We start from the raw sequence: 72,089 nt of genomic DNA on the forward strand, positions 1-72,089 counted from the left end.
GACAGAAGGGACCGGAGCAACTGGGAGGGCGGTGATGGGAATGGAGGAGGCGGGCCAGATGTTGGGCTGCTGCAAGGTGTTTTAGCAGCCTCCGCCCCCTCGATGAGGTCAGCCTCGGACCTGTCTGCGTCGTAGTTGGTGTCGCCACCAGACACGTCCTCTGACTGACTTCCCTCGCCCTCCGTGCCACTGGCTCCCGCAGACTCGCCAGCACTGGTGGCACTGGTGCTGGGTCCCTCCTCCAGGTCCGTGCAGGTGTCTCCCTCGGTTTCCAATGATGATGCTGTGGCCAAGGTGAAGATACAGAAAAACATCAGTCACCTGTATACATCTGACACATGAGAACCAACACAATAGGTCACAGTGCATATTAGGCAATGCTTCATGAGTAACAGCTAGATTACTCCACACATATGTAAGCCCTGTACTCCCTAGTTGGTAGGCCCACCATGCCACTTGGACACAAGGAAAAATAGGACACACCAGCCAATAAATTGACTGCGAAATATACTGAGAAGCTAGTGATTGTGAACAGGTGAGCACAGCAATACAATGAAGTCATGCCACCTCTTGTTTACCCTGAAAGAAACAGGAGTGGTGCACCCAAGGCAAACTAACAGACCTCAATACTTAAAGGTGTCCCCACACTCAGAGCCTTGTAAGTACTTTGGAACACTAACCTAAAAAACTTTAGTCCCTTGGGAATAACAATACTTCACACAATCGACATGTTTAGAATGTGGGAATGTGCCATTTTGTGAACAGAACACACATTTGCCTGTATAAAAGATGTCTCCCAAGGAGGTGCACACAAAACTACATTTACCCAGTCATTGAAGAAGCTGGCAGCCTTATCTACAGGAGCCACTGTCCAGAAGAAATGGTGTCGCAGAAAGTACATATACATGGGCCTACGGAGGTCTTGATGACTTGACACTTGTAAGTTGGTATCACCAACAACCAAGGACTTACCTAAATTCCACAACACTCTGGGAACATGTATATGTATAATCTGCAAAACAGTCTTATAACAGTGGCTTCTTTTCAAAAGTGCCAGCGTGTTCCCTGAAAGTGTAAAGGTGGTTTGTTGTGCACTTCCTTGGGAGACATCTGTCATGCAGGCACATTATTGTTCTTCACACCAAAACATCAAACTAAAGCATTTAAAACAGGAAGACATGTTGACAAGTGTAGTGAGTGCCAAGGTACAAGACTTTTTGACTAACAACTTTAATTATGCCAGTTGTCACATGGCCATCCGTTCCCTGATGACACAGTTGGCAACACATCTGACCCACTGCCTGTCATGTGGAGTGGCACACATGTCCAAACACAGGACAATGAATACGCTGATGGGCCTGCAATTGTGTCGTAAAAAGGCACACCTGCACTGAGGAGACACCCTCATGGCAAGCCAGAATGTCCACACAGATGTCAGCACACAAAGACAAAACTACGTAGCATCTGGACCACACACTGGTGCCAAAAATGTATGAGCATGAATCATGTATTTAAACTATTGACACATGCTGCAACGCACAAACATTAAACCCTGCACAACATGACTGGGTCACTGCACGTTGAGTCTCTGTCAAGCCAATTATTGCACACAGGTCAGACCTGGCAAGGAGACGTAAGGTTTGGCCATGTAGGCCTCGCCCGCACAAACCCCCCATACCTGAGACAATGTGATTGAGATAGATCAAGAAGTGACACCTCTCAATCAGGGTTTACAAAAATGGCCTGAAATAATTCCCAAATGTACTCCAGATCACCTCGTGGGGCTGGCAACACATATTTGTGAGAAACAACCATCAACAGATAGTTGTGAAGAGACACACAGGCACTGCCCAGAGTGAGTATGCACAAGCCAAATGAGTCTCCCTGTCCAGTGGACACATGTAGCACACTTTGGATAAATACAAATGAGGCCAGGGAACAATGCCACAGAGGCAAACCAATGCTGGACACACAGAGAATGGGCACAGTGTTGGATGACACACATGATAACGAGGCAAGGGTGTCTCAGGGGACTGCAGTGGGCACAGTGCTCCTTGTTCCTGGAATGATCTGACTGTAACATGAGCATCCGTCCTGGCACCATGCATATCTCCCACTCATGCACATCATGTCTGAGGTCATGCATGCTGCAAGTGTGTTCACTGGAAACCTCACACTCCTATGGTGAGACTCATCATCAGTGCCAACAAATATGGACCCCCAACTGAGTGAAGAGGATAGGGCACAGGCAGGATACCAACACATGTCACAGACCACCCTTACACATGATGCAGAAAGCAATGTTCACTTGGATTAACTGGCAGCCTAGATGACCATGTGCAATAGTGATTACACACAGACCAGGGGACACCTGTCAAGGAGGGGAAGGGATGAATAAAAGCACCATTTGACTTTTGGGAACAGAATATGCACTGCACATATAAACCCTGGTAGTGTATCCAGGCGACAGAGCACTTCGAAAAGTTGGTGACACACAACACAACAAACACACATGTACCTACCCCCTCCTTGCTGCTGTCTCTCCTGTAACTGCCTATCCAGGTCAAGGAAGACCACCGCCAGGACACGCGTCATGTGGGGGGTCAGGCGTCGGTGCCTGTCGTGGGGGCATGGAGGTGAGAGGTCCAGCTGGACCCGGGCGATCCGCCGGGTCCAGCACCGGATGTCCTGCCATCGTTTCCGGACTTGGGCTAGGTGCCGACTGTGATCCCCCGCCGATCTCACGGCCCTGACGATCCACTTCCAGATCATCCCCTTCTCGTAGGCAGTTACCTGTGAGGATGACAAAGTGAGACAACATCACTACACATGCTCCATGTCACAGAGACACACATTTGAACATCTTTGATATGTTGGACAGGGCATAGGATGCTGCCAAGGAATTGCATCTTTATCATATGGATATTGGCCTTTGTGGAAGCCCCAATGCACTACGTGGCATTGAAAGTACACAGGTGGCAGGAGGGGTGCGACACACTCCCTGATCATGGCACACACTGTGCATCACATGCAACACCAGGCTGATGGACAGCACCTCTAAGCAGTTACATGCCCTAGGCCACTGACACAACCTCAGCAGAGTACACAGACACACACAGGCACAGATCAATCACCTGCCATTGCCAACAGCGGATACAAACATCACTCTGCACATGTGCCACTTGCCTGTGGGGTGTCACAGGTGTCGGGCTAGCTCAGCAAGTCAGACACACAGCACGGCTTACTTCTCACATCAGATGGGTAGAGCTGTTGCTTCCTCCATGCAGCTGTGGTGCAACGCTTCACATAGGCACTCACCCACATGATAAAGAACATTCACACACATCAATGTCCAGGGGGCGTACACATCACTTGGACACTCTCACCACTGCTCCACTCAACTCACACACATCTGTGGGTACAGTCACCTGTCACACCGGGGGGACCACTGAATCACCTCAGGACAATAGACCAAAAATGCCACAAAGGATTTTCCAGGCTGAATGTGTTATGCACTATGCAGTGAATATCACAGTAAGCACAATGCAAGTGAGGAGTGCACACATGAACTACACCATGCTCTGCATGAGAGACATAAGCCTTTCCCCCCCTGGGACCCACTCTAAACAACATTGCATGTCTGTCACACCTGGACACAATGCCAGAAGTGACAGTCACAAAAAAGGAGCACAGTCAAAGGTAGTGGAGTCAGCACTCACCTGTTCCCCTGGTCTCCCATACAGGCTGGGGTACTGTGGGAGGAGCACATTCAGTAAAGCCTCATTCTCCTCCTGGGTGAATGGCTGGGCCCTCTCCACAGTCCTTGACATGGTGCCAGAGGAAGCACAGACAGCAGCAGTGTGGTCGACAGGAAAGTTGTGCAGGCAAGTGCCCTCTCATGGGTTCTGGCTGACTTATATCTGTCTTGCTGGGGGCTTTCATTTACAGGAGTACAGAGTGATTGGTCAGACTCATTTGCATCCCACGTTTCCTCCAATCCCTTTAAACATACACCAATGACACAAAGTGGCATGGTTCAAATTTTGAGCATCATAGCAAGGCGAACCCCACTTTGCAAAATTGTAATTTTTGGGCCAACTGACTTTTCCAGCCCACATGATGGCCACATTGCAACTGAAATCTCGGTATCCATGACAACCAGCATGCATTTTGGGCCTAATACTTGTCCACTATGTAATTTTTGATTCAAAAAAACATGTACGGTGCGTTTCACACTTACCCGTACACGTACGGCACCACTACAATAGTGATACAGACTGTACACACGCTCGGAGGGCGTGTGTACGGTCCGTATCACTATAGTAGTGGTGCCATAGGAGTACGTGTGTGTGTTAGGTCCGTACACACACGCGTACTCCTACGGCACCACTGCTATAGTGATACGGGCCGTACACATGCTCGGAGGGCATTTGTACGGTCCGTATCACTATAGTAGTGGTGCCGTAGGAGTACACGTGTCTGTACGGACCGTACACACACGAGTACTCCTACGGCACCACTACTATAGTGATACGGACCATACACACGCTCGGCGTGTGTACGGTCCGTATCACTATAGTAGTGGTGCCGTAGGAGTACACGTGTGTGTACGGTCTGTACAGACACGCGTACTCCTACGGCACCACTACTATAGTGATACGGACCGTACACATGCCCTCCGAGCGTGTGTACGGCCCGTATCACTATAGCAGTGGTGCCGTAGGAGTATGCGTGTCTGTATGGACCGTACAGACACGCGTACTCCTACGGCACCACTACTATAGTGATACGGGCCGTACACATGCCCTCCGAGCGTGTGTACGGCCCGTATCACTATAGCAGTGGTGCCGTAGGAGTACGCGTGTGTGTACGGACCTAACACACACACGTACTCCTATGGCACCACTACTATAGTGATACGGACCGTACACACGCCCTCCGAGCGTGTGTACAGTCTGTATCACTATTGTAGTGGTGCCGTACGTGTACGGGTAAGTGTGAAACGCACCGTACATGTTTTTTTGAATCAAAAATTACATAGTGGACAAGTATTAGGCCCAAAATGCATGCTGGTTGTCATGGATACCGAGATTTCAGTTGCAATGTGGCCATCATGTGGGCTGGAAAAGTCAGTTGGCCCTAAAATTACAATGTTGCAAAGTGGGGTTCGCCTTGCTATGATGCTCAAAATTTGAACCATGCCAATTTGTGTCATTGGTGTATGTTTAAAGGGATTGGAGGAAACGTAGGATGCAAATGAGTCTGACCAATCACTCTGTACTCCTGTAAATGAAAGCCCCCAGCAAGACAGATATAAGTCAGCCAGAACCCATGAGAGGGCACTTGCCTGCACAACTTTCCTGTCGACCACACTGCTGCTGTCTGTGCTTCCTCTGGCACCATGTCAAGGACTGTGGAGAGGGCCCAGCCATTCACCCAGGAGGAGAATGAGGCTTTACTGAATGTGCTCCTCCCACAGTACCCCAGCCAGTATGGGAGACCAGGGGAACAGGTTAGTGCTGACTCCACTACCTTTGACTGTGCTCCTTTTTTGTGACTGTCACTTCTGGCATTGTGTCCAGGTGTGACAGACATGCAATGTTGTTTAGAGTGGGTCCCAGGGGGGGAAAGGCTTATGTCTCTCATGCAGAGCATGGTGTAGTTCATGTGTGCACTCCTCACTTGCATTGTGCTTACTGTGATATTCACTACATAGTGCATAACACATTCAGCCTGGAAAATCCTTTGTGGCATTTTTGGTCTATTGGCCTGAGGTGATTTAGTGGTCCCCCCGGTGTGACAGGTGACTGTACCCACACAACGTGTGTACGGTCCGTACCACGTGAACTCCTACGGCACCGCTACTATAGTGATACGGACCGTACACATGACGTGTGTACGGTCCGTACCACGTGTACTCCTACGGCACCACTACTATAGTGATACGGACCGTACACACGCTCGGAGGGCGTGTGTATGGTCCGTATCACTATTGTAGTGGTGCCGTAGGAGTACGCGTGTGTGTATGGACCATACACACACGCGTACTCCTACGGCACCACTACTATAGTGATACGGACCGCACACACGACGTGTGTACGGTCCGTACCACGCGTACTCCTACGGCACCACTACTATAGTGATACGGACCGTACACATGCTCGGAGGGCGTGTGTACGGTCCGTATCACTATTGTAGTGGTGCCGTAGGAGTACGCGTGTGTGTACGGACCGTACACACGCTCTCAGAGCGTGTGTACGGTGCGTTTCACATGCTTACACTGGTGATAGGAGGCGCACACAAAAGGAATGGAGGTCTCAGACTCGCACAAGGCTGTACATCAAGTCATTGTCATTGCAGACTTTCATGTGCAGGGCCTAGGTGTGTCAGGCAGTGATATTGCACATGTCTCCTCATGTAGTTGCACAATTGATGTGTGATGACCTGTGTACACATGTCATGTGTGATGGGGCACTATGTGACACACTTCCCCTTTACACTTTGCACATGTGTGCCTGTAGTACGAACGTGTCAAGCACAGCATCACTGGCATGGCACAGTCACCACCACCCGCAACTGTCCCCTGATGGCAGGGACAGGGACACTAACAACTGATATTCAACAATCAGCGTGCCCCGATGTGACTATGTCATGTGTGTGTTATGTGTTCCCATGAGCTTGCTGTTAGTGTTCCGTCAACTACATCTGCTGTTGCTGCATCCAACATGTGTCTGTGTGGAGATGGGCATGGCACACATCTGCGCACACCATGCCACATGTGGATCCCCACGCAAGCAGGGTCTGTATGCATTGGACATGACATTTTCACATGAGGACATATCTGCGTCGTCTCAATGTCTGTGTTTTCTGTTTTCACGTGTACCCCTTCATTGCAATGTGTTTGATCTGTACATTTGACATTCCATGTGACCTGTGCGTCTAGCTTGCCGTCAGCTGTCTGTATGAGATGACATCCTTTAAATGCAGCTATGTGGATGTATGTCACTCCTGTTATGTCTCTGGCTGTTCACTCAGACTGGCCCCCAGGTCGTTTCAGGGCATGTCATGTAGACTTGCCAATCAGTGGGTGTATCTTGCTTTTTGTAGAAGTATCACCAAGCTGGCATATGTGACCTGGATGTATTGCACAGACCAGACTCTGTATTCATCTGATGTGTAGTAGCAGTTTAGCATGTGCTCTGTTCCTTGACATTGATGATGGCATGCTCTAAATCTTCGTTATTCAATACCATTTTCTGCAGGGCCCCTCCTGTCCCCCGACCAATGCCAGACTTGGGTGCCATGAGGGAACGTGACTGCATCCGACGTTACAGATTCACTCCACAGTTGATTGAGGACTTGCCAAGCTGGCACCACACCTCCAACCGCGACACAGGTATCCTACTGCGCCCCAAGATGAAGGTGATGGCAGCCCTACATTTTTTTGCCACAGGTATGTTTCAATTCACCATAGCTGATGTTGGTGGCATGTCCCAGACAATGTTCAGCCGTGTCCTGCGTGATGTTTTGGCAGCCATGTTGGAGCACCTTGATGAATTCATCCATTTCCCTACTCCTGAGGAGTTGACAGGTGTCAAGGGTGATTTTTATGCCCTGGGAGGGATGCCCCATGTCATTGGGTCCATTGATGGGACACATGTAGCTTTGGTACCACCACAGGCACAGGAGGTAGCCTATCGCAACTGTAAACATTACCACTCTATAAATGCCCTTGTGGTGTGTCTTGCTAACATTCTGATTTCCCATGTCTGTGCATGTTTTCCAGGGTCAGCACACGATGCCTACATCATGAGGCGTAGCAGGGCGCCACAAATGATGCTGCGGCTGCACAACGAACAAGCATGTCTTGTTGGTGGGTATACTCTGTTTGTCCTGTGTGTTGCGGTATCTTTGGCTCTTACGGCATCTCCTGACCCACTTATTTACATAATGTTTCCATGTAGGGGACTCTGGATATCCCAACATGCCATGGCTGATGACACCTCTCCGCAACCCAAGATCAACTGCAGATCACCGGTACAACAATGCACACGGGCAGACCAGGCGAGTGTTGAGAGGACGTTTGGCCTCCTGAAGAGCCGATTCCGGTGCCTTCACAGGACAGGCGGGTCCCGACTATATGCACCGGCGAAGGTCTGCAAAATCTTCCTCGTGTGCTGCATGCTGCACAACATGGCAGTGGAGAAGGCTGTGCCACTCATCCTGGATCCGGATGAGCAGGAACATCCACCCGTGGAGGATGAAGGGCTTGGTCACGAGGCAAGTGAGGAGGAGGAGGAGGAGGATATCCAGAGTCAGCTCATACGCTACTTCTTCTCATAATGGTGAGTCACTGGGTCTGAGTGTGCACGCTTGTATCCTTGGGTGGCATGTGTTGCAATGTGTGTGTCCAGCTGACTGTATGCTAAGTGACTTAGATGTGTGTTCTGATGTGTCACTCGAGAGAGGATGTCATTCCACACATTTTCGCAGAGTCACTTTCTTTTAAATTAGCATGGGGACAACATTGTTCATGTTTAGTAACTGACCATGTATGCGTAGAAAAATCTTTGCACTGACTTCTTGTGTGTCTGTCATTCCCAGGTTCTTGCGCATGTTGTCTGCTCGTGTCATTGTTGTCCTCCTGCTATTCCTCATGAGTATTGCAACGTTTTGTGAATCAGCGTTCAATGCACGGACATGGGGAAATGTCATTTTGGGTAAGGATTGCAGCAAGGCTTTTTGAGGGTGGTACGTGTTTGGAATGTGTGGAGACTGCTCCTGTGCATGTTGTGTTCCCATGCATACATGTCGACTCACCATGGGGCACATAACATGTAGCATGACTCCCATGAATTGATAGTCACCCTTTGTAACAGTCATCTGTAATGGGTTTTGGATTCAGGTGAAGGCATCAATGTGTGTAAAACTTCCCTATGAAACATACGGGATGCTACGGGTGGACATAGTGTGGGAAATCCCCATAACAGGCTCAATGGGGAATTGCAGCCTCTCCGTGTGCAGCAGGAGGTGTTTGACTCATCCCCTTAACTTGCGTGCCAGTTCATTTGGATTTACAACATCCGTGTTGTGAAGGGGGTGTCCAGCGTAGGTCCCACATGTTCAGTCAATTGACCTGTGAGTCTGTTCACATTGATGCATTTCCCTTAGTGTGAGTTTGAGTAATAAAGGTGTTCCTCGCCCTCAAATGTGCCTCATCTCTGTCAATGCAGGTCTCTTGCCACATTGCATGCATCAGCTCTGGCATAGTTGTCAAAGATTGTGCATAGGAGTGTATGTGTAGTTCGTCCACATGCATGCAGTTCGTCATGTATAATGATCTCTATTTTGCATGAAGTCCATGGGTGTGTATGTTTTTGTGCAGGTTGCTCCCCCCAACGGGCCGTCCATGCCTGCTGAGGGTGTGTCTCCTGTGTGCAGCTCGGCCTTCTGTTTCCTGATCCTGTGTCAGTCATCTTTTGTGATTGTTCATCCATTTTCTCTGGGTGAGCCATGACTAACCTGACACTCCTTCCTTTACGTACGCCTGTTGCATTTGTCCTTTCTGAACTCCTTGTCTTTGTGTGCTACTTTCGGCCTAGTTTCCAGTATATGCCGCCTGCTGCTGCGGCCCCTGCGGCAAGGGCCCACCAAGTTCCCAGATGCTGCAACCCACACGCCTCCAAGATGCTCCTCCCTTCCTCCCTCCACCCATTCATTAGTCTGTCATCAGCTTGTCTGTGCCACTGTTGCGGCCACGCAGTGGCAAAGGCAGGACCGTCAGCGCATGCAACGTGCACATTGCACGACCCTCATGTCCTTGCATGACCCACATCACACAACAGTCTCATGTAGCAGCCACCCTCCAAGCAATGTCCAACCGAAAATCAACCGCATGCTCTCAGGCATACCCTAAGCGCACACACGACACCTTCGCATGCTGAGTGTGCAACTCCAACTGCCTACACAGTGCTGCCCCGCCTTCCAGGCCCTGTTACACCAACCAGGTCATGTCCCTCCTACTCCACACCGGCTCCGTCCAACAGCACGCCATTGGACTCTGTTACCTCCTCAACACAACAGGCCCACACATCACCTTCATGACAGTGATGTGGATAAAAGCATCTGCAGAACACAACTTCTTCATTGCCATCACAGACGGATACAAGAGCACCCGCAGGGACGGCACTAACAATCCCGGAGGATGAATTGATATCTATTCCCAAGTACGCACTCAGGGTCACAAATCGGTTTGGCACAAACCCCCTGCAAGCCCTCAGAGTAACACTCATCTACAGATCTACAGGCCTACATCCACAATTCCACAAAGCCATCAACACGTCCATCTTCACGCACGCACTCACATCCACAGGATACATGTGGCTGTGGGCCCGGAACTTCTGGCTGCATGAGAACCACACCAGCATCCATCATTGGTCCATCCACATTAGCATCCACGTTTCTGACAAGCAACACACTGCCACACATCCCGCTACCAATCCCCCAAAGATGCTTGATGTAAGTCTACACAGACATGCTGTGTGGGACACTGGAAACAACACCACCGCCACACCCTGCAACCTCACACACTGGATCAGCAACTGATCCAACAATCTAGCCACGTTGACAGACTTTCCTTCGACGCACATCAACAATTACGCCACCTGGAACGAGGCACAGCTAGTGGACTCATACACGTCTAGCAGGACTCTTGTGCACAGCTTGCAACACAAATAACCATCAGTGGCCTTACAAACCTAGAAAATGGCGCACACAGCTATCACCATGTCATCAGCAAGGACAATTGGAGATCCTTCAGAATGTGCCGAGGCAAACACCGCGCACGACATCAAGGAGCTCTTCAGCATTGTGAGTGCACTGACATCAGCTCTCCATTGAAAGGCTGAGCCAATCCCTTGCAACTTTCTACCACTGCAAGCTCATGGACATACACGCAAGCCTTGGCACACAGAGGCAGAACGCACTATTATACGCGGGAGCAAGCCCCCTCCGGTTTAGCACTTCCATCATCAAGAGATACAACACCCGGCTCATATGCAACATCCACTGGGGATCTCCATCAGGCCCCTTCCCACACAACATCTCAACCCATCATTCCCCATCCTTGTAGCCCCCGTCCATCACGTCATGTATGTATCATTGGAGTTAGCCACATTCCATGGTAGATAGAGGCATGCAGTGACCCAGGCCCTTCTTAGACAACGGACGGCAGGAACGCAGGCTCTCAAGGAACATCACCGTGCTTCCCTAGCCAGCAAATGTCATCAGGAAGACAGGCGACGAGCAACTGACAGACTTCCTCCACGCAAAGAGCTCCAGGCAACCTGCACAAGGCCATCTTCCACAGTAATCACCCCACTGCAAACGTCATCATTACCACCAACACCGATAACTTTGCCCTGCTCAACAATGGTGAGGCCACCCCCCTTGACCTCTCCACAGCATTATACACGATGTGCTCACACACTGTCAGCTCACACATCTCCAACACTGGTATCCAGGGTATGGACCAGGATGCAATCACCTAGTAGCTCACCAGCAAGGCCATGGGAGTGGGACTCAAGCCTTAAGCATGTAGTACAGTGGCGTCATCTGGCACATGGCCAAGGGCTGATCTCTCAGCGTGTCAATCTTCTATGTGTCCATGACCCCCCTCTCCACCATCACATGCGCACACAACCTCATCATCATCTCATATGCCATTGACAGCCAGCTGCTCCTCACCCTCACCAAAGACACAGCCATTGCCAGTTCCAACCTTCAAGAAGGCAGGAGGTCCGTTGATGATTGGGTGAGCATCAGTCACATGAGGCTGGACTTGGCCATGCCTGAGGTAATCATCTGAGGATTGTCCCCTTACAGCTGGGTCAACTCCTTGTGTCACACCCGCAAGGGCACTGCACCAGCACCCAGTGGCCACGCACACAAGATGGTGTGCATCCTGGACTTGTCGCTCACAATTGCCATGCTACTCACCAGCATCTGTACCTCATGCTGCAACACCCTCCGCATGATGCACATTATCCACAGATAGATCCACTCCAAGGCAAGACAGACCGTCCCCCAGGTCCACGACACCAGCCGTGTCAACTACAGCCCTGCACCCTACAGAGCAAGTACAGCCACACTGCCGGAAAACTTGTCCACATCCAGGGTGCATCTGCACACCTCAGCTGCAACATCCCGTGCCCCGGCCACATCAACGTCCACCTGAGATAGCTGCAAGGGATCACTGTGTGCTGCAGGATGAACTTCACACTCCTCATCCACACTCAGGAGGCAGTCCACAACCCCAGACCCCAAACCAACCTTGGACGTCTGTCATCCAGGACCCCGTAGGGCCAACTCTATGCATCCAAACTTTCCCTGGCCACCATTCATCACATCCACCGAACTCCAGCATGAAGGAGATGTTTCTCCCACCTGGCCAAACATACCTGGGACTCCCTCCCCGGGAACCTCCACATGAGCCATGACCTCTACGCCTTAATGATCCTCTTCAAAATTGGTCTGTCCTCACAGTACTGCAAGCCCCCCCTCAGCAGTTTAAGGCCAGCATGGGTGAGTATTGTGCTCCCAGTCTGTATTGGATGATACATTGTGACCCATGTGTGTCCTGTACCGGACTCAGATCCCAGGGTATGGATGGCTGGAGTTAGTTCAACACTCAGGCATAGTTTGACATATCCCCACACGTATGTTGTGGACTCATGCAAAATGACTGCAACATCTAATTAAAGAAATTTAGTTTTATTCTCAGTGGGGTGCGTGTTTTGTTAGAACAAATAGGTGCTATACTGCGTGCCTAGAATCCAAAGTTCACAGGGGGAGATGGGATCCTTGGCATTTGAAGTCATCAGAGTCCAAACCACAGTGTTTGTCATCATTGGTCAGACTGTGACCAGCAAGTCCATGTGGCAGAGAATGTCAGTGAATGAGGTGCTGCTGTTGCGCATGAAGGCCAGGTGCTAGGCCAGGTGACCTGGGAGATGTGGATGGTCCGCTGCCTCCCACGGTCTTTTCCGTGGACGACCCACCTTCCTCGCGGGACCCTCATATGCAGGCCTTGACGATGCTTGGGACGCTCCGTCGGACGAATCCTCCTCCTCCTCCCTCCCTGTGGCTGGTGGTGGTCTTCGCCTGGTGGCACAGGGAGGGTTGCCCATGTTGTCTTCGATCCGACGGAGTGAACGGCTTATGTCCATTTGCACCGCCAGGAGCTCAGCCAGTCTTGCCTCTATCATCCTTGGTGTTGCTGTTGACTGGCGTGTTGCTCGGCCTGCTAGTTCTTAATCTCTGTGAGGGTCTCCACTACCTGGCTGATGGCCCTGGTGTCACGCCGGTATGCCTCCATGATGTTGCGTACGTGTGACATACCGGTCCCTTCAGCTGGCTGGTCAGGTTCTCGCCTCCGCCTGCCTCCACTCCCACCACCCCTGCCCACACGAGCCTGGCCTGCCGTCGTGGGCACATCGGGTCTACAGACCCCTGAGGGATGGCAGTTTCAGGGTTGTCTGCCTCCTCCTGGGTGCCCGGCGAACCTTGTCCCTCCAGGTCAGACTGGCTCAGTTGTTCATTGTGGGCAGAGCTCCTGGGTGTGAGAGAGAGACGATGTTAATGCTGTTTCATGCGACATCCATGTTTCATACATATTCAAGTTGGCACAGTTCCTCCAGGTAGTTGTAAGTGCCTAGCATTCCCCTCAATGTACACTTGTGGATGGGTATGTTGCAGGGGACAGATTGATATGTTCTCCAGAGTGTTTGACATGTAGATTTTTGGCTTGGAGGCTTCTTTGGCTATGGATTGATCTTGTTGTGTCACATGTCCATTGTGAGAGTGGGTAAATCCATTGGCTGCCCCGGGGGTGTTTGCTTGTGTAAGGGGTGTGTGTGACAGGACCTGCTGGGGGGTGTAGTGTGATTTGGCAGTGGGTCTCCCAGGTGATGTATCTGTCCCCTCATGGAACATGCTGCCATGACAGTGAGTGTGAGTTCCTGGCCTAGATATCTGAGCTTGTGGTGTTGGTGTTTGAGTTTACAGTGGTCACAGGAGGGCCTTGTGCTGCCTACAGCAGGGCCAAGTATCAGCTACCTTGTCAGTACTTAGCCAGTCCCTGTGCATTGAGCATGGTGCATGGGTATGTACCTGGGCCATATGGGCTGAGGGCAATGGTGTCTGATTCTGAGTTGAACAATGTGTTTTGTGATCCCCACCCTCCCAGCATCCCGGACATCCAGTCTTGGGTTTGTGGTTCGTGTCGCCTTGGACATGGCATGGCCTTGCTTTGTGAATGGGGCATACACATGTTAGTGGCATGAGCGTTGTTTTTGAGTGTGGTTGTGTCCGGTGAGGGCTTGGGGGTAGTTGCGTGCATTTGGTGTAGCTGGGGTGTGGATGCCATTACCCCCATGTTACGTAAGTTGTTTGTGTACTCACCAGGCTCGGCAACTCCTTCGACTCCGTGTACTCCCACCGGCGGAAGCAGGGCCATCACCTTCTCATCCCAGGGAATGTAATGTACCAGTCTGCGGGGCAGCCCACCTCCAGTGATGTTGCTCTGGGCGTAGTCCTCATTCATTTTGCGCTTGACTGCCCTCCGCAGATCGGACCACCTGGCTTGGCATTCATTCCTTGTCCTTCTGATGGGTGCAACAGCATTCACCCTATCGACGATCCTCTGCCACAGATGTGATTTTTCGGCTATGCTGGTCTGTCTGACCAATGTTCCAAAGAGCTGTGGCTCGACTTTGATGACTTCGTTGACAAGGATGTCCAGCTCCTCCCTTGCGAACTTTGGATTCTTGTCTGTGGGCATGGTGTGGGGTGAGGGTGTAGATGGTTGTGGGTGTGTGGGTGTGAATGTGAAAGTGTGTGTGGGAATGTGAAGGGGGTATGTGTGAAGGAGTGTGTAGAAGGTTTATATGTTAAGGTGTATGGGTGCAGTTGTTTGGGTGTGGTCTGTAGCTGCAGTGAGTCTGTTGCAAAGGCTCATGGTTTGTGTGTGAGGGCCCTTTTTATTGGTCCATTTGGGGGTGTGCCTGATTTTGAAATTTTGGTGGGTGTGTTATAAGAGGTGGTTGTGAGTTTGGGCATCTGTTTGCCTGTTAGGATGTGCCAAGTCAGTCATTTTGATGTTTTTTCTACTGTAGACGTGTTGTGCGAGTCGAATTGACCCTCCTTGTGCTGTTTTACAGTGTCCTGGTTCAGTACGAGTCGTTTTCGCGTATGTAAGGTGCGTACATACGCGATTCTGGGGGACGGGGCTGGCATACGGTGCGTACAAGTACGGGGCTGGGGGACGGTGCGTAAACGTACGGGGCTTGGGGACGGTGCGTACAAGTACGGGGCTGGGGTACGGTGCTGGGGTACGGTGCATCCAAGTACGGGGCTGGGGTACGGTGCTGGGGTACGGTGCGTACAAGGATGGGGCTGGGGTACGGTTTGTCCAAGTACGGGGCAGGGGTACGGTGCTGGGGTATGGTGCGTACAAGTAAGGGGCTGGGGTACGGTGCTGGGGTACGGTGCGTACAAGTACGGGGCTGGGGTACGGTGCATCCAAGTACGGGGCTGGTGTACGGGGCTGGGGTACGGTGCGTCCAAGTACCGGGCTGGGGTATGGTGCGTACAAGGACGGGGCTGGGGTACCGTGCATCCAAGTACAGGGCTGGTGTACGGGTCTGGGGTACGGTGCGTCCAAGTACGGGGCTGGGGTATGGTGCGTACAAGGACGGGGCTGGGGTACGGTGCGTCCAAGTACGGGGCTGGGGTACGGTGCTGGGGTACGGTGCGTACAAGTAAGGGGCTGGGGCACGGTGCTGGGGTACGGTGCGTACAAGTACGGGGCTGGTGTACGGTGCTGGGGTATGGTGCATACAAGTACGGGGCTGGGGTACGGTGCTGGAGTATGGTGCGGACATGGGGGAGACGGTGTTGAAATACAGGGGGTACGGTGCTGACGTACAGGGGTACGTGCGGACATACGCGGGGGAGGGAGGGGCTGTACGACTCGTATCCCGGGCACAAGTTTACCCCGGATACGAGTGGTACGGAGTTCGCTACGTACGGGACTTTTTACATACGCTTGTGTATTCGGAAGGGTGGTACAGATCGTACTTGTGCGCTCGGAATTCAGTTTTGCGATTTGTACGTAAAACTGTCCGGGTACGTCTCGTAGACCTTTTCCCGATACGATTCGTATGTATTTTTCACGTACGAACCGTACTTCACCGATGGGACGGGACTTGTACGATTCGTACGTAAAAAGATACGGATACGAGTCGTACGGGAATTTTTTTTACCGGATCGAAATCGGCACCTATATCTCCACAAGCTACACACCACACATCTAAAATATATATTTAAATTTATAATATTTACAAATTTTTCCTAATTTAGTGGCTCATTAAGATGTCGGTGGATCATCCATGTCGGACCCACCAACATCTGCCTCTGCGGTACGCCTGCCACATTGCAATGCGGTGGGCAGAGGCATCGGGCGGAGAGACCGCATGCGGCGCTTCCAATAGAGTCAAGGAGCCTGTTGTTGCATTGAAGGGTCAGTAATCCCTACAATAAGGGCAATGCCTGCTCAGGCCCCGTCACTGCAATAGAAAATATACACATTGCGACCGCTGTGAAGGCAGTCGCATTGTAATCAGGGCAGCGGGACACCGACTTCTAGTCGGGTGGTCCTGCTTCCACTACGGTGCCGGTCGAACAAGAGTTCAACCAGCTTGTAATCAGGCTCTAAATAGCTATTGAAATGTTATTACTAATTAACTACAAATAAAACAATTACATTGAATTACCTTTCCACCCTTAACCATACAAAACAAACAACCCATACCTAATATAAAAAATTGAAAAAACATTAATTAAAGAATTTACACAATTAATAGTCAATTAAACAATGAATATTAATAATGAACTAATAATAAATTATTTATATTTAATTAACTTCTCACTCTTTAGCCCTACGAAAACAACTCAAACATATAACCTAAACAATATTTAATTACATATTGACATAATCAATTATCATTAAAACAATTATTTAAAATTTAACAATATTTCATAATAATTATATTTTCCTACACATACACCCCCCTTAAATATTACACAATTTGCATAATTATCCTTTCAATAATTATTTATAATAAATAATTTTTAAATTATAATTAATTTACTTCCCACCAATACCCATACAAAACCCACAACCTGCACATTAAATTTAACTTAACAAAATTAGTATACAATAACATAAATAATTATCAATTAAATAATTAAAAACTAATCATGAATAAATTATAATTAATTAACTTCCCACACTATGCCCCTACAAAACACAGAAAACACACCTCAAACTTAAAAAGAGAAAACATCAATTAGACTGTTTACATAAATAATTATAATTTAAATAAATATTAGTAATTAAGAATTAGTTAAAAATGAATTATAATTAATTTACTTCCCACCCTATACCCCTACAAAAAAAAACAACCATCACCTAAAACTTAAAAACAAAAATATTAATTATACAATTAACATAAATAATATTTAAATAAATAATTTATATACATTTTGAAATATTTATTAATTAACTATAATTGATTTACTTTCCACCCTAAACTACTACAGAACACACAACCTGCACCTAAAACCTAACTAAAAAAAAATATTAACTATACAATACACATAAATAATTATCAATTAAATAATTAATATTAAAAGATGTATAAATTATTATTATTGATTGTTTGCCGCCCACAACTCAGTACAGTACTAAAAATAACACTAAACTATTACATTACATTTAAAAGCTGCTATTAATTTGCAAACCATATAAAAAACTAACAATATTTAAACAAACATTTTAAAGCATATACAATTAACATATATTTTAAAATACACAAAAATAGTTAAAAACAATATTATTAACAACAATGAGGCTGATTACGATGTCGGAAGGATCGCAACCGACCAATGGTTGGTTGCGGTCCATCTGACATATGCCCCTGTGGTCCGCCCGCCGCATTAAAAGGAGGATCGGGCAGAGGGACCATCCACTGCGCTTCCAACGGGCTCAAGGAGCCCGTCGATGCATTGGGACACACCATAATCCCCTAATGACAGCAGAGCCAGGCTCGGCTCAGTCATCGGTATTATGATGGCAGTTTCCAACAGCCATTTCATGTCGGCCTTCCCAACATGAAATGGCTGTTGGAAAGTGTATTTGGGGGTCCCAGGCAGGGCCCCCTTGCCCCATGGCCCTCCGCAATGAGGCCTGGGGCACCTATAGTGCCCCCCTCAACATCCCTGCACCGTGTGGTAGGCAGCCCGCACCAGTGCAGGCAGTGGTGGCTGCTAGGGGACTGTGGCGGAGGGGTGAGGGAATGTCGGGGTTAGGAAATATTTATTTTTTTGAACCTACCTGATTGTCGCTGCCACGGTCACCAGCTGCCACCTTTCTGCCGCAGGAACCGGGAACAGGAAGCACCCAGGCTTCCAGACGCCCCCAGCCATTCACAGCACTGCTGATAGTAGCGTCGTGATTGGTCTGATATGGGGAATGGGAGCCCAGGCATGTTCTCCACGTAAGCTGTAATGCAGCCTGGGTGGAGAACATGCAAAATGTGCATGATTGCCCGACCAGAGACGGACGGCCAAACAGTCATGTGAATTTTAGGTGCAGCAATAGCCACTCCTCCTCCCTCTGGGTTGAGGTGCCAAACCCCGCCCTGCCCTAACCTGGCGTAACGGGAATGCAAAAAATAAAATGATAATGACTTCTGATATTATTATCATTTGCTTTAAAGCAGTGGGGCAATACTCCTCTGCCTCAGATGTTTGGAAACCTTGATTCTACAATGTAAGCTTGTGCTGTGGGCCTATTCCTCCTGCTGCACACCTTCTATTGTAGAATGGATGCTTCCAACGGCCCTATGGGTCGGGTGGGTGATTCCAGACCAACACGGTGTGAGTCCGCCCGACATCGTTATTTGGCCCAATATTTTGAACATCTATATCACTTACCTTAAAATCGATATTCTTGTACACAATATTTCTGTGTCACAATATTTTCAACCCGATATTTGTGTCAGTCAATATTAGTGACTCGATATTTTGTCTGAATACCTTATTAATCATTAGTTGGGGTCTTTCATTGGCAGGCAAATTTCAAGTTTTTATATCACCTCCAAGAAACCTATCATTCGCCTGCTGTTATTCTGATATTTGGAACTCTCTCCCAGATTCCATTCTTGTCTCATACTCCAATATCATGTTAGAAATACCCGCAGACCACCTCTTCAAACCCACTTCAATCTCTAGCTGCTATAAAATTTTCTCTAAGTTAATACACTGTCATGTATATTTTGCCGAGCTTTCCTCTGTCTAGGTTCATGCTTTAGAAAAATAGATATAAATAAATGCAATATTTATTTATAGATATGAAAAAATACTATTTAATACAAATCAGCAACATTGATGACAACATTGCAAATTGTAAAATATACTCAGCCTAATAAAACTATTCTTACGGGGAGGAAATATTTAGTCCTCCACTCACACTCAGCTCCTTTCCCTGTGACAAATTCTTCTTCTATATACCGACCCAGGAGTAGGTCAGTGAAACAAAAGGAAATATGCCTAGCTGATAAAAGTTTTGACGTTAGCTCATCTAAGTCTAAGTTCTAATACCTAGAATTGAGGCTACAATGATGAGCTGTTGTGAAACAACAAAAGTAACTGCATTCCAAACTGACTTGGAAATATATATATTTTTTAAATGGCGGGAAAATATATATCGCACCTCCCACAATGTTCCACAGAATTCAGTTTGGTGCACTCCGACCCTAGTATCAGCCTTTAAGTGATATTACTGCTGAGGAGATAAATATGAGAACCAAAAAATGAGATGGTGCACCCAAAGAAGGAAGCCCAAAGAGTCCAGTTTTTAATATCTTATTTTTCTAACTTCATTCCGTATTCATAGAAACAGCCTTTAGCCAACGCGTTTTGTTCATGACATAAACTTCTTCAGGGCTTTTTGTCCAATATATCACATATCACTATGCAGATGTAAAGTGATAATGATCTTGCGATTTGCTCCAGTTTGTTATAGTTTCAATTTCCTTGTCACATAATTCATCATAGGAACACCATCATCCATACCTATCAAGACAGTGGTATCCTATGTTGACACTACAAGCAAATGTCAGGCAAGCTTCCAAAACCTGCAATGTGCGGATTCTCCCAAGGAAGATACCCCATGACTTCAGACATAACAGAAGTAGATACATTGCTGGCTCATGATTCTCACACACAGCAGGAAATGCCTAGAAACTTGAGTCACACACAGAAAACTATGTGTTATGGGCCATAGAATAGAAATCTTACGTATTTCCTTGTTGGGCTTTGTGAATTCCTCCTAAACAGCCACACGCAATGGGAGGTTCGGTGTGACTGGAAGGGCCATCACTGGCAGGATGATAGGAAGGAGCTGGGCCCAGCCCAATTTTACACCTGATTATGCTGCGTCCTGTTTCCACAGAAAGGGCTGCATACTCTTGGTGGTTGGTCTGGAGCCAGGGCACGGAAGGCAGGACATCTGTGCACTTCAAAGGCATGCGTCTAGAAGCTTCTACCCACTTCAAAGTCACAACTGTATGTAAAAGAAGGACCTCAGATACCACCACTTCAGCACACTTCTAGACCTGTGGATACTCTGCAAGGAAGGACTGCTGTGCTGCTGAAAGGACTACTACTCTACTTGACTACTGCTCTAAAGGAACTGCTGCCCTTCTGTGCTGGCCTGCTACCTGCTGGACTCTTATCTTGGTAAGAAGGACTGGACATGCATCTCTTGAACCCAGAACCCAGAGTAACTCAAAGGGCTAGTTGGCTGGCCTCCTGATCTGAAACCTCATGGGTATAAAAGGCTCCAACAACTTTGCATTTGCACCTGGACTGTGAGTCTACTCTACCAAGTGGTGAAACACCAGTCTTGGACCCTTGTAAGTGGGCTTAAGATGCTTTGCCAACCTCTGTGGATCCAGCCGAACTAACGCATCTTCTCTGCTGCGCGGCACTATCCCAAGCAGAACTGACGCATCTCCGCCGCTGCATTGGTTTGACCCGTCACAAACACCTGCATCACTGCTGCAGCCCACATTGCATTCAGACCCACCACTGTGTGGTGGATCATTGGGGCAGGCCTACGCTACTCGACGACGACGATGGACTCCGCATCACAACCTCACAGCTCTTCGGAACTGACTTATCTCCCAGATTGCGCAACACATCCTCAGTGCCATACTTTGCATCGCAAGGCCCGTCGATGGGATCCTCAACACAATAGGACCTCACACCGCAGACTTGCTGCATTTCAGAACCAACGCATCTTCTCGGCTGTGCGACGCACAATGCTTCGTACCTGGGCTTTTAAGGTACTTTGTTCAGCGGCGCTAACTTAGTCTCTGTAGCTGGCCCGCGCTGCGTGCTGGTCAGCCTGAACTTGTGACTTTGTCCCGGTCCGGCACAACCAGATATCTAGAGTTGGCGCTTTGTGCTCTTTGGTTCTATTTTGGCCTAAAACTACAAAACTAATATTTTCTATTGATTGGATTTTTGTCGTTTTGAACATTTTATTTATTAAGTTAAGCTCTATTTTCTAGCCTGATGTGGGATTCTTATTGTGTGGGGTTTTCTCTAAGTTACTGTTTCAAGTGTTGCACAAATACTTTACACATTGCTTATAAGTTAAGCCTGACTGCTCTGTGGCAAGCTGCCTGGGGGTTGAGCCCAGGGTATATTGGGGTTTGCTGATAAGTTGCCCTGAATAGGATTCTGGCTGCTGCTTGATCAGAGCTTCCACCCTAGTCAACCAGTAACCACATTTCTAACAGTGTATCTTTATTAATAACTTACAAAATATCATAAGTGGCTAGCTTTAGTACATTTGCTTTCATTCAGTATTCTAGAAGCCATGAGGCTCCTGAAACAGAATTATTGAGACACACATGCCTGATTCACAAACAATTAGGTGTCGATTCCGATCCTGTAAAACCCGGGTACGAATGCTCATACGGAGCGTTTTTCCCGTCCGACTCGTACCCGGGAAAAACACCTTACAAACTCGCAAGTACGATTCGCACAGAAACACCATTTCCGTACAAGTCGTAAAAAACACCGACCGGCAAAAATACATACAAATCTGAATCTGGACGACGCATACGCGACGTCCGGACGGAGTCAGGCAGCGGTCTAAGGACCAGTAAGTACGATTCGTGCCGACGCCACTCCGCACGCAGCAGTTTTTATGGGAGCCAAAAACTGCCGGGAAATTGATGACGACGCGAACAAGGAGCCCCGGTACGCGACGGACAGCGATGGACCCCAACCTACGCGTCATCCCGGCCCTCATAGCCTACCACCTCGTGTACAGAAACCGACGCAGACGCCGCAGAAGGTCAGAAGAACAACCCCCAGGGGCAAAGGGGGGGGGTGTGTGTGTGTGCAAGGGGCAGGAAACATAACCCACACCCCAAAAATTACTGAAACATCATGCACATTAATTACCCCCATGGTCTGGTCACTTCGGGGGGCGTGTCCACCAATCCCACGTCCCGCCACAACGGAAGTGGACGTGGACACGTACCCGTCACCACCACAATGGTGGTACGGGACGTACCCATGCCCCCCAGAGCGTGGGTACAGACCGTACCACGCCTACCCCTACGTCACACCAACAATGGCGGTACGGCCTGTACCCACATCCCAAAGGCATGGGTATGGGCCGCACCCCCAAAGTTGGGGTGCTGTAGGGGTACGGGCCGTACCCAGGCCATCAGCGCGTGGGTATGGCTCGTACCACGACAGTAGACACATACATAGGGGTGTGTGCCTATCACTCCCAGCAGTGCCCAGACATTTGAGGGGTGGGTGCCTATCGCTCCCAGCAGTGCCCAGACATATTAGGGGTGGGTGCCCATGACTCCCAGCAGTGCCCAGACATATGAGGGGTGGGTGCCCATGACTCCCAGCATTGTCCAGACATATGAGGGGTGGGTGCCTATCACTCCCAGCAGTGCCCAGACATATGAGGGGTGGGTGCATATCACTCCCAGCAGTGGGCAGACATATGAGGGGTGGGTGCCCATCACTCCCAGCAGTGCCCAGACATATGAGGGGTGGGTGCCTATCACTCCCAGCAGTGGCCAGACATATGAGTGGTGGGTGCCTATCACTCCCAGCAGGGGCCAGACATATGAGGGATGGGTGCCCATGACTCCCAGCAGTGCCCAGACATATGAGGGGTTGGTGCATATCACTCCCAGCAGTGGCCAGACATATGAGGGGTGGGTGCCCATGACTCCCAGCAGTGCCCAGACATATGAGGGGTGGGTGCCCATGACTTCCAGCAGTGCCCAGACATATGAGGGGTGGGTGCCTATCACTCCCAGCAGTGCCCAGACATATGAGGGGTGGGTGCCCATCACTCCCAGCAGTGCCCAGACATATGAGGGGTGGGTGCCTATCACTCCCAGCAGTGCCCAGACATATGAGGGGTGGGTGCATATCACTCCCAGCAGTGGCCAGACATATGAGGGGTGGGTTTCCATGACTCCCAGCAGTGCCCAGACATATGAGGGGTGGGTGCCCATGACTCCCAGCATTGTCCAGACATATGAGGGGTGGATGCCTATCACTCCCAGCAGTGCCCAGACATATGAGGGGTGGGTGCATATCACTCCCAGCAGTGGCCAGACATATGAGGGGTAGGTGCCCATCACTCCCAGCAGTGCCCAGACATATGAGAGGTGGGTGCCTATCACTCCCAGCAGTGGCCAGACATATGAGTGGTGGGTGCCTATCACTCCCAGCAGTGGCCAGACATATGAGGGGTGGGTGCCCATGACTCCGAGCATTGTGCAGACATATGAGGGGTGGGTGCCCATGACTCCCAGCATTGTCCAGACATATGAGGGGTGGGTGCATATCACTCCCAGCAGTGGACAGACATATGAGGGGTGGGTGCACATCACTCCCAGCAGTGGCCAGACATATGAGGGGTGGGTGCCTATCACTCCCAGTAGTGCCCAGACATATGAGGGGTGGGTGTAAAGGACCCCCAGCAGTGGACAGAGACATGGGGGTGTGTACATCACCCTACGATGAGCAGAACTCCATGGGTGCATGAAGGCATACACAATGTGCGACAATGTTGAGAGTGCCATGACAACACATCACTGACTGCAGTGTCCCACTCCCATGAGGATGGATGTCCTCCCCCCACTGCATGACACACCACATGTGGGTGTGATGACAAATTACACATGCATACCCACCCCTGGCGGAGGCAGCACAATACACACACTGAGATCATGCAACAAGACTGTATCCTCATGTCAAACACCACTAAACTAAGAGAGCCTAAGGGAACACACACTGTCACCCACATTCCAGGAATGATAGGAATGTACAGGTGCCGGGGCAGCCAACAAGTTGTAGCCTCCCATGGAAGGAAAAGGGTGGAGTACACACAGATACAATGCCCACAATTGTCAGTCAGGTGCCCAAATACCCTGCAGAACACGTAACACATGTGTGTGAGGCAGGGAGTACACACATGCATAATGCGGAAAAGGGAAAATGTCCACATGAAGTCATGTCAATACACTCCATACACAAGTACAGTGTCCAGCAAGGATGCCACAAACGATGCAGGTGGAGACATAGCAGAGCATGCATGGCCAAAGTCGAAGGGATGTGTCACACACCAAGGAAATGTTAACACAGCTCAGCACAACAATTGGGAAACACCCTGTAGGGGAGATGGCAGGTGCCACAGAGTAAGGAACACACCTTGGGACAATGTCACCATGCAGTAAGACCTAACATGACCTAAGAATACATGCAGTCACCTTGTGATGGCATGCAGATACCAGTGTCCACCCCATGAGCAGCACACTACAACATTTCCCAGACACACAACACATCATCACCACCCCAACTCAGGGAGCAGCAGCACCAACAGCAATACCAGAAAAGCCATGTTGTGCAAAGGAAAAACAAAAAACCACATCGAGCATTTCGAAGAAAAGTAGCTACAGTACACTATTCACCAAGCCCATGGGCCACGCCAGATGCGAAGTCCTGGGGGGGGACACGTTGGGACGCGTCTCCCCAAGCTTGCCTGCACAGTGCACTGTACCATATCATCCACAGAGTGGGCGGCATCATGTGAGGGGGAAGAACCAGGTACCGCAGGGAAAGGAGGGGCACGGGTAGGTGTCGTGGGTGCAGGGACGGACGACTCCACCACAGGGGGTGGGGCAGCACCAGAGGAGGAGGTCAGTATGGCGCTGCATACGGCAGCAAGCTCTTCCAGTGTCTCCCCTGCACCCGAAGGAACCACAGGCCCCAAGGAGGGGGGGGGGGTCGGAGGGATGGGTTGCAGCGCAACTGGGGGAGGGTGTGGACAGGGGGGGGAATCAACTACCCTGCCCGGGGTATCCCTCAAACGCTTGTGGGGTGGTGTCACACTGGGGCTGGGGACGGACTGGCCATGAAGGACTCTCTGTCCGACTGTTGGGCAGGAGAGCCAAGGGGAGTGGTTTTGGAGGTAGTGGGTCGTGAGGACTGCGGACTCCTACTGTGACAGCGCGGCTGCTGTTTTCCCCCCGACCCAGTGCCCGTGCCTTCTCCCCCCTGTGTGTGCGTGACAGGAGGTGTGCGCTTGGCCTTCCCTGGTGGTGTGCTGCCTGTGTCTGGTGGGGTGCGTGCATGGGGACGTCTGGGTGTGTATGGGACAGGCATGGGAGTGGGAAGTGCGGATGGTGCCGGTGTAGGGGGGGACGGAGCGCTGCAGGAGTCCCACTGCTGCCGTCAGTGACGAGTCCATGGACCTCAGCAACATCCGTTGGTCAGACATCGCTGATGACATGCTCTCCATGTACGACACCATCTGTGTCAGCAGTCTGGTGTGGCCATGTAGGACACGCAGCAGCGATGTCTGACCAACCTGCAACTGGCGCTGAATGTCCACAGACTCTGCATTGACGGCAGCAGAGGAGACAGGGGAAGGGGGTGCGGTGCCTGGCACGAAGGAGACATGTTTGGTGTACCACAAACTCCCCTCAGAACCCAGAACCCCTTATCCGACTAGCTTAGTGTCCCATTCGTTAGCCGAGGTTGAGCTCGGCGGTCCCAATGTATAGACAACCCAGAACAAGCGCATGACAATATTCTCAGGAATGGTGGGAATCAGACATACCTGTTCGTCATTATTCTCAGATCAGTCCACAAAAGAACAGACACAGACACGGTAAAGTTGAAAGAGTTCATTCAATGAACCTCGCGTCCTAAGATGCAGTACTGTGGCTAACATAAGCAGACAAATGGTTAAGTTCAGAAGCATCGGCATTGTTGCAATATCATAGACAATGAAAGGAGCAATCATGAGAAAATGACAGTGGAAACAGCAACCTTCCTGTCGCCAGTAAACCAATAGTAGTATCATTCGACTAATAGAAGGTCTCTAGGCTTGAACGGGGGACCCCCCACCGTACAGATCAGCTCAGTGGTATCACATCACAGGATCATCTAGTCTCTTCTCCTGCGAACGTTCCCCATCACAATGAAACTCAAACGTGCTGCACTGCAATATGGCAAGCATTCGTCTATCAGGTATCTGCAGCTGCGTGCATGTAATGGCTAAATAGTGGGCCGATCAACCTGCACACAACAACATGCACCGTCTAGTCACCCAGACTGTTTGTGTACACAATGCACAGTACAAGCTCGCTGCTCACTGTGAAGGATGTCAAACAACAGACAGTCCTCATGTGAAGCAAACTCGAGTAGGCATTTTAAAATTGATAACACGCAACTTCAGTGTCGGGTGCAAAAGCAGCAAAATTGGCAAGATGGCTCACTAACAACTAACGCGGTGGTGCCAACTTAGCATTGTACATAGGGAGATAGGAATCATGACTACACCCCCCCTTGTTCGTACCACTAACCACTAGGGGCGCAAAATCGAGAACGCAGAGTTCAAGTTTGATAGAACGGAACCAAGGGCATGAACTGGAAGTCCATAGAAGGGAAGCGAAAAAGTCAGAAAAGAAATGTCAATTATGAACGATGTTGCAGGGAAATGAACCATGTAAAAGGGGAAAAAACATAACATCGATGGATGCACCATGAAATGAGCAGGGCTAAAGTCAATCCATCAAGGTATAAGCACAATAAGCTTCCAAGAGGAAATCATTAGAACGTTCCGCAAAATTATCTGCCATCCAGTTCAGCAGGGGGAAAGAACACACGTGTTCCTCAACAATCGGGGCATCCAGCACCATTTGTGGACAACAGGTGGGGACATCAAGATAACTTCTGGATAAGAATTCAGTTGCAGCAGTTCCGATGTCCCAATTCCCTAGGACTCCATGTGCTGCAGCACAAGCCATAATCCTGACACCAGAACAGTCCAACTCATGAGCCACTAAGGGGCTCATCAGTCGATCATAATCCGGGTCAGGAGACACCGAGTTGGACAGGCACAAATCCAGAGCCCATTCGAATGGACAATCTAGGCAATGAAAGACAGGTTGCACGCAGGTAAAGAAGGGAAACCAGAAGGACAATCCATAGGCACTGCTTAAGGTCGCCAGCTGCAGAGTGCCGTAGAATTCAAGCATCTGTTTCCGAAGATGGAGCAGCCGGTGCATGCTGTCTTGTAACGCAAGTTGTGAAGCCACAGCGTAGTACGCAGATCAATAATAGCACCCCAGCCACAAGTGCGAGCAGCAAAGGGAGACCTCCGAAGACGCTAGAAAAAATCGAATGATGAAATGCGGGGATCACACCAGAGTATGGAAGGAGGTCACGAGGCCGGATCCCACAATTTAGAAAAAAACATCCAGGCCACTTGTTGACGAGGCATGAAAGATAGTCTTAATCCGAGTCCCAAATATGTAGTGGGAGATCAGTGTCCAAAGGCGCTTGCACCTCTGTGCGCGTGTGAGCTACGTGAAGGACACGTGTTTCTCGGGATGAAGTCAACACGACTTGTTTTTGAGACAATAGAGCCCTTATTCTGCTCATCTTGTTGAACTCTGCTTTCAAGGTTGGAATGGATGGCCAGATGGATACAGCGAGCCGGCCATGTGGGGGTGGGAAAAGGACGTAATGACAGAAAACCACTCGTAGTGATACAGTCACGATGTGAGGAATTCCCGGGAGCATCCCACAGCAAGCTTCATCATTGAACAGCACATAATTACCGTTAGCAAGCAGCGTACAAGACGGGTCATAACTGGCACACAAATCCACTTCAGAATACAAGCTAAATCATGAGCGTGCATATGACAAGCACCATGCAATTGAATATGCCTACACACCACAGAATGATCCGGAGTGGAAGTGCACCCTTCACCTTTTAAATACACCTCCTTGCCGTCTCTCACGCACCTGTTGTCGCCTAGCACGGACACAAGGGACCCGAGCAAGTGGGAGGGCGGTGATGGGACTGGACAGGTCCTCCGCCTGACTCCCCTCGGCCTCTGTGCCACTTGCTGCGCCAGACACCCCAGCACTTGTGGCCCCGGTGCTGGATCCCTCCCCCACGTCAATGCCAGTGTCTCCCTCGGTTTCCCCCGACGATGCTGTGGGCAAGGTGAAGAGACAGGAAATGATCAGACACCTGTATACATATGACACATGAGTCCAAACTACATAGGACACAGCGCATAGCATGAACAGCAACATGAGTGACATCTACAATACTACAAACATATGTAGGCCCTGCACCACACAGTTGGTTTACCCACCATGCCACTGGGAAACAATGGGGAGCATGACACAACAGAAATTTACTTGATATCAATTTATACAGAGGAGCTACTCTCTGGGGACAGTCGAGCACTGCATCACTGGCATGGCACAGTCACCTACACCCGCAACTGTCCCCTGATGCCAGGGACACGGATAATGACACCTGACATGTAACTACCGACGTTGCACGATGTGACTATGTCCTGTGTGTGTCATGTGTTCCCATGAGCTTGCTGTAGTTGTTCCGTGACATGCATCTGCAGTTGCTGCATCCAACATGTGTGTGCGTGTCAATGGGCATGGCACACTATTATGCACACCAGGCCACATGTGGAATCAGACGTAACGGGTGTATGTATGCATCGCACATGGACTTGCGAGACAAGGACATATCTGCGTAGTCTCAATGTATGTGTGATCATTCCTGACATGTACCCCTTCATGGCAAGGTGTGTGGACTGTCCTATTTCAAGTACATGTGACCTGTGCCTCTAGTGTACCACAACCGGTCTGTATGATGAAACATCCTTCTCATGCACATATGTGGTTGTCTGTCACTCCTGTAATGCGTCTGCCTGTTCACTTACACTGGCCCACAGCTAGTTCCATGGCATGTCATGTTGACCTTGAGCACCCACGTGTGTAGCTGACTGTTGGTAGGGGTGTCACCTGGCAGGCATACGTGTCCTGGATGCATTGCACAGTACAGACTCTGTATGTAGCATATGTGTATTAGCTGTTGAACATGTGCTCAGTTCATTGACAGTGGTGTACTGCTGTACTCAATCTTCGTTATTCCTTCCAAAAGTCTGCAGGGCACCGCCTCTCCCCCGACCAATGCCAGACTTGGCTGCCATGAGGGAACGTGACTATATATGCCGCTACCGCTTCTCCCAACCGTTGATTGACAACTTGACCACAAGGCTGGAACCACACCTCCAACCGCTACACAGGTATCCTACTGCACTGGCAGCCAAGATGAAGGTGGTGGCAGCCCTACATTTCTTTGCCACGGGTATGTTTCAATTGACCATAGCTGATGTAGGTGGCATGTCCCAGACCATGTTCAGCCGTGTCCTGCATGATGTGTTAGAGGCCATGTTGTTACACCTGGATGAATTCATACATTTCCCAACCCGTGAGCAGTTGACAGGTGTCAAGGGTGAGTTCTATGCCCTGGGAGGGATGCCCCATGTCATTGGGGCCATTGATGGGACACATGTGGCTTTGGTACCACCACACGCACAGGAGGTAGCCTTCCGTAACCACAAACATTACCACTCCATCAATGCCCTTGTGGTATGTCTTTCTAGCATGATGATATCCCAAGTCTGTGCCCGTTTTCCAGGATCAGCACACGATGCCTACATCATGAGGCGTAGCAGGGTGCCTGAAATGATGCTGCAGCTGCGCAACGAATGTGCATGTCTTGTTGGTGGGTATACTCTGTTAGTCCTGTATTTAGCGGTATCTTAATATCTTACTGCTTCTCCTGACCCACTTCTGTCCATGATGTTTCCATGTAGGGGACGCTGGCTATCCCAACATGCCATGGCTGATGACGCCGCTCCGCAACCCCAGAACAGCCGCAGAACACCGGTACAATGATACCCATGGGCAGACGAGGCGCGTGATTGAGAGGACATTTGGACTCCAGAAGAGCAGATTCCGGTGCCTCCACAAGACCGGCGGTGCACTCCCATATGCCCCGGTGAAGGTCTGCAAAATCTTCCTTGTGTGCTGCATGCTGCACAACATGGCAGTGGAGAAGGCCGTGCCACTCATCCTGGATCCGGATGAGCAGGATAATCCACCCGTGGAGGATGAAGGGCTCGGGCACGGGGCAAGTGAGGATGAGGATGAGGATGAGGACATCCGGAGTCAGCTTATCCGCAACTACTTCTCATGATGGTGAGTCCCTGTGTCTGAGTGTGCACGCTTTGAGCCTTGTGTGGCATGTGTTGCCATGTGTGTGTCGAGCTGACTGTGTGCTAAGTGACTTGGAGGTGTGTTCTGATGTGTCATTCAAGTGATGATGTCATTCCACACATTTTAGCGGGTACACAAAATTCATTATTAGCATGGTGACAACATAAATCTTGTAGAGTGCATGTACATGTCTGCGGATTACTAGCTCTTCGCTGACTTGTTGTGTGTCTGTCCTCCCCAGGTTCCTGCGACTGTCATCTGCTCATGTCATCATTGCACTCCTGCTATTCCTCATGAGTATTGCAACGTGTGCTGGATCAGAGTTACATGCACAGACATGGTGAAAAGTCATTTTGGGTAAGGAGTGCAGCAAGGCGTTTTGTGGGTGGTACGTGTTTGTGATATGTGGGGACTGCTCCTGTGCATGTTGTGTTACTGTGCATACATGTCGACTCACCATGGGCCACCTGACGTGTTGCATGGCTCCCATGAATTGATAGTCACCCTTCCTGATAGTCATCTGTCATGGATTGTGGATTCTGATGAAGGCATCAATGTGTGTATAACGTCCCTCAGGAACATACGGGATGCCAATGGTGGACATGGTGTGGGACATCCCCATATGAGGCTCAAAGGGGAATTGTACACTCTCCGTGTGCAGCAAGGGGTGTGAGGCTCAGCCACTTCACTTGTGTGCCAGCTCAGTAGGATTTACCATATCTGTGTGTTGCAGGGGGTGTCCAGTGTAGGTCACACATGGTCAGCCGAATGACCTGTGATTCTGTTCCAATGGATGCAATTCCATTAGTTTGAGGCTGAGTAATAAAGGTGTTCATCACACTCCAAGGTGCCTCGTCTCTGTCAATGCAGGTCTCTCGCCACTTGGCATGCAGCATCTCTGGCATACTTGCTGTCGGTAATGCATAGGAGTCCAAGTGTAGTCTAGCGACATGCATGCAGTTGCTCATGGATTAGGCTCTCTATTGGGCATGAAGTACATGGTCGTGTATGTTTTTTAGCAAGGTCGACCACACAATGGGCCATCACCAGCTGCTGAGGGTGTGTCTCCTGTGCGCAGGTCGCCCTTCAGTTTCCTGATCCGGTGTAATGGCTCTTTGGTGATTGTGCATGCATTGTCTCTGGGTGTGCCATGTGACACTGGACACTCCTTACTTTACACACGCGCCTGTTGCAGTTGACCTTCTGACATCCTAGTCTTTGTGTGCAAAATGGGGCATTTTTCAGGGAGATGGCGCCTGCTGCTGCGGGCCCTGCACAAGCACCCATTGGCCACACACACGAGATGGTGTGCATCATGTTTGGCTCGCTCACATATGCCATGCTAGTTCACATCATCTGTACCTCATGCTGCAACGCCCGCTGCATTATGCACATGATCCACAGATAGATCCACTCCAAGTTACGACAGACCATCCCCCAGGTCCATGACAACATCCGTCTCATATACTGCCCTGCCCTCTACGGCTAAGTACATCCGAACTCCCAGGAAACTGGTCCACTTCCAGGGGGCATCTGCACACCTCAGCTTCTACACCCTGCGCCCCAGCCACCTCACCGTCCACCATAGATAGCTGCAATGGATCACTGTCTGCTACAGGATGACCTCCACACTCCCCACCCACACTCAGGAGGCAGTCCACAACCCCGACTCCAAACCAACCTTGTATGTCTGTCATCCTAGATCCCGTTGAGCCATCTCCGTGCATCCAACCTTGCCCTGGCCACCATTCTTCACATCCACCGTACTCTAGCATACAGGACATTGTTCTCCCACCTGGACACACATACCTGGGACTCCCTCCCCGGGTACCTCCACATGGGCCATGACCTCTACGCCTTGATGATGATCTCCCAAATAGGTCTGTCAGCACAGTTTAGCAAGCCCCCCCTCATCAGCCAGAGGCCATCACAGGTGAGTGTTGTGCTCCATGCCTACATTGCATGATATCTTGTGACCCATGTGTGTCCTGTACCAGACTCTGATCCCAGGGTATGGATGGCTGGAGTTAGTTCAACACTCAGGCATAGTTAGACATTTCCACACACATACGTCGTTGAATAATGCAAAATGACAGCAACATCTCATGTGCAGAATAATATGAATTTAGTTTTGGTGGGGTGAGTCTTTTGGTAGATGTGCTAAGGTGCTCTACCGGGGGAATAGAATCCAAAGTTCACAGGGGGAGATGGCATCCTTGTCAGTTGGAGTCATCAGAGTCCAGACCACAGTGTTGGTCTTCATTGGTCAGACTGTGACCAGCAAGTCCATGTGGCAGAGAATGTCATTGGGTGAAGTGCTGCTGTTGCGCCAGAGGGCCAGGTGCCAGGCCAGGTGACCTGGGAGATGGGGATGGTCTGCTGACTCTCACGGGCTTTTACGTGGATGACCCACCTTCCTCCGGGGACCCTCAGATGCAGGCCTTGACGATGTTAGGGACGCTCCGTCACACGAATCCTCCTCCTCCTCGTCTCTCCCTGTGTCTGGTGCTGGTCTACGCCTGGTGGTACTGGGAGAGTTTGCCAGGCTTTGGGCGATCTGACGGAGTGATTGGCTCACGTCCCTGTGCACTGCCAGGAGCTCAGCCAGTCTTGCCTCCATCCGTCCTTGGTGTTGTTGATGACTGGCATGATGCTCGACCTGCAGGTTCTTTTTCTCATCGAGGATCCCCTGCATCCCGGAAAGTCTGGACACGACCTGGTCCATGCCTCTGGTGTCACGCCGGTATGAGTCCAGGATGTTGCGTATGTGTGACATACCGGGGTCCTGAGCTGGCTGGTCAGGTTCGCGCCTCCGCCTGCCTCCACTCCCACCACCCCTGCCCACACGAGCCTGGCCTGCCGTTGTGGGCACATCGGGACTACGGGACCCCTGAGGGATAGCATTTGCAGGGTTGCCTGCCTCCTCCTGGGTGCCCTGAGAACCTTGTCCCTCCTGGTCAGACTGGCTGTGTTGTTCAGTGCGAGCAGGGCTCCTGGGTGTCTCCTGGGATGTGGCAGGAATGGGGGTGGGGCTTGGCACAGATGTACCTGACGCAGGTGCTGCAGGGGCTTGTACACCAGAGGGGCCAGGTTGGTCGGGGTCATCCACGGAGTGGTGAGAGTCGTCGCTGCCGGTGGGATCGTCTTCACGCGGTGCCTGGGACTGTGATTCTTCCCCCCCCAGTGTTGGGGGGAGATCATCGACGTTGCCCTGTGTGTGAGAGAGAGACAATGTTAATGCTGTTTCATGCCACATCCATGTTTCATACATATTCAAGTTGACACAGTTCACCCAGGTAGTTGGATGTCCCTAGCATTCCTCTCAGTGTCCACTTGGGGATGGGCATGTTGCGGGGGACAGATTGGGATGTTCTCCTGAGTGTGTGACCTGTAGATAGTTGGCTCTGATGCTTACTTGGCTCTGGATTGGTCTTGTTGTGTCACATGTCCATTGTGGGAGTGTGTGAATCCGTTGCCTGCCCCGGGGGGGGGTGTGCTTGTGTTTGGGGCGGGGTGTGACCGGGCGTGCTGTTGTGTGTAGTGTGAGTTGTCATCGGGTCTCCTAGGTGATGTGTTTGTCCCCTCATGGTGCACGCTGGCATGACAGTGTGTGTGAGTTCCTGTGCTAGATACCTGTGCTTGTGGAGTTGGTGTTTGGGTGTACAGTGGTCCCAGGAGGGCCTTGTGCTGCATACAGCAGGGCCCAGTGTCAGCTACCCTATCAGTACTTTGCCAGTCCCTGTGCATTGTGCATGGGTATGTACCTATGCCATATGGGCTGAAGACATTGTTGTCTGCGTCTCATTTTGACAATGTGTTGTGTGGGGCCCACCATCCCAGCCTCCCGGATATCCAGTCTTGTGTTTGTGGTTGTTGTAGCCTTGGACATGGCCTTGCCTTGATTTGTGATGGGTGAATGGTGAGGTTAGTGGCATGGGCGTGGGTTTTGGGTGTGGTTGTGTGCGGTGAGTGCTTGGGGGTAGGTGCGTGCATTTGTTGTGGTTGGCAGGCACGCAACACCCATTGTACTCACAGGGCTTCAGCCCCCCCCGTCGTGTGTGGCAGCCCGGGATGAGACAGCTTCCTGGTGCACTCAGAGCCGCACCCGAGCACTTCACAGGTCTTTTAAAGACCATTTGCATGTTAATGAGGCCTCGCTGTTGTTTCACCCCTTTAAGAGCCCCTGCAGCTCCACTCTGCCTATGGCTTACAAGATTCATCCCCCACCGAAATTTTTTCTTAGCCCCCCCCGAAATTTGGCTCTAGTTGCGCCTCTGGTGGTTGGGGTGTGGATGCCATACCCCCAAGTTACGTGAGTTGTTTGTGTACTCACCAGGCTCTGCGACTCCTTTGACTCCGTGTAGTCCCACCGGCGGTAGCATGGCTATCACCTTCTCCTCCCAGGGATGGTAGTGTACGGGTCTGCGGGCGGCCCACCTCCAGTGATGTTGGTCTGGGCATGTTCTTCATTCATTCTCCTCTTGACCGCCCTGCGCAGATCGTACCACCTGGCTTGGCATTCATGCCTGGTCCTTCGGACGGGCGCAACAGCATTCACCTTGTCGACAATCCTCTGCCACATGGCAGATTTTGCAGCTATGCTGGTCTGTCTGACCAATGTTCCAAACAGCTGTGGCTCGACTCTGATGACTTAGTTGACAAGGAGCTCCAGCTCTGCCGTGGTGAACTTTGGATTCTTGTCTGTGGGCATGGTGTGGGGCGTGGGTGTGGGTGTGGATGGTTGTGGGTGTGCGGGTGTGAATGTGAAGAGGGGGATGTTTGTGGAGGTGGTTGTGTGAAGGTGTGTGAGTAAAGGTGTAGCGAAGGTATGAGTTGTGTGGGGTTGTTGTCAGTCGGTCTGTTGCAAAGGCTCATGGGTTGTGTGTGTGGGCCCTTTTTATTGGTCCATTTTTGGGTGTGGCTGTGTTTGAATTTTGGTGGGTGTGTTATAAGTGGTGGTTGTGATTTGGGACCTCTGTTTGCCTGTTTGGATGTGCCAGGTCAGTCTTTGAGATGTATTTTGTCATGTCGACGTGTTTTGTGGTGTTGTGCGAGTCGGATTGACCCTACTTGTGCTGTTTTACAGTGTCCTGGTTCTGTAAGAGTATTTTTCGCGTAGGTACGATCCGTACATACGCAATGCTGGGTGAGGGGGCTGGGGTACGGTGTTGGTGTGCGGCGCGTACATGCGGTGCAGGGGTATGGTGCGTACATGCAGTGGGGGGGCTGGGGGTACAGTGCGTACATGCAGTGCAGGGGTACGGTGCGTACATGCGGTGGGGGGCTGGGGGTACAGAGCGTACATGCGGTGCAGGGATACGGTGCGTACATGCGGTGGGGGGCTAGGGGTACAGTGCGTACATGCGGTGCAGGGGTTCGGTGCGTCCATGCGGTGGGGGGGCTGGGGGTACAGTGCGTACATGCGGTGCAGGGATACGGTGCATACATGCGGTGCAGCGGTACGGTGCGTACATGCGGTGGTACGGCGTGTACATGAGGGGGTGCTGCGCGTACATGGGGGGGTACGGCGCGTACAGTTGCGGGCCTGGGGTGCAGTGCGGACAGGGTGTTGTATGGTGCTGACATATTTGGGTGTGGGGGGGGCTGTACGGCTCATACACGGGCATGAGTTTACCCGTGTACATGTGTGCTACTGCGTTGGCTCCGTACGGGCCTTTTTACGTGCGATTGTGTATTCGGACGGGCGGTCGAGATCGTACTTGCGTGCTCGGACTCGTGTTTTACGATTTGTAAGTAAAACTGTCCGGCTCACTTTCGTACACTTTTCCCGATGATATTCGGACGTGGACACTTTCCGACGCACTCTCGTAGACTTTTCCCAACTCTATTCGTAGTTATTTTTCACGTCCCAATCGTACTTGGCAGTTTGTACGGTACTTGTGAGACTCGTACATAAAAAAATACGGATACGAGTCGTACGGTAATTTTTTTTACCGGATCGGAATCGGCACCTCGATGTTACTCATCATGTTTCTCCTTTGATTGTGTAGAATTCTGAAATTTAGATAAATCAAAAACATCTCCATAGAGCCAGTTGAAATATATAAAAATTCTCAAATTTCCATGTGCAGCCCTACTACTTCAGTGAAACGCCCATGGGGCAGAACACACACAATAACTAAAAAATTCTTTCACCTAAAATGTACCTATAGAAATGTATTGGAAGAAGCCATTTGTTTTTGAATCCCAGAAGGTTACAACTTTTTGGGCATCTACCAATTCAAAAGTCCACCCTAGTGCAGCTACCTGGTGAGCACACATGTTCCCACCTCTAACCCTACACTTACAACTGTAGAAAATCCATCCCAAAAGTTTTGAAATTAAGAACTACGTGTAAATTTCCTTATTTCTACGCAAGAGCATGTTTCAGTAAAACAAGCAGATTCAAACTTCGAATCATGATAGCAGGGTACTGTCATTCATTAAAGCATCGATCTAGATAGAAAGACACCCCTATGTCAGAAGAGCAAGAGATTTACTTGCTGGAAAAGCCATGCCCATCTGAACTACTTTGGGGTATGCGGCTTGAGAAAGTGGTAATATAAATGGTCTGAGTTTAATACTTTTAATGGAGCTGTATTACAGAGACTAATAAATGTAAAAACTACAGCTGGAAAAAATATCAAAGTTCAGTCCACTGAGCAAGCCAACACAGTAGAGCACACAATCTGGAAAACCTGGGGCCTGATTTAAAGTTTGAAGGATGGCGCTCAATCCATCAGGGTGATGGAGAACATTACCTGCTGACGGACTACCGTCCACCAAATTTAGAGGTGACCACCGTATCAAATGACATTTCTTTATATTGAAAGGAACCATCTTTCAGTGTAATAAAAGATTTGATGGATGGCCACCATCAGTTTTAAAAGCTGTTCATCAAACTTTACAAAAAAACAAAAGGTTGCTTCTGAGAAACAAAAAAATATCGACTACCACACACAGGACGTTTTTCCCCAGTATATGGGAGTCATTTTTTTTTTTTTTATCCCTGCAGATTTTTCACCGTCCACCCTAAATAAGGCAGGTGGTGTAATGTCCTTTCTTTGACGGGCCCTACTCCTTTAGGCCATTGGAGGAGATTTTCTGTTGAAAGAGTCAATGGGAGCTCCTCCATTGAACGAAAACTTAAAGTCTGCCCATCTCTTAATGAGTGGGGCAGACTAAGGTTTTGGTGGATAGGGAACCCCAGTGTGTATCCTGTTCACCAAACTCTAAATCAGGCACTTAGGGGCATATCAACAAGGGCTTTATCTCTGCTTTTTGGCTTTATAAGCCAAAAAAGCAGAGATAAAACTAGCGCCCTATCAACAACAGGGTGCTAACATGCAAATTCGCATGTTAGCACCCTTTTACTCTACGCTTCCCCTTGCATCTCTAATGAGATGCAAAGGGGGCGTTCCAGAGTAAAATAATAGGAGAAATGTCGCTAAGCGACATTTCTCCTATTATCAAGAATGTCGCTAACCCTGTTAGAAACAAAAAAAGCAGCGCTAACCGCGGTTAACGCTGCTTTTATACGTCTGGTATTTTTCAGACTTAGCCATGATATCCTATGGAAGGAGGATATCATGGCTAAATTTGGCTGTCCCTATCAACAAGGTAACGTGAGATTATCGCTGGGTTTCCAGCGCTAATCTCACGTTAGCCTGTTAGCGTGAGGATTTTTATCGCTATTGAGATAAGCGTTGCTAATAGCACGCTATCTCAGCGATAAAAATTCACGCTAGCCGGCGATAATTATCCTAGCGCTAAGTGCGCTTAGAGATAATTATCGCCGGTTGTTGTTGATATGCCCCTTAGTTCTACTTACAATTTGGAGACAAGTTTGAGTACCTTAATGCAGCTGTCAGATGTTGGTTATTCGCTGACCGCCTGCTGTCCCTGCGGGTACCACGGCTCATTCTTCTGCAACCTGCACAGTGCAGTGAGGACTTCATCACTGAAGGGAATATGCAACAGGGCCACCTGGTTCACTCTGAGCATCCCTCCCCTCGTAGATCACAAAGAATAGACAATTTAAATGACTCATTAGACACCGCTTTACACACAATCACTGCCTGTCTCTGGAAATGAAGTCAATGAGGGTTGATGTGGAGGGCTAACTCTGCCACCAGGTCACACTTAATTAACCACCAGAGGAAGAGGCAACCTTGCACACAGCAATGTCGCTGGGAAATCTGTCAGCCTTTTCATATTACCCATTAAACTTCCCTTTATCGGTGATTTTCAAGGCATGGGGGACTTGTGGTTAATTTCCAGACTGTGGAGAAATATATTCATGGCAGAATGACATTGTGTCACAGAGGCAAAAACCTAAATACATCTAACATTCCAGTTTTCCCCTTTTAATAATGCAAAGAAATATCACGCCTGGGAGCTGTGAACATTGCATATTTTGCAGCGATTTAACAGTTCTGGTTGACTTTCTGTAAAAAGATTTCTGTCTCAAATTCTTTCACTCCTTAGACCAAACAAACGTTGCGATTTGGTAACATGCTATCGAATCGTAATTTGTGTTTTGTACATATTTAAAAGTATTTTCGGGGTCAGAAACGGCCCGATCGGCTGTTCCCGACTGCAACAATGCTTCATACTTGTGGCCCTATGTACCTTGAAGTGGACAACAGTTCACGTGCAGTTGTCCTAAGTAGGTTCAGAATAGCCACGGCTAAAGCTAGCCCTTATTGGAAGTTATTAATATAAAAGAATGGCATTCAATTAATATGCAAGTGAATTGTTTGCATAGTCAGCGGTTTTCCTTTAAATACAGCATGGATCAGACCCTTCCAGACATAAGCTGAACATTTATTAGGGTAATTTGTAAATGGTAGGATTATGCCTGCATCTCGTTCTTCAGTGATACACCATTTTCTGTCTTTCTCTTTCTTGTCTGGGTCAGAGTCTGATTATGAAACTTAAGTCTTGGTCCCCACCAACTGCAACCACTGGCACAAATTAAGCACTGGAGTTGTGGCAGGCGTTTGTGTTTGTTGTGCATGGGTGTGTTGTTATGTCCAGGGGAGTAGGCAGCACTTGGAGGTGTGAAGTGTGACTGGCCTGGTGTGTTATGTGAAAGTAATCATGGAGCAAACTGGTAGGCCATTGGTTGCATCAATTCATTGTGTCTCTCCAGCCACAAGAAATCATGTATCCCATTCATGCAGTGCTCATCTAGAAATAGGGTCACTTCAATCAAATCATTGTCGTCAGGTTTAATGTCAAACCAGCTATTGAGTTCTACCATTGAAATGACCCTTTCAGCAATTCCCAAGGCTGATCATAAATAGCTAGAGAGCTTAGGGCCTGCTGACGACTTTGTTGCAGTTGCACCGGTCCTCCCCCGACACAGCTGCGCCAAAGCCGCGCAAGCACTGCCCGCCCTATTATGAGTTGGTGTATGTGTGTGGTCATCTTGTGATGGCCAGTCATCCTAGTCTCATGGCTTACTTTCCATGTGTGCTCTTGGATGGTCAGGTGGTGTGCAGTGTGAAGGGGGTGAGTTTGTGGGGAGTGTTGATGTGTGCATGCCCCTGCATTGTGAAATACACACATGTCACCCAGGAGTTGTATGCCTGTACTTTTGATTGTTCAGCCCTGTGGATGTGGTTGTATGCACATATGTGAGTTGTATGCAGTGCACTGTGCAGTGTGTTGGTGTGACCTTGCAGTTCTGTCTGACTCCTACGTGTTGTTTTTGTCACTTGTGAGTATGCAGAGTGTGTGACTGGCGAGTCAGTGTTGTGTTTTGTTGCCCATCCATGTGTCTGGTGGCTGTTTGTTGGGACTGTGCAGACCTGCTGTTCCACACTGCCATTGTGGTTGTGTTTTCCCATGCCTTGCTGTTAGGTGGTGCCTTCTTGCCTCCAGTGTGACATGTCATTTGTGTTGTCATGCCATCCCATATCTGTGCTTCAGATGCCTACCCATTGTGGGTCTGCACTCCCTCTCTTTATGTATGGCACACTCTTGCCATGTCTCCTACTGGCACGCAGTGCACTTCACTTTGGTGTCAGCTTCCCCTTGGTTTCCATGTGTGTGTGCCTCCCCATTACTTCATTTGTGACACTGTGCTTTGTGGTGCAGTTCTTTGTCCAGGGTCAAAGTGTCACTCAGGGCATTTCCCCAATGGGTTTTATGTGATATGCTGGTGCTGTTTGGCAGTCATGGTTGCTCCTATGCAGTCCAACTGTGTGTGCTGCCCAGTCCTCTGGTCAAGTTGTTTCCACCTTTGTGTCCCAGACTTGTGCATCTGTTGGTGTTGTGTTGGATGTATGTGTGTTGTCTGTGTTATTGCTTCACTTCCTGGGTGTGCTGTTGTCTTTGTGCTGTGCTGTATGGTGTTGTGTGGGTTGTTGTTCTGTCACTGATGTCTGTGTGTGGCTGGTATGCTTGGTGTGCACACACTGCTTGTTGTGCATGCAGTGCTGTGTGTGCCTGTTGCCTTGTCATTGCCTGGTGTGCATCCCTTGATGTCCTGCTGTGTTTGCTGTGTGATTTTTGTGCCTGTGCATATGTTGTTTGTTTGATGTGGCTGTGTTTTTCTATGATGGTGCACTTCTTGTGTGTGTTGTGGTATGTTGTCTCTGCATTGTTCCTGAGTGATGATGTTGTGCCCTCCTGTTGTGGCTATGCTCCCATTGCCTTTCCCCAGTTTAGCTGCACAGGGCATGTCTGTTCTTGTGGTTCTGTGTGTGTTTCTGTTGGGTTATGTGTTTGTGTGTTGGTTTTGTGCAGACATTTGTTGTGGCATCCCTGTGTGTGTGTGATGTGTGTGGCTACCCACAGGGTGTGTGATTGTTTGTGTGTGGGTTGACTGGCAAGTATTGTCAGGCTTCAGTGTGTTTGGCACTGGTGTTTTGTGCTGCTGGTGTGACAGGGGTATGTGTGTAGATTCCTACTGATGTTTGTCAGTCATGGCGTGTGTCCCTGTGTGTAGTGCTGCTGGTGTACTCCTGTGAAGTAGTTGTATAGATGTGTGGCTGTTCACAGTTTGACTTCAGGGCCTTCCTTTCCTCCTTGTGTCTCTACATGGTGTGCCTTGCTGTCTCCCTGTGTTGTTGCACTGTGATGTCTGTGGTTTGACCTCACTGACTGTACCAGCCATGTGTGCTTTGATGGTGTGAGGGTGTTGTTTTCTGTTCCTTGTTTTGCATGTGCTGTACACATGCTTGTTGTGTGTCTCCTTGGCCTTCCATTTGTGAGCATCCCACTTTGGTTTTTTCTATTTGCTGTGCTCGATTGCTGTTGGCATGTGGGGTGTGTGTGTGTCTGTGTGTCAGTCTGTGGTATGTATGTGTGACTATGCAGGCTGTGTGTCAATTTGGATGTTTGTTCCTTGTATGTGTTCATTTGGTGCTTGTCCTCATTTTAGTTTCTCTGTGTGTGGTGGTGTGTGTGTTTCCCTGGCCCTGTGCTACTGTGCTGTGTGTTCCTGTGCAGCCACTCCTGCAGTGTCGCTCTCCCTGGTTGTTTGTCTGTCTCCCTGGTTGTTTGTTTTTTGGTGCAGGGTGTGTATTGACCTGGCTTGTTGTTGTGCAATGGATGCACAGTAGAGGCACATTGCATGTGCCTTCATGGGGTGTGCTAGTGTGTGGTGGCAATGGGTGTGGCCCTGTGGTCTTTGTGCCCTGCGCATGCCTGGCACTGGTCATGCCTTCTGCATTGTGCGCATGTATTTCCTTGTGTTCACCACTGCGGTGACATGACCGGGACATTGCTGCATGGTCGTGGAAGATGTGTGTCCAGGATGTAGAGGGGTGACTTGGTGGCCGGTGGGTGATGTGTGGATGTGTCCCTGTCCCCACCAGAGATTTGGACCCTGTGTCAGCCCATGTGTTGTGTGTTGTGTTTGTGTTGTTGCGTACCTGCGGCGGCGTCCGCGTCGGTCCATGAGTTCCTGGTGATGTAGCAGGTACAGCACCGGAAAGTCGTGTAGAGCTGGGTCCATGGCGGTCGTGACCGGATGATGTGGACCGGGACTCTGGTTTCGCGCTCCGCTGTCATGCTTCCGCCATCTCTGGTTGGGCAGTTTCTCTGCTGCGGTGCATCTGCTTGTTTGGGTCATCCTAATTTGTGGAGCAGGACAGACGCCATTCCGCACGGCAGAGAGTCTCCATTGGCTCCCATCGCCACGGTGGCGGGCGCACTTTGATGGCGGTGTGTGTCGCACCGCAGCGATCAGGAAATGGGCTATGTTAGGCCATACTAATATGGCGGACTTAAGGACTGCTGCTCACGGGCGGAATAAAGCATTTTTACACACCGCTGGCACCGACGTGGTGCCACCGCCCGACATCCTAATGGACCCCCAAGTATTCATTCTGCTATTCTACGGATATACAAGTCCATCACAATGCGAAATTACCATTCTTTGGGATTCTCCAAATATGCCACGTTTCCTTGCATGCATTTGTAACGCATGCCTTTACAACGTGGTCATAAAAATGACAGCGTTGTAACAATGCATGCCATTACAACACATGCCGGAACAACGACTTGCTCTAGGGGGGCGCTGGATGTTGGAACAGTCTAATTTACTATTCCAACTCCAGTCTGTGCAACAGTAGGGAAGGTGTTGGATTTTATATCCAGCACCTTCCGAACCCTAGAGCAAGTCGTTGTTCTGACCGCGTTGTAATGGCATGCAGTGTTTCAGAATCGTGGTAAGAATGTTTACTGGATTCTCCAAATTCAGTTTGCAGGAAAATGCCTCTTTTGCATGATCACCCCCATTTGTGTAGGACTGATGCTGATGTTATTTTGACTCTGTGCACTGAAGGCCCTGCTATCCAAGCCCCAGTGCATGTGCTTTGACCCCGAAAATATGTTGACGTTATACTCTTAATTGGTATTTTTCACTTGCCTATAAGCCCCTAGTATATGATACAAAGTATACCCAGGTCCTGTAAGTTAAATATCTCCAGTTGGAATAATTCTGAGAGAATCTCTGCATAATGGCTGGTAGCTCAGGCACAAGCAGCAGGCAATTCAAAGAGAAGTGAGTGTTTGATTCTACAGTACCAATAATTTTAAAGTAAAGAATACCATAATAAAATTCCCAAACCAATTTCAAACATAAAGAAAATGTGAAAAATCTGAAGTTTCCATGGAGAAAAGTCAAATTTTGTAACCCATGTATACCAGGTGGAAGCTGCCCCATAATCACTGCTTTCACTTTGCTAATGGATGCCACCCCCTTTTGGACATGGACATTCAATTAATGGCTTGCCAATGCAGTGGAAAACCACTGAATCATTGAATTGTGACTCAGAAAGAGAAGGATGTCCCTTTCACCTTCACTTTCCAAACTGCAGTAATGTGTAAAATGCACATTTTAAGTTGGAAGGATTTTTCCAGTCACAATATACTTTCAGCACATTGCGAATTGTCTCTTGAGATTCTATGCACCTCTGATTTTCTGGAAGACTTCATTAATGCAAAAGCTTTTGTACATTAATGGCAAGATGTTGCTAGCGTGCTTTTATTAAAGAAAATGTATGCAATTAACAGGTAGAAATAATGTGTAGGCCTCAAAACGAAATGTTATGCATAAAAGGCAAGTGAGCGCACTAGGCTTTCATAGCTGCATAAACTAAGTTAAAGACTTCTGCATGCATTTTTTGCTTTTCCTTTTCTTTGACCTAAGGTCAGGAATGCCAGTAATGAAAGATGCAATATGTTCAATGATAAAAAAATGCTGAACTTGAACATGGACTGATAGAAAAGATAAATTTCGACCTTCCCATAGAGATATTTTCACAGAATACATAGGGCCTGATTATGATGACCGACATCTCTGTGGTTTCGGAACTGACCGACCTCGGGTCGGCAGTCTGAGATCGCAATTGCGATGGTCCAAAACTCCCATTTTCCTATGAGAGCTTGTGCGGCAGTCGGAAACTGGCCGCAGCACGAGCTCCCAAAGAGAAATGGGGGTTACTGTAAATCCCTGCACAGTGTGGCAGGCACGCATACGGTGCAGGAATTTAAAGGGTGCACCATAGGTGCCCCCCCAGCCCACAATGGAAGGAAGGGGGCCCTCCTAGGGGCCCCCAAAGTTGCTTTCCAACAGGCTTTCCATGGCAGAAAGCCCAACATGGAAAGCTTGTCGGAAACCAACATCATAATCTCGACAGTAGAAACACCGTCCGTAAGGGATTATGTGGGGGTTTCGACTGGCCGACAGGCTCCTTGATCCCATCGGAAGCCAGTCAGATTAACCAACTGGTTTAGACTCCAACGGCCATCATTGAAATATGGCGGTCGGACTTCAAACCAAGGATGTCGGTCGGTAAGCCTCCGAAGAGCGGTCGGAGGCTTACCGACCGACATCCTAATCAGGTCCTAGATGTATTAAATAGTGTAGTCTAATTTTTGTGAAATGTTTCTTCATGAGTAAACGTCGCAAGTTAGAATGTGTGAGAATTGCATGATTTCATCTGTGTGATATAAAGACCAATCATAAAGGTGCCGATTCCAATCCTGTAAAACCCAGGTACGAATGGTCGTACGGAGCGTATTCTCCGTACGACTCGTACCCGGTAAATCCACCTTACAAACCAGCAAGTATGATTCGTACAGAAATACCATTTCCGTACGAATCGTAAAAAATTACGTGCGGCTTAAAAATACCCACAATTCTGATCCGGGACATCGCGTACGTGATGTCCGTACTGAGTCAGGCAGCGTTTTACGGACTAGCAAGTACTATTCGTGCCTATGTCACTCCGCACGGGTCATCTTTTACGGCAGCCAAAAACTCCCGGGAAATTGAGTACGACGTGAAGAAGGAGGACCGGTATGCGACGGACAGCCATGGACCCCATCCTATGTGTCATCCCGACCATCCTAGCCTACGATCTGGTGCACCGAACCCGACGCACATGCCGCAGAAAGTGAGAACAACACCCATGGGTCAAGGGGGGGTGAGGGGCATGAAACATACTCCCTACACAAATTAAAACATACAATATGGAGGACATACATTCCCTCCAGGGTCTGGTCACTTCGGGGGGGCGTGTCAACCAATCCCTGCGTACCGCAACAACGGAAGTGGACGTGTACGCGAACCCGTCACCACTACAATGGTGGGACAGACCGTACCCATGCTCTGAGGGCGTGGGTATGGTCCGTCCCACCATTGTAGTGGTGGCGTAGAGGTACGCGTGGTATAGACCGTACCCATGCCCTCAGAGCATGGGTACGGTCCGTACCACCATTGTAGTGGTGGCGTAGGGGTACACGTGGTACGGACCATACCCACGCCCTCCGAGTGTGGGTACGGTCCGTACCATCATTGTAGTGGTGACGTAGGGGTACGCGTGGTACGGACTGTACCCACGCTCTGAGGGCGTGGGTATGGTCCGTACCACCATTGTAGTGGTGACGTAGGGGTACGCGTGGTACGGACCGTACACACGCCCTCAGAGCGTGGGTACGGTCCGTACCACCATTGTAGTGGTGACGAAGGGTTAGCGTGGTACGGACCGTACCCACGCCCTCAGAGCGTGGGTACGGTCCGTACCACCATTGTAGTGGTGACGTAGGGGTACGCGTGGTACGGACCGTACCCACGCTCTGAGGGCGTGGGTACGGTCCATGGGGGGACACATGAGCACGCGTCTCCCCTAGCTTGCCTGCACAGTGGAACCCTCAGGTTCGTCGACTGCGGGGGGCATCATGTGGGGAAGGACCAGGCACCGCAGGGACAGGAGGTGTAAGGGTAGATGTGGTGGGTGCAGGGCCGGATGCCTCCACCACAGGGGGTGGGGCAGCGCCAAAGGTGGAGGTGAGCTCGGCGCTGCACACTTTTGCCAGGGCGTCCAGAGTATCCCCTGCACCGGAAGAAACCACAGGCACAAAGGAGGGGGGGTCGGAGGGATGGGGTGCAGCGCTACTGGGGGAGGGGGTGGACATAGGGGGGACTCAATTCCCCTACCCGGGGAGTGCCTTGCCCGTTTGCGGGCTGGTGACACAGTGGGGCTGAGGCCCAGCACAGATATGTAGCTCTCCTTGTCTGACTGTGTGGCAGGGGAGCCAAGGGGAGTGCTTTTGGAGGGACTGGGTAGGGAGGCATGCGGACTCAGACTGTGGCTGCGTGTATGTCTGTGTGCCCCAGACCCAGTGGGTGTGCCTTTATCCCCCTGAGTGTGCGTGCCAGGAGGTGTGTGCTTGCCCTTACGTGGTGGTGTGCTGCCTGTGTCTGTTGGGGTGCGTGCTTGGGAATGTCTGGGTGTGCATGGGACAGGCATGGGAGTGGGAAGTGTGGATGGGGCTGGGGTAGGGGGGGACGAAGCGCTGCAGGAGACTCACTGCTGCTGTCAGTGAAGAGTCCATGGACCTCAGCAACATCCGTTGGTCAGATATCGCTGCTGACATGCCCTCCATGAACAACACCATCTGTGTCAGCAGTCTGGTGTGGCCATGGAGGACATTCAGCATCGATGTCTGGCCAACCTGCAACTGCCGCTGAATGTCCACAGACTCTGCAGTGAGGGCAGCAGGGGTGACAGGGGCAGGGGGTGCGGTGCCTGGCACGAAGGAGACATGGTGGTGCCCTGCACGGACAGAAGGGACCGGAGCAACTGGGATGGCGGTGATGGGAATGGAGGAGGCGGGGACAGATGTTGTGCTGCTGCCAGGTGTTGTAGCAGCCTCCGCCCCCTCGATGAGTTCAGCCTCGGACCCGTCAGCGTCGTAGTCGGTCTCGCCACCAGACAGGTCCTCCGCCTGACTCCCCTCGCCCTCCGTGCCACTTGTTCCCGCAGATTTGCCAGCACTGGTGGCACCGGTGCTGTATCCCTCCTCCAGGTCCGTGCAGGTGTCTCCCTCGGTTTCCTCCGACGATGCTGTGGGCAAGGTGAAGATACAGAAAATAATCAGTCACCTGTATACATCTGACACATGAGTCAAAAAAAAATTGGTCACAGTGCATATCAGGCAATGCATCATGAGTAACATCTAGATTACTCCGCACATATGTAAGCCCTGTACTCCCCAGTTGCTTGACCCACAATGCCACTTGGAAACAAGGAAAAATAGGACACAACAGCCAAAAACTTGATTTAGAAATATACTGAGAAGCTAGGGTCTGGGAACAGTTGAGCACAGCAATACTATGAAGGCATGCCACCTCTTGTTTACTGTGAAAGAAACAGTATTGGTGCACCCAAGGCTAAATAACAGACCTCAATGCTGAAGGTGTCGCCACACTCAGAGACCTGTAAGTACTTAGGAAACCCAAACAAAATACATTGTGATCCCTTAGGAATCACACCACTTTACACAATCTACATGTTTAGAATGTGTGAATGTGCCACTTTGTGAACAGAACACACATGTGCCTGTATAAAAGAAGTCACACAAGGAGGTGCACACAAAACTACATTTACACAGTCATTGTATGAGCTGCCAGCCTTATTCAAAGAAGCCACTGTTAGAAAGAAATGGGGTTTCAGTAAGTACATATACATGGGACCACGGCGGTCTGGATGACTTGACACTCGTAAGTTGGTATCAGCAACAACCAAGGACTTACCCAAATGCCACCACACTGTGGGAACATGGATATGTATAATCTGAAAAACAGTCTTATTCGAACTGTGCCTTTCTTGAAAATGTGCCAGCGTGTTCTCTGAAAGTGTAAAGGTGGTTTCTTGTGCACTTCCTTGGGAGACATCTGTCATGCAGGCACATTATTGTCCTTCACAACAAAACATCAAAGTCAAGCATTGAAAACATGAAGACATGTTGACAAGTGTAGTGAGTGCCAAGGTACAAGACTTATTGACTAACAACTTGAATCATGCCACCTGTCACATGGCCATCCGTACCATGATGACACAGTTGACAACACATCTGACCCACTGCCTGTCATGTGGAGTGGCACACATGTCCAAACACAGGACAATGCATAAGCTAATGGGCCTGCAATTGTGTTGGAATAAGGCACACCTGCACTGAGGAGACACCCCCATGGCACGCCAGAATTTCCACACAGATGTCAGCACACAAAGACAAAACTACGTAGCATCTGGACCACACACTGGTGCCAAAAATGGATGAGCAGGAATCATGTATTTAAACTTTTGACACATGCTGCAAAGCACAAACATTAAACCCTGCACAACATCACTGGGTCACTGCATGCTGAGTGTCTGTCCAGACAATTATCACACACAGGTCAGACCTGGCAAGGAGACTTAAGGTTTGGACATGTAGGCCTCGCCCACACAAACCCCCCATACCTGAGATAATGTGATTGAGACAGATCAAGAAGTGACACCTCTTAATCAAGGTTTACAAAAATGTGCATCAAGAATTCCCAAATGTACTCCACATCACCTCGTGAGGCTTCCAACACATATTTGTGAAAACAACCATCAACAGATAGTTGTAAATAGACACACAGGCACTGCCCAGTATGAGTATGCACAAGCCAAATGGGGTCACCCTGTCCAGTGGACACATGTAGCTCACTTTAGATAAATACAAATGAGGCCAGGGAACAATGCCACAGAGGCCAACCTATGCTGAGCACACAGAGAATGGGCACAGTGTTGGATGACACACATGATTACGAGGCAGGGGTGTCTCAGGGGACTGTAGTGGGCACACTGCTCCATGGTCCTGGAATGATCTGACTGTAACATGAGCAACCATCCCGGCACTATGCATATCTCCCACTCTGAGGCCCTCTGTCTGAGGCCACAACATCGGTCATGCATGCTGCAAGTCTGTTGATTTGAAACCTCACACTCCTATGTTGAGACTCAGCACCAGTGCCAACCAATATGGACCCCCAAATGAATGAACAGGACAGGGCACAGGCAAGGTACCAACACATGTCACAGACCACCCCCACACATGATGCAGAAAGCAATGTGCACTTGGATTAACTGGCAGCCTAGATGACCATGTGCAATAGTGATTACACACAGACCAGGGAACACATGTCAAGGAGGGGAAGGGAGGAAGAACAGCACCAGTTGACTTGGGGGAACAGGATATGCACTGCACATATAAACCCTGGCAGTGTATCCAGGCGACTGAGCACTTCCAAAAGCTGGTGACACACAACAAACACACATGTACCTACCCCCTCCTTGCTGCTGTCTCTCCTGTAACTGCCTATCCATGTCAGGGAAGACCACCGCCAGGACATGCCTCATCTGGTGGGTCAGGCGTCGGCGCCCGCCGTGAGGGCGTGGAGGTGAGTCCCCCAGCAGGACCCGGGAGATCCTCCGGGTCCAGCACCAGATGTCCTGCCACCGTTTTCGGACTTGGGCTAGCCGCCGACTGCGACCCTCCACCGATCTCACGGCCTTGACGGCCCGCTTCCAGATCTCCCCCTTCTCGTAGGTAGTTAACTGTGAGGATGACAAAGTGAGACAACATCACTACACCTGCTCCATGTCAGTCAGAGAGACACACATTTGAACATCTTTGATATGTTGAACAGGGCATAGGATGCTGCCAAGGAATAGCATCTTTGTCATATGGACATTGGCCTCTGTGGAAGCCCCAATGCACTACATGGCATTGAAAGTACACAGGTGGCATGAGGGGTGCGACACACTCCATGATCATGGCACACACTGTGCATCACAAGCAACACCAGGCTGATGGACAGCACCTCCAAGTAGTTACATGCCCCAGGCCACTAACACAACCTCAGCAGAGTACACAGACACACACAGGCACAGATCAATCACATGCCATTGGCAACAGCGGATACAAACCTCACTCTGCACATGTGCCACTTGCCTATGGGGTGTCACAGATGTGGGGCTAGCTCAGCAAGTCAGACACAAAGCACGGCTTACTTCTCACATCAGATGGGTAGAGCTGTTGCCTCCTCCATGCAGCTGTGGTGCAACACTTCACATAGACACTCACCCACATGACAAGGAACATTCACACACATCAATGTCCAGGGGGCGTACACATCACTTGGACACTCTCACCACATCTCCACTCAACTCACACACATCTGTGGGTACAGTCACCTGTCGCACAAGGGGGACCACTGAACACCTCAGGACTATAGACAAAAAATGCCACAAAGGATTAGCCAGGCTGAATGTGTCATGCACTATGCAGTGAATGTCACAGTAAGCACAGTGCAAGTGAGGAGTGCACACATGAACTACATCATGCTCTGCATGGGAGACATAAGCCATTCCCCCCTGGGACCCACTCTCAACAACATTGCATGTCTGTCACACCTGAACACAATGCCAGAAATGACAGTCACAAAAAATGTGCACAGTCAAAGGTAGTGGAGTCAGCACTCACCTGCTCCCCTGGTCTCCCATACAGGCTGGTGTACTGTGGGAGGATGACATCCAGCAATGCCTCATTCTCCTCCTGGGTGAATGGCTGGGCCCTCTCCACAGACCTTGACATGGTGCCAGAGGAAGCACAGACAGCAGCAGTGTTGTCAACAGGAAAGTTGTGCAGGCAAGTGCCCTCTCATGGGTTCTTGTCTTGCTGAGGGGCATTCATTTGGAGGAGTACATATTGATTGGTCAGATTCATTCGCATCTTACGTTTACTCAATCCCTTTCCACATACACCAGTGACAGCATTTGCATCGTTCAAATTGTGAGCATCATGTCAAGTCAACAACTACTTTGCAACATTGTATTTTGTGGCCAACTGACTTTTCTAGGGCACCTGATGGAAACATTTGAGCTGAAAACTCTGTATCCATGACAACCAGCATGCATTTAGTGCCTAATACTTGTCCCTTATGTGTCCCCTATGTAATTTTCAAATCCACACACAGGTACGGTGCGTTTCACACGTACCCCTACGGCACCAGTTGCACAGTGCGTTTGACACGTACGTGTACGCACTGGTAGTACACGTACCCGTATGTGTACTACCAGTGCCTACACGTACGTGTACTACCAGTGCCTGCACGTACGTGTACGCACTGGTAGTACACGTACGTGTAGGCACTGGTAGTACACACACGGGTACGTTTACTACCAGTGCGTACACGTACGTGTAGGCTCTGGTAGTACACGTGTGTGTAGGCACTGGTAGTACACGTACGGGTACGTGTACTACCAGTGCGTACACGTACGTGTACTACCAGTGCCTACACGTACGTGTACTACCAGTGCCTACACGTACGTGTAATACCAGTGCCTATACGTACGTGTACGTACTGGTAGTACACGTACGTGTAGGCACTGGTAGTACACGTACGTGTAGGCACTGGTAGTACACGTACGTGTACTTGTACTACCAGTGCGTACACGTACATGTAGGCAATGGTAGTACACGTACGTGTACGCACTGGTAGTACACGTACATGTAGGCACTGGTAGTACACGTACGTGTAGGCACTGGTAGTACACATACGGGTACGTGTACTACCAGTGCGTACAGCCGTACACGTACGTGTAGGCACTGGTAGTACACGTATGGGTATGTGTGCTACCAGTGCGTACACGTACGTGTACTACCAGTGCCTACACGTACGTGTACTACGAGTGCCTGCACGTACGTGTACGCACTGGTAGTACACGTACGTGTAGGCACTGGTAGTACACGTACGGGTATGTGTACTACCAGTACGTACACGTGCGTGTAGGCACTGGTAGTACACGTACGTGTAGGCACTGGTAGTACACGTACGGGTACGTGTACTACCAGTGCCTACACATACGTGTACTACCAGTGCCTACACATACGTGTACTACCAGTGCGTACACGTACGTGTAGGCACTGGTAGTACACGTACGTGTAGGCACTGGTAGTACACGTACGTGTAGGCACTGGTAGTACACGTACGGGTACGTGTACTACCAGTGCGTACACGTACGTGTACTACCAGTGCCTACACGTACGTGTACTACGAGTGCCTGCACGTACGTGTACGCACTGGTAGTACACGTACGTGTAGGCACTGGTAGTACACGTACGGGTATGTGTACTACCAGTACGTACACGTGCGTGTAGGCACTGGTAGTACACGTACGTGTAGGCACTGGTAGTACACGTACGGGTACGTGTACTACCAGTGCCTACACATACGTGTACTACCAGTGCCTACACATACGTGTACTACCAGTGCGTACACGTACGTGTAGGCACTCGTAGTACACGTACGTGTAGGCACTGGTAGTACACGTACGTGTAGGCACTGGTAGTACACGTACGTGTAGGCACTGGTAGTACACGTACAGGTATGTGTACTACCAGTACCTACACGTACGTGTACTACCAGTGCCTACACGCATGTGTACGTACTGGTTTGGGGATTTAGGGGATTTAGTTTCAATATCTGTAACGTTTGGTTAGTACATTAATTTTTTCATTTTTAAATGTGTTTTTTATTTATTCATATTTATTTAATTGATAATTAATTGTGTTAATTATGGAGGTACACTTCTTTTTAATTAAGAAGTGGGTTGTAAATTGTGTGGTGTTATAGGGTAGAAAAATAAATACCACATTTATGTAATTTTTTTATCAAAATTAATTTCTATTACAAATATTTATTTGTTGGTAAATTGTTTGTTAAATTAAAACAATTAATGTTTTTAAGTCAATTTTAGAGTTGTTGCTACATTATAATATTTTTCTATGGTTTGTTAATTTTTATATTTTTATATACGTTTTGTTTTGAGGTTTTTTATTATATTTTGTATTGTAGTTGATATTTAGTTTGTTTTTAGATTTGAATTTTGTTCTATGGGAATAGTAATTATTACCTCTACACTATCCAACACTTTCCCTACTGTTGCACTCGCTGGAGTGGGAATAGTAATTTCATCCCCTTCACTATCCAACACTTTCCCTACTGTTGCACTCATTGGAGTGAGAAGCGTAAATTATTCCCCTCCGCTATCCAACACTTTCCCTACTGTTGCACTCACTGAGTGGGAATAGTAATTTTTACCCCTACGCTATCCAACACTTTCCCTACTGTTGCACTCGCTGGAGTGGGAATAGTAATTGTTATCCCTCTGCTATTCAACACTTTCCCTACTGTTGCACTCGCTGGAGTGGAAATAGTAAATTATTCCCCTTAATTTTTTCCCCTCCACTATCCAACACTTTCCCTACTGTTGCACTCATTGCAGTGAGAATACTAAATGATTCCCGTCCGCTATCCAACACGTTCCCGACTGTTGCACACACTGGAGTGGAAATAGTAAATTATTACCCTCAGCTATCCAACACTTTCCCTACTGTTGCACTAAGGGGCCGATTCCGATTCCGGCCGCAAAACGAACCGACCGACACGGACCAGGACCAAATACCGATCGACACGGAGCAGCGCCGTACGACCCGTGCAGTACGATGCAACGCGAGTGAATTACAACTGACACATACGGAATACAAGCCGTATGACCGAGCCGGAGGGAAAATAGTGATCCGGACGGAAAACCGACGCGATTTTCACTGACCGACACGAACCCGGAATGAACCCGACCGACCGGTACCCGCGATGTAGGATTAGTGCAGTACGATGCAATGCGTGTAAGACCAGACCGACTCGCACGGAGACCAAGCCGCACGACCAACATGCACAGACAACCCAGCACACAAGCAATAGAGACCGCCGCGAACGACGTGTACCAAACACAGAAGACAGGCAGCGTGAAACAGGTGGAGAAGCCCGCACGAGACAACAGCAGCGTCCGTTTCCATCACATGAACGTCACCTTCATGCCTACAAAACACAAAGGAAAAAAGACAAAAAAAGGACCAAACAAGCAATGACTAAGCCAATAAATACCCCCCCCCCCCAAAAAAATTGGACAAAGACACACCCACAACTCCAACTATATAAAGGACTACAATCACTACCATCATCCCTTGCAAACAGGAGACACAGCCAGCAGCAAACACCAGTACACAGCAACCACAGACACACTCACAACTCACCCATCACACAACTCACACACCATCAGCACTTGATACAAAAGCACACACACATACACACAGCAAAACCAACACCAAACCAACATCACTTGCACCCTCACACACACATCCCCCACCACCACCACCCATCACCATGCCTTCAAAGAAAAATCCAAAGTTCACAGATACTGAGTTAGAGCCACATTTGTTTGGTACATTGGTTCAAAGGACCCCCATCTCACAGAAAACCAAGATGTAGGTGAGGATTGTGGACAAGGTGAACGCACAAGCACCAACGTTGCGCACAAAGGACGATATCCAGAACAGATGGTATGACGTGCACAGGAGGGTGAAGAAACTCATCGAGAAAGATCACGCCTTGAGACAGCACACCGGCGGTGGCGCTCCTGCCAAACCAATCTACTTCAGGACCAGGGAGGAGAAGGTGCGGGACATCCTACCACCAGAGAGCGTCCATGGCCTAACAGATATCCCAGAGCCTGGTGAGTACACAAACAACACACCCAAGATTGTGTGGCAAGGGGACAGTGAAACCATGCACCGCACGCAAAGCTACACTAACCAAAAGATAATCAACCCAAGATGTGTATGCCAGTCACATAAACGCAATACCTGCCATCTCATAGTGACTGGGGACTGTGTCATGACATGCACCAACCTACAAACAAATAGAGCAAGCCAGTGGCACTAAGCCAAATACACCCAGCCAGACAGTTTGCCACCACAGACACACCACATCAAAGTGCAGCTGACTGTCAGGAAGGAATAGTGGGGATGCAGGTGAAGTGAGTGTAGCCAAAAGCATGATGGGGCCTGTAGTCAGAGATAATGCCCCCCTCCTGATTGGCCCATCAAGACCCTCTGAAACATGCCCACATCACAGGGAGTGGAAAATGACTGACAAGATGGCTGACACTGTGTCCTGCTGTGGGGAGCACAGGGCTTGTGTGCAAATCAGAAGCAGGACACCACTGACTGACATCCTGAAAGACAACTTGCACGCCCTACAATGGAAGCACGTTTCATGATGGGAAGGAGGACTGACAGCCCTGACCATACTACCCAGCATGGGCAGACACCCCCCCCAACACAAACTCCACACAACTCACCGTGTACAATGCATTGACACACACCTCGTTGAAATATCAGCAAAATATATTGGGTGCTGCTGTGTGAAGCACAGGGGCTCACTTGGGACTTGTATTCAAACAAACACCAGGATTTCATAGTCAGTCATCTTGCCATTGCTGTCACACCTCCTCACAGGGAAGCAGAGTCAAGAGGGAGGAAGCATGGGCATGCTGGGAAAGGGGGTGTAGCCAAGAGTCTGATGGGAGTCGCAGTCACAGGCATCCTACACACACCCACATAGCCCAGCAGGATCAAACTGCAACATAATCGCCTCACAGGGAGTGGGAAGGGACTGACATGATGTCTGACACTGGGCTCTGTTGTGGGGAGCATGGCCATGCTGGCAAATGGCCGACAACAATATCAAACTCTGTCTGTGACAAGCTGGGAAAAAGCAGTGTACAGGCAGGCATCTGTTTGAAAAGTAGAAAATGTAATGTTTGTGAACCAATGGTGCATGTAGAAACATAAATCACATTGTGTGTCTCTTCCAAACACAGGTCGTGCTGGGCACCCAGCACAAAATGACGAGGATACCCAGTCCCAGGCTCTGGTGGACACTGAGCTCTCTGGTCTGACTGTCTCACTGTCCTCTTCGGATGACGACGACCAACCTGGCCCCTCCGGTGTGAGCCATCATGCAGCACCAGCAGCAGCAAAATCTGCCCCCCCTGTACCCACGCCTCCAGCATCTGGACACCGACAGGGCACCCCCGCCAACATGGACAGACCAAGGACAATCAACACCCACAGCACAGGGACACAGGACCCCCCGGAAACTACAGCCCACACCACCAGCAACCCCACCCAAGGGGTCCCAGTGTCACCTGTGAGTACCGCCGCTGGTCCTGCCCTTGTGGAGAGAGGTGCTGGGAGGGGTGGGAGGCACAGGGCACACCTTGCAGAGGGGTCTGGACTGCATGATGACCCCCAACTGGCACGCATCTTAGATGCGTACCAGGACAGCACCGGAGGATTTGGCCAGGTAGTGGGGATCCTCAAGGACATGCAACACGAGCAGGTCACCCACCATGCCCGCATAGAGGCCAAGTGGGATGACATCACTGCGGTGCATCGGGACATACTACAATGCCTCCGCCAGATCAACACCAACCTGTCCACACCCCGCTGTGTGCCCACAAAATCTGTCGCAACACCATCTGCCAGCGCCACAGGGAGGGTGGAGGACTCTGGCAGAGAGTCCCCTGCACCGCAGAGGCCTGCACATGAGGATCCCCCCCGGAAGAAGAGGGGTCGTCTGAAGAAGGACATATGAGAGGCAGATGTCCCAGCACATCCCCCAGGGCCCCCAAACCTGTTCTGGACAATGTTCTTTGTGCGCAACCCGTTCACCTTGTCCAATCGCACACAACTCGCCCACATTACATGGAGGGTTCATGTTGGGCCAATGTAGCAGACGACTGTGGACTTTACTCTGAACATTTCATCTACCAGCACTTCCAACTCCAATGTGAACTTTGGATTCCCAAACCACTGTACAGCACCCACCATCCTGTGCACTTCACTCACACATGTTTGTAAATAAACTCACCAGTACACCATACTTGCCTCTGTTGTGATTCCAACTTGTCATGTTCAGGGAGATGTTGATCTGCTACACAACATAGTGCATGCCAAATACTGCAACAATGTGACCAACGTAAGGTGAATCATGGGGATGTGACACATGTGAGGGAGACACAACACTATGGCAACACAAAACATACTCACCATGGCCTTGTTACTCATCACACACAATGATGTTGACCTGAGACACACTGGCATGCACAGACACAACACCAAGCACAGTCAGTGGTAACAAGTCCACAGGTGAGGTAAGCAGATGTCACTCAGATGTGGGAAGACAGACAACGCACATAACAAAGCGTAGCACAGGTTCATTACACATCAGCAACATGTTTATTCCACACTAGTTGCACGGTAATTCTACGTAACAGTGGACACACGCTCACAATGTTATGTTAAGGCGATTTTTAAAGCGTGCGGTTACCCGATAGGTGTCCTGGCGCTAACTACTTCTCCAAGGGCAAGACCAAGGGAGGGAGGGTTAATTTATAAAAAGCCACGTCTTCAGGTCCTTTCTGAAACGAAGCAGATTATTGGCATTTCTTAGATGAAAAGGCAATTTATTCCAGGATTTTACCGCGCCTAAAATGAAACTACGTCCGCCCCAACGGGCCTTTTTAGTAGTCGGGACTGTGATCAATTTTGCTTCTAATGAACGGAGCAGACGTGGTGGGGTGTACCATTGAAATTGTCTTTTAAGATGGTCAGGCCCCTCTCCATGCAGAGCTTTAAACACCAGGCATAGAGATTTAAACTGAACCCGGTTCCCGACCGGGAGCCAGTGCAGTTTTTTGATCACATTGGAGATAGAGGCAAATTTGGGAGTACGCGTAAGAAGTCTAGCCGCAGCATTTTGGAGCATCTGAAGCTTATACAAGAGTTTTTGCTGTATGTTTAAATATAGACTATTGCAGTAGTCCAGCCTTGATAAAACTAAGGCCGAGACCACTGTTCTACGACTATCTGGCTGCAGCAGGTTCAGGTTTTTTTCAATGTTCTTAAGATGTAACCTGTTTTGGAAACAACCGCCTTGACCTGGGGACCCATAGAAAGTTTCACATCTAACAGGATACCCAAGTTTTTACTTTCTCAACTGGGGTAGGGAGAGACCCCAGAGAAGCCGGCCACCAAGAGGGAGTCCAGAAGTTAGGATTGTTTCCAAACAACATCACCTCGGTTTTATCCGAGTTCAACCTTAGGCAATTACTTGCCATCCAATGTCCTACTTCTACCACACATTACTGGAAACGCGTGTCCACTCCCGTTTCCTTGCCAGGTAGCAGTGATACCACAATTTGTGTATCATCTGCGTACGTAGTAATCCCAAACCCGTAGCTACTAATAACTGGAGCTAGGGTAGCTACATACACATTGAAAAGGGTCGGACTTAAAGACGACCCCTGCGGAACGCCACATGGTAAAGAGAAAGATTTTGAGTGAAATTTACCAAGTGCAACTAACTGGCTTCTGTCCGAGAGGATGGAATTAATCAACTCCCAGGCTTTGCCCTGAACCCCGCATTTCCTTATGTGTTACAATGTGTTGGAGAATGGAAGTCCAGTGATGTGTGGTACATCAGTTGATGGGAATTGTCAACTTCCACACTGGTGTTGGCTTCTGGGTGTTGGGGGTCAGTGCTGACCACACAACAGCAAAGGACCCTGGGAAGGACAGACAAAATACAGTCAAAAGCACAGAAGAACAGGAGAGAAATGCAATACACATGCACAAAACATGTTGCAAAACACCTACACAAACACCAGTTAGCAGTGCTACCCTATTGTGGAGTTCACACCACCTGAATGGACACATCACAGCACGTATCCAGTCAAGTGGCACACAGACACACTCAGACAGCAACAGAGCTGGCTCAACACATTCCAGGCTAACTCTATACATTCACATAACAACACTGGAAACTCACATTCAGGTGAAGAAGTTGTTGATGAGCTGGTAACGGACGTCACCATCATCTTCATCATCACTGGCATCTTGGCCCAGGCCGGGATCCTCCACAGGTGCCGGACGTTGGTCGTCGTCATCGTCATCCTGGTTGAGAGGCACCTCCTTCTGCACCGCCATGTTGTTTACCATGCAGCAGACCAGTATTATTTTGCACACCTTTGCAGGCTCATTTGGGAGGGCCCCTCCGGTCTTGTCCAGGCAGTGAAAGCAGCTTTTCAGGAGGCCAAATGTCCGCTCAATCACCCTCCTGCTCTGACCATGTGCCTCATTGTAGCACAGCTCGGCTGGTGTTACAGGGTTCTTGAGGGGTGTCAGCAACCACGGCATGTTGGGGTATCCAGAGTCACCTACACACACAAAAATGAACAAGTAGCTCAGTTTTGTAGGAGTGCGGAATACAACACTGACAAACACACACAATGAGAAACAGTCAGTACACACCGACAAGCCAGGCACGCTGAGCTGGCATCTGTGACATCAGCATTGCAATGTGACTACTCCTCATAATGTAGGCATCGTGCGCCGAACCAGGGATCCGTGCACACACATGTGTGATCAACATGTCAGCAAGAGAGACCACCAGAGCATTGATCGAATGGTAGTGCTTCCTGTTCCGGTATGCCTGCTCATGTGCCTGTGGTGGTATTAGGGCAACATGTGTCCCGTCAATGGATCCAATGACATTTGGCATCCTCCCCACTGTATAAAAGGCATCCTTAATTTCAGGGAGTTCATCTTGGCTCGGGAACTTGATATACAGGTCGAGGAATTGCAACATCCCCTCCAAGACATCGCGTAGCACCCGACTAAACATTGTTTGCAACATACCACCAGCAGTAGCCACAGTGTACTGGAAGGTACTGGTAGCAAAGCAGTGCAGGGCTGCCATCACCTTCACCTCTGGGGTCAGTGCTGTAGGGTATGTCCGGCCAGGTAGCAGATTTGACACCAACTGCTCCGCCAACTCCTCAATCAGTGGCCTGGTGAAGCGGTACCGTCTGATGCTGTCGCGTTCCTGCATGGTTGCAAGGTCTGGGAACGGACGATGGACAGCAGTACTGAGATGCACAAAGGAAGATTGTCAGTACATCCACCCATGTGGCCATGACCGCGATCACTATCACATGCTAGTTCATGACATTACACAATGTACTGAGGTGTGTGCTGTTGGTCATAGACACATATGTCACCTACGAGACCACCACCTCACATCTCAAATCCACATGTCCACATGAGTGCCATGTAGTGCAATGGGCTAATCATCTGGCTGTGTTACCCAACCTATGTGCTGCTGCAACGTTCAAAAAACCCACCCCAGTGACAAATGAGGCCTCATGTCTCCCAGGCATCACAGATCTTTGCCATGCAGGAACCCAGGCTCCCTGTATTGCCACATCAACACAGCAATGGACATGGCGTAGCACGTACACACCACAAGGCAAGCGTAAGACCCACAGGTAGTGGCCACTGTTGTTCCTGCCGGCCCTACATGTACGTCTCTTAGACACACACCCCATCAAGGTTGATGCATAGACCACATGGATGTGGAGACTGTCACCCATTGGTAACATGTGATCAGACACATCTGAGACACAACATGCACACAGACTGTGGGTGCACATCAGTATTGGGGCTACAGGTCTCACTGTGATGTACATGCCAACACCCTCAGGACTCAGGCTGCATGTGACATGTCTTAAACATATCCAATCTGACACTGTGGCCTTCACTCATGCCCATTACTGTCCAATTGCATATCACAGTGGTAATGTGCACAACACACAAAGGACTCTGCCCCCATGTACAAGATAACAGCCTGGGAGTGGCTGCACAAAGTGACAGACAAAAAAACAGCTGTGGCCCCCTCAAACACCCAGATAATGCAGCCTTACATGCCATGGGACACTGTGTGGCCAATGCTACAGTGTGGCAGGTGTGCGCAGGTGTCCATGGCCAGTATATGTGTGTTGCATCCGTCTAATAGTCACACTAATGAGGTCCGGCGCGGGTGACAATGCGTACACATTGCACGGTTCATGCCCGAGCCGTGCGTACGCTTTGTCATTGAATCCAGTGAGGTCCGACGCGGGTGACAATGCGTACGCATTGCACAGTTCATGACCGAGCCGTGCGTACGCTTTGTCATTGAATCCAATGAGGTCCGACGCGGGTGACAATGCGTATGCATTGCGCAGTTCATGACCGAGCCGTGCGTACGCTTTGTCATTGAATCCAATGAGGTCCGACGCGGGTGACTATCATGAATACGCGTCGGACAGGCATGGTCCGAGACAGGCGTACGCCTTGGCCATTGAATCGTATGGAGACGGGTGCATGTGTATGTTCAAAATACGCGTTGTACAGTCAGTTGAACGAGCCGGGCGCACCCATTGGCTCAGGACGGTCATGGATACGGATGCGGATTCAAAACTTGTACGAGTTGTGCACTGCAAATTCAGTTGGATGCCTACAACAATGTTGCAATTTCAAGTGTTCCATGAAGGTAAAGATTTGAATGATGCGGAAGGCGTGTACGAGTCATACTTTTGAATGGATTGGCCAGATTCATTGAATGCAACCGTGTTGGACCTATCACTTGGGACACATGGCACAGAGTCTGCCTCTGCAGCACAGATATAAGGCTGGCTGGCCCCCAGGGAGCTCACTTGCCTGCACTACATGCTACTGAACCACATCCCTGCTACCACTGCTGCTGTCTATGCATCCTCTGGCTCCTGCTATGGCATGTTCTCTGGAGAGGGCCCCAGCCTTCACTGAGGAGGAGAACCAGGCCCTGCTGGACGGGCTCCTTCCAGAGTACAGAAAGCTCTATGGGACACCAGGGGAGCAGGTGAGTGTGCTGTCCACTGCCTTCCTAATTATGCATGTTGTCTGACTAGCAGTACTAGCAATGTGTACACCAGTGGCAAGCATTCTCACTGACTACTTTCATCCACCAAAGTGTGTAGGTACATGTAATGAATAGTTTTTCTGCTGCTAAAGTGCATTATTGCAAGCTTAAACTATCCAGGCATTGTTAACATGTCAGACATGCATGTGAGTTTTCATTCCCCATGGTTGCACTACCTGTATAATTTATTTCCCTTTGTGATGATGATATGTATATCAAATTGTGTGCTGCACAAATCTGGGGCATGTGTGTTAATGTACTTTTCACTTTGTCATCCTCACAGGTTGATGCCCACCAGAAGCAGGAGATCTGGCTGACCATCGCCCGGGCTGTTCGTTCTGTGGGTGTCTACAAGCGCCGCATCGGCAACTGCCAGAAGAGTTGGCAGGACCTTCGGGGCTGGACCCGGAGGACAGCTAGAGTCCAGCTGAAGCTGTCACCTCCACGTAGGAGGGGCGGACACCGGACCCTGAATCGCCACATGCTCCGGATACTGGCGAGGGTCTTCCCGGACCTGGATAGGCAGCTGAAGGCCAGACAGCAGCAGGAAGGGGGTAAGTCCATGCCTGATCTGTGTACTATGTCTAACATGCAAAAGCAGTATTTTGTCCTGGTCACACTTTCACATTACGTAGGTCTTGTAGTCCCAAAAACAGGTCCCACATTTGTGTGATGCACCCTCCTCATCTGTTCCACAGGTGTGGCCCCTACAGTCTGTTGCTTGTGTCATTAGGGTACTGTGTCCCTGCAGTCAGCTATGCTTCAGGTACCAGTCAGCATCAGTTCCCGTGACTCTGTTGTGTGTTTCATGGGTGGGTCAATTGTTTAAACAATGCCTGAGATCTGACATGTGAACTGTGTGTGCCCTTGAGATGTGTTCCAATTGCTGGTATGACTCGCAACATGTTTCTGGGGTATTCCAAACAAAACCATGCAGCAGGGGGCTCCAATTTTTGGACATCAGGAGTATGTATATCAAGTATGTCACAATTGCTTAGCCACCTGACTACTGTCTGGGGCAAAACACTGTTTCACTTAGTCCTGCCCAGTCATGCCCCCTCAAGGGCATTCAGAAACACTCTGTAATCCCACTCCTGTGTATGAAATTGCAGGTTGTGCTTAGTGACATGTGCCCTCAGGTGTCTGCCTCTGTGTCAATAGGGTGTGGCTTGTTGCTACCTACAACTGGGGTGTCCATGATTCAGAGGGTCAGCATGACATCTGCAATGTGACTGTGGGAGACAAGACCTGTGTGACATATAGGTGTGTGATCATTTGACAGCACACAATGGTGTATGCAACTGTGTCCCTCATGCAGCTGGGTTACATGCATGGCAGACTGTGATGTGTTAATGTACATGGATTTGTGTTTGCTGAGACTCATATGAATGATTTGCATGATGTGGGGTCTTCTGGGTCCTGGATATGTTGTTTGCATGGGATGGGCAAGTGCGCCGGTCATCTGCAGAGTCAGCTTTACCCCAGAGCTAGGATTGTGAGTCAGTGCATATTGTTGTTGTCTGGATGCCCTGCCCCTGTGACAGGAGACAGTGTTGACAGACTTTCAGGGCATCCCAGTGCCATGGCATTGAACTTGCTATGAGTGAGCCTGCGTTGTGTTCAAGTGTGCACCATGCACCCCATTGTGGCCTTGCCCATCAGGACATGAGTACATCATAGTGTGTGTTGCTGGCATGCATCCCAAGCATGTGAAATGAGTCTCTGCCCATCGCTTCATCCGGACACCTGTACTGAGTCAGTCGCCAGAGATGTGCTGTGTGTATAGTGACATACTCCTACATGTTCACTTGCATGTACAACTAATGTGTGGGTGGTGCATGTTGGCACATTGGTGTGTTAGCATCCAACATGCAACGGACATATGTGTGAAAGTCAAGGAGGGATATGTGTGCCATGGTTGATGTTGAGAATGACAATTGTCTTATCCTAAACAGTGTAGGCACTTTGAGCTGTGTCCAGCTGATGATGCCAGGGCTTGCCCTGTGATGTGATGTACTCACTGTGGTGCGTGCAGTCGGTGCAGGTGACTGATGTTGTTCTCTTACTTCCTATTCCTATCCAGATACATCCACGGCCACAGGAGGGAACAGCTCCACGGACCAGGAGGAGCCACAGAGACTTACAGGGACAGAAGGAGAGGAGTCAGGTGGACCCAGTGGCACGGAGGCGAGTTGAGCCACACAGAGGAGTCGTCAGCACCATCCCCCCCAGATGAAGGCCACAGCAGCTCTGAGGATGACTCCCCTGTGGAGGCGGGTGTCAGCAGCCACCAAATACCAGCTAGTGAGGCTGTTTCCGCCACCTCCACCACCACCACCACCACCACCCCCTCCCATCGGCTCCCATCCCAGAGGTCTCTGTGGGCTCCCGTGTTCGTGAGCATGTCTCCTTTGTGCCAGGCACCGCATCCCCTGCCCCTGTGTCCCCTGCTGCCCTGAGTGAGGCATCTGTGGACTTACTTAGACAGATCCATGTAGGGCAGACGTCGATGCTGAAGATCCTCCATGCACACACAGGTCTGTTGACACAACTGGTGTCATTCATGGAGGACATTTCCTCGGGCATGTCTGCCCTACAGAGGACCAACCAGTCCGTGGCCTCCTCCCTGACGGCAGCAGTGTCCCTCCTCCAACAGTCCCGCACCCCTCCTACCCCTGCACCACCCACGATTCCTATCACCCTACCTGTCCCAAGCACAGAAACCCCCAAACCAAGGTCTAGACGTGCACACAAGCAAGCGCAGGGGACTGATTCCACACTCACAGGGGCTGGTTTTCTGACACACACACAGTCATCCACAACCACTCCACAGTCCTCTGAGACCTCTCCCTCCCAGCCCCATTCCCTTGCCTCACCTGCAACCCCATCCCCCCAGAAGCTCTTCTTCTGTGACCTTAGCCTCTTCCCCACCGACACAGCAGATCCTGATTACAAGGGGAAGAGGAAGTCCCCACACACAGAAGGGAGTGCCCCTCACACCCGGACACCCACCCACAGGCACAGTCAGACCGAGACGCCCACCCGCAAGTCCCCCCGGCGCAAGAAGAGCAAGACCCCCCGCCACCACGCAGCTCCAAGGCAAAGTCTCCGTCCTCCATCCCCCAGGCCACCACTCCAGAGGTTCCCCTGCCACTCCCTCCCCCGGGTTCACCCACACACAGCTACACCATCCCCAAAATGCTAAGGCCATCCCCCCTAGCACTTGATCCTCCACACCTGGTCAGACAGTTGGTACCACTGATGTGGGGACCGTGTCCCCCCCGCCCTGCTGACCTCACCTGTCCCCCATTCCGCTCCCATGGATGTAGGCACTGCTTTGGAGTCCACGACCACCCCGTCTGACTTGGGCACTGCAGTGGTGAGCCAATCCCCTCCATCTGACCTGCCCACTGGAGTTGTGCGGCACCCACCCCATCTGACTTGTGGCCCACAGTTGTGACAGCACCCACCACTTCAGTCAGCTCCACTGCAGTTGCAAGTGTCTCGCCTGTATCCCCCACCTCTTCACTGCCTCCTTCTGCTGCACCCTGATCCTGTCCCTGCGGTGCCTGTATGCCCCTCCGAGGGGATGACCCCGGTCCTTAGCAGTGCAGGCAAGCAAGGTGTGACAGTTCTCACTCTAGGTCACTCCTTGGCATTTTGACATGGACTGGCCATTGGCCTTTTGGTTGCACAGACGTTTCACTTTTCATATGCTGAATAAAGCTTTTTTCTTTGTCCCTGTGAACTTGATTTAGCTGTACATCATGTTGATGTTGTTTTACATGCCCTTGCACCTGTACTGCTTGGTTTACAATGTTGCATACTGATGTGTTGATGTGAGGTACTCCCTGTGGTCCATGAGATATGTATCCTATTCTGGTGGGTATCCATGTCATCCTTTGCAGCTACCTGGGTGTGTCTGGATCAACTATTTGTGTATATCTCTCTGTGAGCATTTCATTGGCATGGTCACATCTGTGGCGTGCACCCCTGCACATATGATGTGCTTCCCATTGTCCAAATTGTCACTTCCACATACTTTGTGCTCATCACTACTGGCCCTTCAGGTGTGGGCATCATTGTAATGGGAGTAACTGGGTCCTCTGTGCAACTTGCTAGACATATGTTTTGGGTATGTGCAGATGACTTTGGGGAGACTCCCGTACCCAGGCTGTTGTGACCAGAGCCTTTATTGTATTGTAACTGATGGCTGATTGACCAAGTGTTCTGCAGACATGAGTGGGACTTGCGGTGAATATGTTTGGCACAGCAGGGCTCCCACAGGAGTTGTGTCCCCTCAAGTTAGTGTGTTGTCCAGTGACATGGCATGGGCCCATGGTGTGTGTTGTATGTGCATGTGTGTGTGTCCACATCCCTGTTCATACACAGTGTTCCCTTGATATGTTCCTGTTGTTGATGCTTGCCGAGTGGTACTGGGTTCATCCCACTACTTTTCCAATGGGCTACCAGATGTGTGGGTGCATGACACCCTACTGTTAATTGGTGTATCATCATTGGGATTTGTCAGTTCTGAGTGGTGATGATGTTGTCAGACACAGATGGGACACAGTCAGGGTTCCTCAAGGCACTTGATTGTTTACAATATCTTGTAGTTGTCCCTAGGTGGTAGTTTTCAGTGATTGAGACATTTGTATGTGTGTGTGACTTCTCCCACTTGTCGGGCTCACGGCTGCGATGCTGGCAGGTGTCAGCATGTTTGCCTTGTGTTTCTCTTTGGCATCTGCTTAGTCCTGGGACTGTGGCAGGGATTCTGAAGGTTACATGACCTTTGAGGTCATGGCCATGTACCGCATACTGTGCAGTATGTCTGTCATTCCCCAGGGTTGTAAACAGTCCTTGTGTGATTTGTGTGTGCACCTTAGTTCCTGCCAACATTCCTGTGTTTGTCATGGGTGCATGTGCAATGTCACCTGTCCATGTGGGCTTCACAGATACACATTGTTGCAGTTCAGGTGTGTGGTGTTGAGGGTGGACTGATGTGAATGTTTGCATGGATGGTCCCCTAGCTCCCGTTTGTCCATGGATGAGGGGCCATGCTGAGTGATTTGTGTTTGTGTGTGTGTGATGTACGTTTGTGGCACAGGACACATGTCTGGGTTTCCCAGTTTGTACGACATCTGCCTTTGTCATTACAGTGGAGGTGCCATGCATGTTTGTGTCACCCCATTGTCTGTTCCCTGGGGGTAGTGGTGTTGTGTGTCAGTCTCTTGCTGTTTTAGTTGGTGTTCATTCCAGCTTGTGTCACATGTGTCTGTTGTGCTTCCTCTCATCTCCCAATGCCTGATTGCCCACTGAGGGTGTCCCAATGATGGTTTATATTTGTATGGCACTGTGTCCACATCTGTGTCACTGTGGTTCAGCCCCCCTCATGTGTTGTGTAGTTGCCTGGGGATACTGTGACACACACACACACATGTTGTGTCTGATGTGCAGTGTGAGTTTGCCTGTTTGTACATCTGCACCAGTGCATTGGTATTTCTGTTGTGGGACTTGGTCTGGATGCTGTTTCTGTGATTTTGCATGCTGTCCCTGTGAGTCATTTCACATCATTGTGCACATTCATCCTGGTTGTTGGGTGCCATTGCTGGCATGGAATGTGAGCTTGTGAGCTGACACCTACAGTCTACACATGTTGTTTTGATTGGTGTGTCTATTTTCGAGATGTGTGCATGCTTGGTGATGCTCACTTCTGTTGTTGTGTCACTGTACACTGTGTGCATTGTCAGCCCCCATGTGTGGTGCTTGTCTGCACATGGCCGATAGTGTTATGTTTTCACAGCACTGTTAGCCTCACCACATCTCTGTGTGTATGGGACACAACCACTAGTTTGCCCCAGAAGTGTTTGATGTGTTGGGAGCAGGGATCATACATGCTGTTTGTTATGTGCAACTTTGACCATGATGACACTTAGCTTTTGGTCACTGTGATGAGGGGGGTTTGGTCCCCATCACCACAATGCTCCACATCTGCTGCATTTTGTGAGCCCCCACTTAACTTCTGCTCTACACAGTGAGGGGGTGTTCTTATTACATTGCCACAGTGCTATGGTGATGCTTGCCTTGTTTATGTCACACTCATGTGTTGGTCACACATGTGCTGTTACTTACATTGTATGCTTGTAGCCATAATCACTGTTGTGGGCATTTGTCACAGACTACACACTGTTGTCATGATGTGATGGGGGATGTATTTTGCGGACATACCTGATGTTTGCATATGCTGGATGTGTTGCGCATCACCCATCCTATGGGTGTGGGTGGCAGGGGTGATTGGCAACACAGTCCCTATGGGTGGGGGTGGCAGTAGTGATGGGCAACAGGTCCCTTGTGTGTGGGGGTGGCAGGGGTGCTGGGCAACAGGTCCCCTGTGAGTAGGGGTGGCAGGGGTGATGGGCAACATAAGCCCTGTGAGTGGGGTAGGCAGGGGTGAGGGGCAACAGGTCCCCTATGGGTGTGGGTGGCAGGGGTGATGGGCAACATAAGCCCTGTGAGTGGGGGTGGCAGGAGTGATGGGCAACAGGTCCCCTGTGTGTGGGGGTGGCAGGGGTGATGAGCAACAGGTCCCCTGTGAGTGGGGGTGGCAGGGGTGATGGGCAACATAAGCACTATGGGTGTGGGTGGCAGGGGTGATGGGCAACATAAGCCCTGTGAGTGGGGGTGGCAGGGGTGATGGGCAACAGGTCCCCTATGGGTGTGGGTGGCAGGGGTGATGGGCAACATAAGCCCTGTGAGTGGGGGTGGCAGGGGTGATTGACAACAGGTCCCCGTGAGTGGGGGTGGCAGGGGTGAGGGGCAACATAAGCACTATGGGTGTGGGTGGCAGGGGTGATGGGCAACATAGTCCCTATGGGTGGGGGTGGCAGTAGTGATGGGCAACAGGTCCCCTATGGGTGGGGGTATTAGTGGTGCTGGCCATGCAACCCTTATGGGTGCTGTTGTTAGTGGCCAGGATGTGGATCCCCTGTGTGCGTGTGCCATTTTGCATGTACGTGTCGTTTGTTTGTGTTGTAGGTGTCTGACTTACCGTCTGCACCGTCGGTCCCTGATCCGGTCATAGATGTAGAGTACTGGTATGACCTGCACGATGGTATTCATGATGTGTTCGTGTCGTACACGCTGCTTGTTGCTCTGTCTCGTACCCGCTGCAAGCTGGTCCGTCTCGTAGCCGTGTATTGAGTTGTGGGGCGAATCGTAGCTGATATGCTTGTTTTCCGGATGCTGTGACGTACCGTACGTGACGACCAGCCCGGCGCGTAGGAAGTATGCATCGTACTTGTCACGCCGGAAACTGCTATGGATACTGCTTCCGGGTGACTCGGTTCCTCTTTAGGAGTCACGGCTAGGACAGATAATGGGGCTTGATTCACAGCCTACGTGTCGGTCGTGTTTTTGGCAGTTATGCGCATCGTACTTCGGCTCCGGGTACGTGTCGGTCGCACGATAAGACTACGGACAGCTGTCCGACCGGCCATCGGAATCGGCCCCTAAATGTAGTGTAAAATGTAGGTTTGAAAACTATTACATATTTCAATATTTGTATTTATATTATATATTTTTTTTGAATTAACAGGTGTATATATATATATATTTATTTTTATTTTTTAAATATATTTCTAACATTTTGGTGCCGATTCTGATCCGGGTCGGAAAGCACTCTGACCGAGTCGGATCCGGAGTGTTTTCCGACCGAGCTGGAGTCCTGCAGTCCGACCGAGCGAGTACGATGCGGCCGTATGCTGCCAGACTCGGTTCAGTCGGACTCCCATAGAAGTCAATGGGAGCCGGTCATACAATGCGTACATGGGCTCCCATTGACTGAATGGGTATGTCTCGCGCAAGGGCGCCCCCTACAGTGGGTACGCGTTGGTGCCATCCGCACCGTACATGCCTGTGTTGGGGGAACCCTTGGGTCTCCCCCGGTGTCCGAGTCGTGGGGCTGGGGGGTGACAGGGGGTCCGACGCGGACCCCCAAATGCAACCACCCGGATGTTTTGAGAGCCGGACACTCCGGCTCGCACAGGCTGTCCGACGCGTGCATTGTACTGGCTCGGTCGTTAATCGCATCCATTGCATGCCACAGTTAGCTTCCGACTGAGAAATACGGAGCGGTTCAGACCCGGAAACGACTCGGTCGGTGAATTTCACGTAGCTCGCATCGTACTTGCCCGCTCGTACAGCTGTTCGAGTCGGGCAGAAAACACGAGTACGGCTCGTAGTTTTTCCAGCCGGATCGCGTTCGGTGCCCATCCGACCCGGATCAGAATTGGCCCCTTTATAATTAATTACCATTATTAGTTTTTGATTATTTTTAAGTAAATGTATATATTTTACATTATATATATGTATGTTTAATTTATTTTTAAATTACATTTATCACTTATAATTGTTACGATTTACAAATAAATCTAAATATTTTGTTTAAGTTAAATGTATTATTTAATTTATTTAACATTATTTTTTATATATATAAAAAACTATATTTTGTACTTTGATATTTTTTTCTCGATATTTTTGTACTTACCATTCTGAAGATAGGAGGTCGATATTTTTGACAATGATATTTATGTCCCGATATTTCTGTAGGTCGATATTAGTATTGTCGGTATTCTGTCAGTGATCCAGGTGAGCACAGGTTAATTTAAAGTGTGTATCTGACTTACCATAACTAGGATTCTGGCTCTTGCTTGGACAGAGTGCGTACTCTGCCAACAAGAAATCTAATTTCTAACATTGGTGATCAGCAGTAAGGATAGGACTTGTGGTTGTGCAGTGCTGTATAGTGATTTGGTATATACTACTACTCCATATCTGAACTGATTCAAACCTTTTTCAATTCTCCCTAATTGACATCATTGATTTTTCCAAAAGTCTTTTTCCCAATTCTCATTTTTAATATTCAATGTATGTGGCCTTATCTGGCAATAGGGAATTTGAGCTTACCAATCTGGAGACCTACACAGTGGCCCAGCTCAAGGGGTTCTGCAAAGAAAGGAGGGTGTTCACTAGGGGAAGTGCCAAGAAGGCAGAGCTTCAAAAAGCCTTAAGAGCATGGACAGCAGCCCACCAGACCAACATAGATGATGAGGTGGAGGGGTCAGAGTCTGAGAAGGAATTGGAGCAAGACCTGCCTGGAGGTCTAGTCATGCTTCCTACAGATGTAGGGGGTAACATCCTCCCAGGTCTGGAAGTCAGCAGCAGACCAAGCAGCAGTGTGTCTTCAAGGAACCTGTCCCCAGAGGAGATAGAGGGTAGGAGGGAGGAGAGAAAGCTGAAGTTAGAGCATACAAAATTACATTTGGAGAAGAACCAGGCCCATGCCAAACTAGAGAAGAAGAAGGCCCTTGCTAAAATAGAGAAAGAGCAAGCTCTAGAGGGGATAAGGCTGGCAATGGAGGACAGAAAGATGGCCCATGAGCTCAGCATAAAACAGCTGGACATAAGAGCCCTACAGATGGAGTCCAGTGGTAATGATGTAAGCGTACCCACAGTATCCACTTCTGAAACAAGGATCTGCATATCAAAGGATTTGGTGCCCAGTTATGTGGTAGGGGATAACATAGACAAATGGTTTGCAGCTTATGAAGTAGCTTTAAGAGTGCACAGGGTCCCAGAGGAATCCTGGTGATGTAGTCAATGGAGATACATGCTTACATGCTTACCGTGGGGAGGGATACACTAACCCTGGAGGTAGAGGATCAGACATGCTACACTGCTATCAAGGTCATCCTAGTGAATAACTTTGGACTGACCCTTGAGAGGT

This window comes from Triturus cristatus, chromosome 2_2 (assembly GCF_964204655.1).
Source record: "Triturus cristatus chromosome 2_2, aTriCri1.1, whole genome shotgun sequence".
NCBI classification, from domain to species: Eukaryota; Metazoa; Chordata; class Amphibia; order Caudata; family Salamandridae; genus Triturus; species Triturus cristatus.